Source organism: Panthera pardus, unplaced genomic scaffold (assembly GCF_024362965.1).
Source record: "Panthera pardus isolate Hobbes unplaced genomic scaffold, ASM2436296v1 HiC_scaffold_6, whole genome shotgun sequence".
In the NCBI taxonomy this organism is placed as follows: Eukaryota; Metazoa; Chordata; class Mammalia; order Carnivora; family Felidae; genus Panthera; species Panthera pardus.
Genome location: NW_026526991.1, coordinates 25,641,098 through 25,713,186, shown reverse-complemented (window position 1 = coordinate 25,713,186; position 72,089 = coordinate 25,641,098). Strand labels below are relative to the sequence as shown.

General features: G+C 41.3%; 1 protein-coding gene and 1 long non-coding RNA gene across 3 annotated transcripts; one reads left to right on the top strand and one right to left on the bottom strand.

Moving 5' to 3' along the window:
• Nucleotides 1-41,151: 41,151 nt before the first annotated feature.
• On the bottom strand, nucleotides 41,152-70,704 carry NDUFA12 (NADH:ubiquinone oxidoreductase subunit A12). 2 transcript variants are annotated; one of them, XM_019446465.2, is made up of 4 exons: nucleotides 70,533-70,696; nucleotides 69,547-69,629; nucleotides 66,160-66,247; nucleotides 41,152-41,419 (listed from the first exon to the last, which is right to left on the bottom strand). In XM_019446465.2, the coding sequence occupies exons 1-4, from the start codon at nucleotides 70,616-70,618 to the stop codon at nucleotides 41,239-41,241; spliced, it is 438 nt and encodes a 145-aa protein (XP_019302010.1). In that variant the 5' UTR covers nucleotides 70,619-70,696; the 3' UTR covers nucleotides 41,152-41,238. The 2 variants fall into 2 exon arrangements, with proteins under 2 accessions (XP_019302010.1, XP_053751036.1); XM_053895061.1 differs by lacking the exon at nucleotides 41,152-41,419 and adding an exon at nucleotides 61,979-64,073 and having other exon boundaries at nucleotides 70,533-70,704.
• LOC128774949 (uncharacterized) lies at nucleotides 70,639-71,500 on the top strand. Its single transcript, XR_008419508.1, has 2 exons — nucleotides 70,639-70,892; nucleotides 71,042-71,500. It is a non-coding gene; the product is annotated as an uncharacterized LOC128774949 (long non-coding RNA).
• Nucleotides 71,501-72,089: the final 589 nt, after the last annotated feature.

Here is a 72,089-nt window from a genome sequence, read left to right as displayed (position 1 = left end):
TGGGGAACAATCCACACGATTTCTGGCAGAACTCAGCTCCTTGTGGATGGTTGGGCTGAGGGCCCCAGTTTCTTACTGGCTGTCGGTTGAAGATTCCCCTCAATTCCTGCTATGTGGCTCTCTTGGTAGGAGAGCTCACACTGTGGCAACTTGCTTCATCAAAGCCAGCAAGGAAAAGGGGCTGTCAGTAAGGTGGACATTGCAATCTTATGTAACATACCAATGTACATATTCTCACATACACTCCATTACCCGTTGGTTAGAGGCAAGTCACGGGACCCACCCACACTCAAGGGCAGAGAATTATACAGGAGCATGGACACCAGGAGGCAGGGGTCATTGGGTGTCATCTTAGAGTCTGTCTGCTTCAATAACTCACCAGTAAACACCCTCATCAAATGAGCTAAGCTGTAGCCAGCCTTTCTTTAAAGAAGGGAGGATAGTTAATGTCTGTGAAATGCCAGAGGGTCCTCATTAGCTCAGCCTTCACTATCTAAGTCCCCGCTGTTTTCGGGTTGCATTGGGAAGCAAAGGCCATCTTAAGCAGAAAATATTCACTAATATCAAATTGGTCCCCACTAAACAAACATTTCTCCTTATGACGCTGGTAAACGTCCTTGCACGTCTCATTTTGCCAAAGCTGCCTCTTGCTACTTGTGTGAATCTGTGATGCAAATACTAGGGAGCCAATTGCACAGGTGCTAGAAAAGAAAATTGTCTCAGTACCAGAAGCGTAGGAGAGGCTCTTGGGAAAACTGATGAAGCCTTCAAATAATTTTGCAAAACTGATTCTTGTTTTGATCATCTTGGGCAATTTGAGTATAAAAGACTATACATAGGGGGTGCCTGGGTGGCTCAGTTGGTTGAGCATTCGTTCGACTCTTGGTTTTGGTTCAGGTCATGATCTCATGACTCATGGGTTAGAGCCCCACATCAGCACAGAGCCTGCTTCAGGTCCTCTGTCTGCCTCCCTCTCTTCCCCCCACACCCCTTAAAAATAAACAAACATTTAAAAAAGGCTATATATCCTACTATCATACCATTTTTGGATAAATATAAGGAAAAAAATCAGCAGAATGTATCTCTTTTTTTCATTCCGAGAAAATTTCCTGGATACAAAATAACCTAACCTTAAATATGAGAGAAAACAACACTGTCCCATAATTTTTTGTTATTTTTACTAATTACAAATTTGGGTCTGATGTGAGCTGTGCCTGGGTTCAGATCCTATGTCAATTACTAGCCGTATGATGTTAGACAAGTGATCTAACTTTTCTGTGCCTGTTTGCACAAATGTAACACGGAGAGGCTGGTAATAAGGTACCAATGTCACCTACCATGCCATTTGATCCTACTGACAATCCTGTGAGGCCAGTGTCGATGCAGGTGCCTTTGACAAAGTAAGTGACTTGCAGTTGGGGTGAGATGTCCAGATGTCCTTTTTTGCCTCCAAAAGGCTGGGCTTCTGCAGCACAAAGCAGAGTGGCCAAGTAATTAAGGTCAGGGGATCTGCAAAGTTTAGGATACCTTCCTTTCTAACTGGTTTTGGGAAAAGTCCATCTAACATGAATCTACCTATAACAAAGACCAAATAATACGCTGCACTTCACAAGATGCGAGAGCGTGTAAATAACTTGTCAAAGGTCGATAGATTGGAAGTGGTGGATTCAAAGCCAGGTGTAAGAAGCTCCAAAGCCCAATCTGATGCTTTTTTTCCTACACTGCTCCTGGCACAGCCCTATGGATTGGAGGATGGGCAGGGAGCACGGGCCTGACTCGGGGAAATGCAACAGCATTCGGAAAATAAAGGGTCAGATCAATAGCTAACCCAAGAAAATCACTAGCCTTGCTTTCCCCTCCCCTCCTCAACGATCCCTTTCATCTTTTAGCTTTCCCCTGCCTCCACCCCCACTGCTTATGTTGCTCCAGGATGCTGCTTGAGAAGGTTTTTGAACAGCACCCTTGAGATCTTAGGAAAAGAGAAACAATCTAAATCAAAACAGCAAATAAATCAATATCAAACCATCTTCCAGCCGTTCTGTTTGAATAGAGAGAGAAACCCAAAACGAGGCCCAGGAGTGTTGGAGTTCATCTTCAAAACACAGTGCACGCAGTGTTCATTCTTACTGAACCAATGGAGGGAGACAGAATCTAAAGGAACTGAGGGGAGGGTCATTGCTTGATGGATCAATGACACAAACATAAGCGGCCGAATCCACAAAACACGCAACACAGGAGACTGAGGTGCTGTTTGGGGCTATGAAGGATCCACGGCACCTTTGGAACTTGGGATTCTGAGCATGAAGATAGGCGTTCCTCTTGGCAAGTTACAGCATCTCTGCTTCTTCAGACGTGAAGTAGAGAATAAACAAAATCCTTGGAGGTCAAGCTTGGAACGGAAAAGGAAATGCAATGCTGGAATCCAAGTGGTATCGCCTTGGAATACAGTCATTCCATGGCTGCTGCAGGTACAATCTGAAGGCTAAAATCAACTCCTGCTGCTGCGGGGATAATCTGATTCAGCTTTGACTGAAACTAAGCGACTATAGGTAACATGCTACATGGTATTTACTTCTGTCTCATTGACAAAAGCACACGGAGAATTCAAAATCCTGGGCTTAGACTGCGGTTCTCAATAAAATGATGAAAGGGGATTGGAGAATCTTTACACCCCAGAAACCTCAGAAAAACAAAGAGCAATGGATAAATGGGCAAATGGGCAAATGGATAGTGGGCAAATATCTTAGGTTAAAAATTCTTAGGTTAAAAATATCTTAGGTTAGAAGAATTTCTAACCTAAGATCACCACAGTTTGACTATTTCGAATAACCTGATGACTAGTTTGAATATTCAAGGATAAAAAAACTCTCCAATATAGCTACAGTTAATTACACATGTGTTAAAACTTTCAAAACTATACCCTCTAGGGGCTCAGTCAGTAGAACATACAACTCTTGATCTCGGGGTTGTGAGTTTGAACCCCAATGTTGGATGTAGAGACTACCTTAAAAATAAAAATCTTAAAAAATAAAATATTTAAATGTATATATATAACCTTTAAATATAAAGCTATATTTATATATATATATAACCTTTAACCCTCAATATATAATGTCTACAAAGTTTGTAAGATATGTTTGTTATATGTATTAAATTATAAACTACATGTATTAGAATATGATAGGAAATTAGATTTTCTTACTATCATACCCCCTAGAAGCACGGGACTGGGATGCGCACGGTTTGCTGAAGGAGTACACTCGGGAAAGGGAGCGAGGGAGGACAGGGCAGGAGAAAGAGCTAAGCAAAGGCAGGGTCTCAGCTGGAGATGAGCTTCAAGAATGATCCCACAGGGAGCTCGGCAGCATAAACGGGTTCTCAGAATTGGTCCCATGTTGCGGTGAGGGAGCCAGTCTTCCATACCTCTATGTCAATCAGTCATTGGATGCTGGTTACCACTAGGGACAGGTGTAATTTCCTGGGTGGGGTGATTCCCTGCGGGCTGAGGGCCCCTTATTTGGAGAAGGGGGAAGCTGTGAATGTTTAGCAGCTCAAACTCATAGTACCTGGGGGCTAGGGGCACGAGCCAGGAAAAGGCATGTGGCCAGTGCACCAGCAGCATTAGTATAACCTCGTTATAGCTGCAAAATAAACTCACTTGCCTTGGGATGATTAACCCACTGTCTAGAACCTTCATTAGCTTTGTGTTAAGGAATCTTACCTCACTGTCAGTACATTATAGATTTCTTGGTGGTCAGTCACTGGTATTAGCTTCCTCCATTTAAGCCTGTTTGAGAGGTGCCTGGGTGACTCAGCCAGTTAAGCATCTGACTCTTGACTTCAGCTCAGGTCACCATCTCACAGTTTGTGGGTTCAAGTCCCGCATTGGGCTCTGCACTGACAGTGCTGAGTCTGCTTGGGATTCTCTCTCCTCTCTCACTCTCTCTCTCTCTCGGCCCTTCCCTTGCTCACATTCTCTCCCAAAATAAATAAATAAACTTAAATATTAAAAAAGCCTGTTAGAGATAAATACTTTGGCAGATTCCAATCCAAATACAATAGGACTCTATTTTTCCACAGCTACAGGCAAAAACAATTCAAAAGGGGTAAGAGTAATATTAAAAATCAGACTGAAAAAACTGGATGAAAATAAAATTAAGTATTAGCCATCATTCTCAAAGGGGGATGATTTTTTGAGCTTGGAAGTAAGGAGAAAAAAAATCATAAAGGAAAAGATTCAGTAGTTTTTACTGCATAAAAACATAAAACTTCTATCCCCCAGGGAAAAAGAAACCACTCTGCATAGACAAAGTCAAATAGTAAACAATAATTAGGAAAGAATGTTTCTGCAAATTTGAAAAAAAAAGAAATCTGACAAATAAAGATTACTAATTTGGCAAGGGGAGCATTTCACAACATGCTCCTTGCCAGATTCTGGAATAAAATCCTCACCCAGCAAAAGGGTTTGAAAAGGGATTAAAATATCCCTTTTCAAGTGCAACCTGGGACTAACCTCGCACGAGTTACTTCATTGTTCTCCACCTCAGTTTTTTTATCTGCAATATGGGGATAATGATAAGATGGGGATAATAACAATACCTACCTCTTTTTTGTTATTGTTCTTGGGGCTGCGAGAACCAGATGGTCTACTAAAAATCAACTGCCCATGCTTATAAAAAGAGGGAGGCAAGAGTTAGAAAGAGAAAAGGGAGCTACTGTGGGCGCCAGAGCACAAGTACCAGGGAAAATGATCGGAGGGCCGTGTATCCTGCTAGATTCCACCAGGCCCTGGCGTGAAGCTGTCCTTGGCAGAGCTAAAGCTCTAGAACTTAGGTCAGGGAGCTGCCACAGGACCCTTGACACCCAGAGAGAATTCCTCCTTACCTACCATGACACACACAAAATCTGTTTCTTCTCAGGCTCCCTTTTTGTTAGATGCAATCATGAAACCAAATCCCACTCTATAGAGTATGACAGGAAGTGATGTGTACCATTTGTGGGCAGGCACACATCATGTTCTTTCACATTCTCCTTTCCTTTTCAACAGCTGGAAACTGGATATTAGTGACTCAACTTGGGCCGCGCAGCTGAGAACAGGTCCTGTGATAGGGCAGAGCCACGAGGTGGAAAGAGTTTAAGTCCCAGATTACTCTGCGGAGCAGAGCTACCCACCGACTGGGAACACACACACCAGTTTCATGAACTTCCATATTCATGCCACTGAATTACTGGGAGTTGGGACTGGTTACAATTCGGTCTGCCTTAACACAGCAACGTTGAGCTAAACCTGTTCATAAATGATGCTCAAAGCCTTTCCTACAGAAACATCCTGGGCACTGCAGAACAGTGACCCTACCAACAAAAAGTAGGCAATGACACACGCATGTTGAAGGCCAAACGTACAATTCGAAGGCTGTTGTCAAAAGAGTTTTGGCCCCAAATATTTCCGCTCTTGGCCTATAAAAAAGATTGACAAACTTATTCTACAAAAGGACAGAGAGTAGATGTTGTAGGTGGCTTTGTGAACTATACAGTCTCTGTTGAAACTATTCATCTCTGCCATTTTGTAGCACAAAGATTGTCACAGGCAATGCCTGAAACAATGGCCATGGCTGAGTTCCAGCAAGTCCTTATTTACAAGAGTGGGATGCAGGGTGTATTCGGCAGCAGGCCACAGCTTGCTGACCTCTAGCCTACAAGGATCCCTAGAATTCCCACTGTTAGAGAACCATTTGTTTGGCTTATACCTAGCAAAGTTATTAAAATATAAATAGGTAGTAAAGCAAATGGTGAACGGTTCCACTCTTGGTGTTTTAATGACCGCCTTATGGCGTACCTCCTTTTCTCGAGGAAGCTACATTATAACAGGTGGACATTCCTGATAAGAGCCTAAAACTAAACTTTTATTAAAATGATGAGCATCAAATTTAATTAGTAACTCTTTAATTGCCTAGCTTAAAGCTTTCTAAGATAGAGAAACATCAATTTCACAGGACAACTGTTGGAAACGTACCAGTGTTATTTAAGATATTTCTGGAGAAAGTCATGATAATGGGTTGGCCACTGCGGTCCAGATGCTGATCTAGGTACTTTACATGCATTATATCTAGTCATCACATAAACTCCCAAGACACCTTCCAGAGGGGGACATTGAGACTTAGAGAGGTAAGCAATTTGTCTAAGATAGCATAACTGATAAATTGCAGAGGTAAATGTGTTTAGATTCAAAGCCTCTATGCTCATATCACAGCCTCCTGGCTTGGAAATTGAAGGACATGGGCAAAAATTCTGATGGAAAACTAGTGGCTGGCCAGAAGAGAAGGCCACTTGGTTCTGGACCTTGAAGTATAGGTTTCTGTGGTCAAGAGCATTGGGAAGCAGAAGTGTGGTCACTCTGTGTTGTGAAAAGGTCATACCATGAATAACTAGCTGAATATTCCAAGTGTGGATTGTTTTAAATATAATGGGGGGCCTACAAAGAGCAGATATGAAATTGTTACATTTCCTGAGTACCTACTATGTGTCAGGCATCATTCTAAGTACTTTACGTGGATTTACACCGATTCTATCGTGCAATCCGCACAAGACCCTTCTGATGTAAGTACTATGATTATCTCCACTGTATAGTTCAGGAATTGAGGCACAGAGAGATGAAGCAATTTATCCAAGGTTTAGAAATAGCAGAGCTAGGGGCACCTGGGTGACTCAACCCGGTTAAGCCTCTGACTTCAGCTCAGGTCATAATCACATGATCTGTGAGTTTGAGCCCCGCATCAGGCTCCATGCTGACAGCTCAGAGCCTAGAGCCTACTTCAGATTCTGTGTCTCCCTCTCTCTCTGCCCCTCCGCCGCTCACACCCTCTCTCTCTCTTTCTCTCAAAAATAAATAAACATTAAAAAAAAAGAAAGAAATGGCAGAGTTAATGTTAACTTTGTCAAGTCTCAAAGCTCACATCTTAATTCCTATGCTATATGGCTCCCCAAAACAGCAAATAGCAAACCTCCATGTGGCTGTAATCATTATCACTGTCTTGCACAGCAGGTGCCCATTCCTACATCCAATTGGCCTGGAGTCTTTACTACACTTGGGAAAACCTCTCTCTCATTTTTATGTCTCATAGGTGTAGATAGCTAGCATGATGCAACGCTAAGAGGAAGGATAGCGGGACTGTGGAGCCAGCCTTAGAGATGAATTCTGCCTCTTTAAATTACTGGCTTAGGAATTACTTAACTTCCCTGAGAGTCCATTTTCTCAGCTGAAGAATAGGTTCATATCAACTTATTAAGGTAACACTATATGCCATGTAATACCTATTAGGTCAGCAGGTAACACCTAACAGATAATACCTATTAAGGTGATTTAAATATCATGCCTAGCACGTAGCTACATGTTCCATACATGTCTGTTTTCTTCCCTCATCCACAATTCTAGTCCTGTACCTCACCTACCCCCAAGAGAGCAGAAATTGCTGAGTTGCATGTATTCTGCTGGCTGGGTTTGAGATGTCAGAGGTCAGCACTCTCCTTCCTTTTGCTAGCACTGTTACAGTTTGCATCCTTTATGTTTGTATGCCCCTCCGCTGAAAATCTCTAAGGATTCGGAAGACTCCAGAGGGAAACATAAACCATCTTTATTTTACTAATAGGAAAGCTAGGACACAATGCAAGACCAATGGCTTTTCCAGAAAAATTCGAGAGAAATTCCAAATTTCCTTCCCTTCCCACAGTCCTTCCCACCATTTGAACTGCTCCCCTGGAAGCCGGATGAAAGCGGCTGGCAATCAGGAACCCCCTGCATGGCCCACAATTTTAGCAAGAGCCCGCTGGGCCTGTTTTTTCAGTCATCACGTCTTCTGAAACCCTCTCAAACTGCCTCTCCTGCATGACAGTGGTTTCAACTCAAGGGTCCATTTCATTCTGAAACAATTGCCAAGCACTAGGCGTACCCAGCGTGTGGCGTTGGATAGGAGTGAGTGACGTGCTTCCTCTGATTTATGTCCATCCAGCCCTTTGAGAAAACGCTTATTGCTAGTGATGTTGACCTCTTGTATCATACTCTATTCTTAGCCTTCAAGTGACTGATGAATCAGGTTATAATCTGACAGTAGGCTTACAGACATATTAGAGGCAAATTAAATTATGGTGCCTCAGACATCACATACATTACTAAAGAATAGAGCCAGAAAGCATTATTCCTGTCCAGCTTCACTCTGCACCCATTACAACCTAAATTTTTTTCTAAAGGACTCATTATACACACTGTCAAATACAGCTCTAACATTTCCTCTGATTTTAATCAAACCTCACATGCCCACGTAGCTTATTCCAAAAACTGGAGCCAGAAATGATTTCTCTTGGATATTATTACGCTGTGAGCTCAGACACTGCTGGTAGAAACAATATTTTCAATCATTCAGATACATATGGAGCATCTACTCTGTGACAGGTACTGTCTTGGCACTGGGGAGACAATGGTGAACAAAAACAAGACATAATTCTTACCCCGTGGAGCTAGTTTAGTGAGAGGATAGATGGTAACCAAATAATGCAATAAATACATGGTAAAGGTTGAGTGTTTAAATTATGTTATTAGGTCTCTGATTCTGACTCTCTCCATCCATCGCTTGACTCTGCTGTCTTCTATTTGGCCTCCTCTTCCAGCATCCTCTCCCTATGTGGCCACTCCCTAAGATGGCCACTTCCAGCTCCTGACTACTCTAGTGCTAATAAATAATGATCCTAGAGGGACGACTGTCCCTAAAGTTCCAGCAAGGTCCCAGGGAAGAGGCTGATTGGCTTGGTCGGAATCACATGCTCATTCTTATACTCATATGGAGACCTGGGAAAGGAATAGTCTGATTGGCCAGCCCACGTCACGTGCCTACTCTCGGGCTGGGGAAGGGAGGGGCAGTATGGCTAAGCAGGATTCCTATGGCATGGGAGAAGGTAGTTTCCCCAATGAAAGTATGATGGGCTAATAAATTGTCCACCAAAATGTCAGAGGGATGATGTTTAAAGTCAGTCAAGTAAAAGAAGAAAAGAAGTAGCATTTTAAGTTATGCTTTCTCTGTGTTCCATCTGGCTCCTCTAAGGGCCAGAGATGGAGGCAAGCAGCATGTTAGAGAAAGGCTTTCAGAACCACACAGACATGCTCTCAAATCCTACCTCCCTGATGTCTTAGTGTCTATGTGGCCTTGGATAAGTCATCTACTGTCTCTAAGACAGTTCCTTCACTGGTAGCATGAGGATAATAACTCCACTGTAAACAAAGAAGTACAGTGCTGGGGGAATTGGAGGTGCTTGGTGGATATGGGTATTTAGGAATCTCCCGGAAGTATCATGTTGTACAGCAAACATTACAGACAGGCTCCTAACTCATGGGGTGGAGGGAGGGAGTGGCATTTGGAGACCAGAGGAAGAAAAAAATATATAGACACATTAACAAGCGTATATTCATATTCTGAAAAGTTCTCTGGTAGGAATAAACAAGAAAACCAACAACAAAAAAAATCTGATAAGTGGAAGCCTCCTTTAGATAGGATAGACGAGGAGGGACAACCTAAGAAGGTGACGTGTGAAGTGAGTCCTGAAGGATAAGAGAGATTACCACACAAAGAGTTTGGGGAGGGCGTTCTAGACAGAGAGAACAGTGAGGGCAATGGTCCTGCGGCAGGAAAGGGATGAGTGTGTCCAAGGAACAGAGGGAAGATCAGTGGTTGGAATGGTGAGATTAAAGAGTTGGGTAAGCAACATTCAGAGAGACCTTCCAAGCAATAGTACGAGTTTCAAGCTCCATTCCCAATGACATACCTGGTTAAAAGTCTAGTAGGACAATTAGAATTGTCGAGTGTAGAATAGAATGGATAATGGTATGTGTAGGGAGACCTTTCTAGAAGACCACTGCAATAGTCTAGATGATAGACAATGGGCACTGAACCTAAGGCAGTGGTAGTAGAAATGGGGAGAAATGGATGGACTGGAGATATGTTTTGGTTGTAGGACCAGGAAGCCCCTGGGATGAATTTGTATGTGGAAGAAGAGGGAAGGGGAGGAATTAAAGATTGATCTTGACTCAGGTTTGAGCAACTACTTGGGAGAATGTGAGACCATTTACTGAGATGGAGAAACCTTGGGAAGTAACAGGTTTAAGATACTGATTTTAGGTGCCTATAGGGACCAAGTGGCAGGTGATGAGGCAGTTAGATGAACAAGTCTGGGTCTCAAGTGAGAGGTCAGGGCTGGGGTACAAATTGGAAGTCGTGGGACCAGATGAGATCATCAGGATAGATGGGAGATAAGAGAAGGGGGAAAGCCCCAGCCTTGAGGCTCTCCTGCACAAGTCTGCAACTCATAGAAGAAGATTCAGCAAGGAAGAGAAGCCATGACCCAGGAGGGAAATGAGAAGAGTCGAGGTGATAGCAAGGGAGAAAAATACTTCAAAAAGAAGGACGTGGTCAGCTCTGCTGAGGGCTGTGATTTGTAAAATGAGGACGAGACATGAACTTTACATTTAGAACAACAACAACAAAAAATCCACTCTTTACAGCAGTGTTCTCAGACTGATCTCTTTCTAAAACAGATCTGGTCTGCGCCGCCTGGGGGGGCTCAGTCGGTTGAGCATCCAACTTCAGCTCAGGCCATGATCTCTCCATTCACGAGTTTCGAGCCCCATGTTGGGCTCTGTGCTGACAGCTCTGAGCCTGGAGCCTGTTTGGGATTCTGTGTCTCCATGTCTCTCTGCCCTCCCCCACTCATACTCTGTCTCTTTCTCAAAATTAAATAAACTTTTTTTAAAAATTAAGGGGCGCCTGGATGGCTCAGTCGGTTGAGCGTCCAACTTTGGCTCAACTCATGATCTCATGGTCTGTGAGTTCAAACCACGCATCAGGCTCTGTGCTGACAGCTCAGAGCCTGGAGCCTGCTTCGGATTCTGTGTCTCCCTCTCTCTCTGCCCTCCCCCACTCATGCTCGCTCTCTCTCTCTCTCTCTCTCTCTCTCTGTCAAAAACAAATTAAAAAAAATTTTTTTAATTAAAAATAAAATAAATTTAAAATACGGCACAAAAACAGACACGCAGATCAATGGAACAGAATAGAGAACCCAGAAATGGACCCACAAACGTATGGCCAACTAATAAGCAGGAAAGAATATCCAATGGAACAAAGTCTGTTCATCAAGTGGTGCTGAGAAAACTGGACAGCGACAATGTCCAGTTGAACAAATGAACCTGGACCACTTTCTTACACCAGACACAAAAATAAACTCAAAATGGATGAAAGACCTCAATGTAAGACAGGAAGCCATCAAAATCCTTGAGGTGAAAGCAGGTAAAAACTTCTTTGACCTCCACCACAGTAACTTCTTACTCAACATGTCTCCAGAGGCAAGGGAAACAAAAGCAAAAATGACCTACGGGGACCTCATCAAAATAAAAAGCTTCTGCACAGTGAAGGAAACAATCAGCAAAACTAAAAGGCAACCGATGGAATGGGAGAAGATAATTGCAAATGACATATCAAATAAAGGCTTAGTGTGCAAAATCTATAAAGAACTTATCCAACTCAACACCCAAAACACAAATAATCCAGGGAAGAAATGGGCAAAAGATATGAATAGATACTTCTCCAAAGACATCTAGATGGCCAACCAACACATGAAAAAAATGCTCCAGATCACTCATCACCAGGGAAATACAAATCAAAACCACAATGAGATACCACCTCACACCTGTCAGAAGGGCTAACATTGACAACTCAGGCAACGACAGATGTTGGCGAGGATGCAGAGAAAGAGGGTCTCTTTTGCATTGCTGGTGGGAATGCAAGCTGGTGCAGCCACTCTGGAAAACCGTATGGAGGTTCCTCAAGTAATTAAAAATAGAACTACCCTATGACCCAGCAATTGCACTACTAGGTATTTATCCAAGGGATACAGGTATGCTGTTTTGAAGGGACACATGCACCCCAATGTTTATAGCAGCACTATCAATAATAGCCAAAGGATGGAAAGAACCCAAATGTCCACTGATGGATGAATGGATAAAGAAGATGTGGCATACACACACACACACACACACACACACACACACACACACACACACAAAGGAGTATTACTCAGCGATCAAAAAGAATGAAATCTTGCCATTTGCAACTACGCGGATGGAACTGGAGGGTATTACGCTAAGTGAAATTAGTCAGAGAATAACAAAAATCTTATGACTTCACTCATATGAGGACTTTAAGACATAGAACAGATGACCATAAGAGAAGGGAAGCAAAAATAATGTAAAAACAGGGAGGGGGACAAAACATAAGAGACTCTTAAATATGGAGAACAGAGGGTTACTGGAGGGGTTGTGGGAAGGGGGATGGGCTAAATGGGTAAGGGGCATTAAGGAATCTACTCCTGAAATCATTGTTGCACTATATGCTAACTAATTTGGACGTAAATTTAAATAAATAAATAAATTAATTAATTAATTAAAATAAAATTTAAATTTAAAAAATTAAAAAGAAAAGAGATCTGGTAATGTTGCTCCCTTGACTACAAGATTCAGTGGCTCACCACCAACTCCCTAGCAGGGCATATTGGTCTGCTTCTTCGCAGCTTGGCCTCCATCTGCTCTCCCCACTCCTTTGCCCGCGCTTCACAGACGGGTCCTGCCTCTCTTAGCAACACCGCTCCCTGGGTCTGTGCAGTTTCTCAGACCTGTGCTGCCCTGCCTTCCCCCCAGTGGATGCCGCACCTCTGACCCAGCCCTGATTCCACTTCCAGACTGTGTTGTTTGAGCCATTCTCTAGGATCTCACAAATCCCCTGCTGGGATCTCTAATACAACACACTCCAGATTGCATTAGAATGATTCCTGCTTGGTTTCCCCCATTAGACTATGAATTCCGTTACAGGTAGGACCTGTGGTTTGTGTATCCTTAGTGCCCAGAATAATACCTAATCTATAGTAGATGCCTACTAGGCATTTGTGGAATAAATTTCTTAAAGGCTATTATTCCAAATAGAAGTTCTAACAATTATTGACAGAAAAGCAAAGTAAAGGTATCTTTTGTACCTGCATACACATACAAGTTCCCTTGCTCAAAAAATCATCTTAGGGGCGCCTGAGTGGCTCAGTCGATTAAGCATCTGACTTTGGCTCAGGTCATGATCTCTTGGTTCATGAGTTTGAGCCCTGTGTTAGGCTCTATGCTGACAGCTCAGGGCCTGGAGGCCTACTTCAGATTCTGTGTCTCTCTCTCTCTCTCTGCCCTCCCCCACTCATGCTCTGTCTCTCTCTCTCTCTCTCAAAAATAAACATTGAGATTTTTTTAAAAATACATCATCTTAAAACGTACAAACACTCCCAGTTAACGGCTGAATTGTGTCCTTAACCCCCAACCACCCCCAAATATGTTGAAGTCCTAACTCCAATACCTCAGAACAGACCTTATTTGGAAATAGGGTCTTTACAGAGGTAATCAAGTTAAAATAAGGCCAGTAGGGTAGGCCCTAATCCAATATAACTGGCGTCCTTAGATAAAGGAAAACTTTGGACACAGAGGCAGACACACACAGAGGGAAGCCATGTGAAGGCACAGGGAGAGTGCCTTGGGAAGATGGAATATTGACACAATGCGTCTATAAGCCACGGAGGGTCAGAGGCTGCCAGAAGCTAGAAGAGGCCTGGAATGTTCTTTCCTAACGCCTTCAGAGGGAGCGTGGTCTTGCTGACACCTTGATTTAGGACTTCTGGCCTCCAGAACTGTGAGGCAATATGTTTCTGTTGTTTTAAGCCACCCAGTTTTGGATACTTTATTATGGCACCCTGGGAAATTGAATGCATCCCCCAACATGAAGACAGCCCCAAATGTATTCTCTCTGCTTTGTCACTCTGGCACTCCATGAACTTAACTCAGTCTTTACGCTGAAGAGTGAAAAAATACAGGGAAAAAATTTTGCCCAACAGGGAATTGAGGAGAATCTCCAAAGACTTCCTCTAATCAGGTTTAAATTAATCTACATTTTGTATTTATAGTGATATTAAATTAACAGAATGTGTTTTGATAATAATGTATTCTGAAGGGTGGAATTGATTATATTAATTTGAATGCTATATTTTTATTCAGTAAAGGAAAGTTAAGCATTTCTTCTGCTCATTTTATAAACTTGGGCGAGTCTCGTTATAAAATAAAATAGTTTATTAATTAAAAAGTTACTTATGGGGGCTCCTGGCTGGTTCAGTCAATACAGCACGCAACTCTTGATCTTGGGGTTGTGACTTAGAGTCCCATGTTGGGTGCAGCGATTACTTAAAAATAAAATTTTGGGGCCCCATTGGTCAAGTGTGACTGTTGATTTAGGCTCAAGGCATGATCTCACAGTTCGTGAGTTTGAACCCCATGTTAGGCTCTGCACTGTCGGCACAGATGATGCTCTGTCTCCCTCTCTCTCTGCTTGGGATTCTCTGTCTCCTTCTCTCTCTGTGTCCCTCCCCCACTTGCTCTCTATCACTCTCTCTCAAAAATAAACATTAAAAAATTTTCGTTTTAATCTTTAAAAAATAAAAATAAAAAATAAACAGTTATTTATGAAAACTCTAAAGGTCTGGACTGAAACAGTGGGGTGGTGTGATGGTCAAGTTTATGTGTCAAGTGGACTGAGCTAAGAGATGCCCAGATAGGTGGTAAAACATTATCTCTGGGTATGTCTATGAGGGTGCTTCTGGAAGAGATTAGTACTTGAATCAGTAGACTGAGTAAAGCAGTCACCAAAGCAGGTGGCATCCAATCCATTGAGGGCCCAAGTAAAACAAAAAGGCAGAGGAAGGGCAACTTTGCTCTTTGCTCGAGCTGGGATGTCTATCTTCTCCTGCCCTCGGACACTGAGGCTCCTGGTTCTTGGGCCTTTGGACTCTGCCCACTGGCTTTCATGGTTCTGTAGCTTGCAGACAGCAGATTAGGGGATTTCTCAGCCTCCATAACTGCATAAACCAATTCCAACAATAAGTCTTCTTTTATATATAGGTATCTTTATACATATCCTATTTTTTTCTGTTTCTCTGGAGAACTCTGACTAATACATATGGGGAGATGAAAATTTCCAGAATCCATGGGAAGGTGGCAGAGAAATTATCACTGACAGATTTGAACAGAAAAGAAAAAGGAAAAGAAGTTCATACTTTGGGGAGGCATTACTCAATCTAACCAAGAAAACAGAAGCCACGTTGAGTGTTTACATAGGGGGGATTTAATACAGGGAATTGATCACACATAAAGGAAGAGCTAAGCACCAAACAGCACAATGAAGCAAACCTGAAATTAACAACCGAAGGAGCCACTACTGCCTTAGGCTGGAGCAGGTTTCTCCATATGGGCTCTATTGACAATTTGGGACAGATAATCCTGTTGTGGAGACCTGTCCTGTGCATCATAGAATGTTTAGCCTTTATCTCTGGCCTTTACCCACAAGATGCTTAGAAGCCTTGCCTACACAAGTTGTAACAACCAAAAAGGTTTCTGGACATTGCTAAAAGTCCCTTGAGTTGGGGGAGGGGGGAGGAGAGAGAAGGGGTAGACAGAAATGTTCCTGGTTGAGAACCACTGAGCTAAAGGGACAAAAGGAGGAGGTGGTGTCACCAGAACCTGGGGTCATCCAGCATCACCCAGGAAAAGCTGGAATCATGAGGCAGAGAGGTCTGTCCAGTAAGAGAGGCAGGGAAAAGAGGCCCCAAGCAGGAAGGGAAAGGGACAAATATCCTGGCTTCTCTCTTGCCCCCTCGATCTCCTGCAGGCTGGTGCTGCCTTCCTGACATGGAGAGCAAAGGAGAGGCATGGAATGGTTTTGAGAATGCAGGCCCAGGATCAGCACAGGGACTGACTTTCAAACTGTAGCTCTCAATGAGGACAAGATTTTAAATCTGAGGACGAACTCTGAGATTAGTGCTCATTCAATGTGCCAGATCACCAAATGATTGCTGCACACCGTCCAGAGGCAGCTTATTTGTGACACCAAGAAATCCCTCACTTGTGCTGGTAACTTCCAAGGCCTCGGAAGGGCCCTAGGAAAGTGTTCAACATTCTCTCACTTTTTTGTAAAATTTGTATCACGCTTCCCCTCATGTTGGGTGGAACTGGAGTGGGTGTGGATATTTTGAAGAGCTGGTTAAAGAAAAGTTGAGGTGGGTATCAGCCCTACCCTTGGGCTTGGACAACAGGGGCTCCTATCCGGGGCCCGTACTTCAGAGGGCCTCAATCTGGTTCTTCTGCTGTACCCTTCCCTGGAAATGAGAAGTCTGCAGGGTCAAGGGGATATGTCCACTCAGAATTTATGCCCTCCCATTCTTGCCCATACTTTGAGTACCTAGGACCCTAGAATTTCCTGCCCAAATGGCCCTGAGCCTGCTTCCAGAATCTACATGGGCCTCTCTCCTCAGTCCAGCCTTCTGAGAATGGGCCATGATGTAGGAATGCATGCCTCTAGGCCCAAGAGGAGGCCAAGACATGGCTGATTGCTGGAGGTTATGGATAAATCTTGGATGTGTGGACTAGAGTGTCCACAGAAGTTTGTGAGAGGTCTCTCATGGTATGGAATGAAGTTAGGAATGGGAACAGAAGGGGGGTCATAAATAAACAATGATAACATCAGTAGAAGACACTCTGACATCGAGACACACATTGTAAGCCAAAATAATAAATTGTTTCAAATTATATCCAAAGTAGGAATTCAATTAAGAGGAAAAAACACATTTTGAGTAGAAGTAAAAAATGGACGTTTATATTGTTTGATAATCTATTTCTTCTTGATCTAACATGAAATAGTGACATCATAATCCACCATCACAATGGGGTTACATTGACAAACTGGTTAATAAGAGTCATCAGTTCAAAAAGTATCTAAGATTAGTTCTTGTGCAAGAAAACATGAAACGTGCATGAAATCTTAACAGCTCGTATATGAAAGAAACTCAATATAGGGCTTCCCAAATTTGACAATTTTAAAAAATTAACAAGACTTACCAATAACCAGTTCTGAAGCTGAAAACCCTTTTCTAATATAACAACAATTTAAAAAAATTAGTCAATCATTCTAAGGGAAAAAAGTGATTTATCTTTCTATAGAAAATGCTATTACAAAATCACTGTCATGTAAAGGAGTGTATACAGGTATGTCACCAAAAAATATAGAGATAATGATATTCAAGAGATACGTCAAGCTGTCAAATAATGAAAATATTATTTTTCTAGATATTTGTAGCATTTGTGAGCTTTTCAAATTCTGTAATTTGCTATCATTTCTCTTTCCATTTTAAGTATATATTCAATTTCATACTTAATTTTATATTCACAATTTTCCATTCTCTTCCCTAAGGAAGGAACCTGTTCCCAAGCTGTATGAGCTTTAGCTTCCACAAAACCCGGATCTTGTCCTGGCGTCTGATTTATCATGTGGTGTTTGGGCGTGGACAGGTAAATCGAGAGTTGTTGAAAAATGACCTCTGCTTTTCGGAGCCAAAGACAGTTTGGGATAAAGAGGAACAATAGCTTTATTGCTTTGCCAGGCAAAGGAGGCTGAGCAGGCTATGGACTTCAAAAACTGCAAGCCAGGGCAGAGGGAGAGGCAGGGGTGGGGTGGGGGTGGGGGTGTTATAGGGAAATACGTGATCAAGCCGGTTTGGACAGGAATTGTGTAAGTGCTGCCAGCCTTGTTAGTCGTTTTCAGGGTGGTCCTGGGTTCCTGAAATAAAAGGTTAAGAAGGGGGGGGGGGGGGTTGTGTTTGTGGAAGAGAGCAAAAAGGTTACTTGAAAATGAAGATTTGGGGCACCTGGATGGTCCAGTTGGCTCAGGGCATGATCTCACAGTTTGTGAGTTCCAGCCCCATATTGGGCTCTGCCCTGGTGGCTTGGAGCCTGCTTGGGATTCTGTTTCTACTACTCTCTTCCCCTCCCCCTTCTTGTTCTCTCTTTCTCTCTCTCTATCTCTCTCTCTCTCTTTCTCCCTCTGTCTCTCTTTCTCCCTCCCTCTCTCTCTTTCAAAATAAATAATAAAAATAAACTTAAAAAAGTAAAATAAAATGGAGCTTTGCTGAAGCATTAGTGCAGCCTTTTGATTTTTGTTCAACTTTATGCTTGTAAGCATAAAGGTTGTAAGGTTTCCAGAGGGGCTTGGTGGTTACGCCAGGAGAAATGTATAGAAAATTATCTGAGTGGGCAGCTCATCCTAACCCCCAAAATGTCAAGATGTATTATTTTAAGGTAAACGAGTCAGCAACTGGCACTTCCTGAATGCCATTTTCAGATGACTGAATTATGTCCTCGTTTCTCCTTGTTTCTGTTCTGTAGTCTCGGAGGCAGCTGATACAGGAGGGAGAACTGGGCAAGGGGCAGATGACTGTTGGGCTGTGACTGCACAGCTTCTCTCAAGGTACAGAGCAAAGAAAGACAGTGGTTAAAAAACAAAGCCAAAAAAAGTAACCCACAGTCTATCAGAACACGCCATCGATCCTGACAAAGAGCTGGTATGTTTGGGAGTCCCGAGAACAATCCCCAAAGCAGACAAAGGAGTGGGTAGGAGGCACCAGGAGCCACAGCAAACTGGTTTCATTTGCAAGACTATAGGCTGCGGGGCCAGACCCTTCTTCTCCTTGAACAAAGCACAGGGATTAATTCTTACTACGGAGTTTATTATTTCCTTTAAAGTAAAGACATTCCACTCTGAAGTGTGTTAGGTTTCTGAGTGTTCACATTTCCTCAAAAATAGTTATCAGGATTTGAGGATGTAACTTCTACCCACGTTGGTGTACTTTAGGGACCGGTAAAAGACGGGCTGCCTGGGGCAATGCTGCTTGTCCATTTTCCAGCAAAGTTCTTTTAATTCCTCAAAAACCTTATGATTAAATAAAGTGGGTTGAACACACTTTTCATCTCTTCCCCCTTCTGAAATCCCAATAACAAGACTGTAAAAGAATAAACTAGGTGTAAGTCCACAAGGACAAAAAGAATGAGAGAGGAGCTGACAGCCAGCTAACGATTCAACAACATCTGGAAGCTGTCGTCCTGAGAAGTGGGACTCGGCAGGATAGAGGGAGCTGGATCAGAAATCCTGGCTCGGCTCCTATCACTTCAGAACAGAGCAGACAGCTTTCACAAATTAATCTTGACTTTATTTATTATGGGAGTATTTTCTTTTATAAAGTGGATCACTTAAATTATAAAATGAGCTTTGAGGGGCCCCTGGGTGGCTCAGTCCGTTAAGCATCTGACTTTGGCTCAAGTCATGACCTCAGGGTTTGTGAGTTCGAGCCCAGCATCTCTGCTATCAGCACAGAGCCTGCATCTGATCCTCTCTGCCCCTGCCTCTCCCCGGCTCGTGCTCTCTCTCTCTCTCAAAAATAAATAAACATTAAAAAATAAAATAAAATAAAATGAGCTTTGATTTACTAAACAGTGGCAGTTAACCAAAGGCAAGTCAACTGTTACCCTGGATCCACTCCCTGGCCAAGTTTTCTTCCCGGGGAGATTGGGCCAGCAAATCCCCCGCTCAGGCAGGGCTTGGGTGCCAGACGGCAAGCCAAGCCGAGGTAAAAGTGAAGCAGCTCTCTCTGAATCACATAGGCTGAGGGAAGAAGGGAAGAGCGGTTTCTCCAGGGGAAAATGGGGGTAACAGTAAGAACAGCTCATACATAAATTGTGTGTCAAGCAGTGTTCAGAACACTTTATACACATTAACTCAGTTAATTCTCATAACAATCATGTGCTGGAGGTACACATATCCCTTCACTTTACGTGTAAAGACCTGAGACACAGCGTTTAGGTACATTCCCCAAGGTCAGTTAGTGAGTGGCAGAGCTGGGGATGAGCCCAGTCTGGCTACAGTGAGAAGGAGACACGGACCCCGGGTGGCAAAACCATAACAGGTCTACCACAGACGGAGCCTGAATTATGTTCCAAAATTTTCATTAAATTGTGTGCACTGTATACAGCGTTATCGTATTGCCGACAGTTACAGCGTGGGACAAGAAAATGACATAATGCTAAGCCTGTTCTTCCTGAGCAGCAGCAGGACCCCAACAGACACAAGTCTGTGACAGTCTGAATAATGGCCCCCAAAGATGTGTCCCAATCCCTGGAACCTATTCTCTTATATCATATAAGGGACTCTGCAGTGTGATTAATTAAGCGTCTTGAGATGGGGATTCTCTCATCCTCACAGAAGACTCTGGACCCCTTGCACCTTCTACAGCCCAGACCACGAGGAGCTCACAGACTAAGACACACCCTTCTGCAAATGCTGCATCACTATTCCAATCACTAGTGAGAACTTGTTCACAAAGGTGAGGGGAACCTCAAACAAATCTGTCCCTGAGCTGTGATACTAAGTGAAAGTTGGCACTCATCATACACTACGTTGGATACCCATATGAGAAATAGTTGATAATCACAAGACAGAAAGTTCTCCCATTAAAAACAGGACAAATATAGTAAGGCATTTGTAGGGTTCAAATGCCAATAAAAATTGATTTTGTTCAGGGATCAGAATTTCTACACTGCCAAAGACTTTGCTGTGGTTTTGAAGAAAGAATCATGAATAACGTCTGGGTCGCTTATGCCTAGAAAAAGGATGAATCTTGATTAGTCATGGATGGGGGTTGGTGTGTGATAAACAGTCCACATGTTCTCTTGGTGGAAATCATGTCTATTTGTGCTTAAGCTATTCTTATATTGTAAGTTTATAATTCTAAGATGAACTTCGTAGCTGGGAGAAAAGGGGAGGAACCCCACTGGAACACTTGAATGAGCCACCAGGCACTTGAGCAGATGGAAGGAGCAAATAATACACACCAGGAAGGGTTTGCCTTAGGAAAGGTCAATCATTTCAGTCTGCAAGAGGACTGTGAACTCAAAGTGTTCCTTAGACAAGGAGCAAAAGCTTATTGGGTGCACCCATAAGAGTCATGAACCCGGAAAGGAGACATTTAATCACTGGGAGGCCATGTGACTACTAGAAGAGCAAGGCTCAAACCTTGACTAAGAACAGTGATACCCAGGGGGACCTGGGTGGCCCAGTCAGTTGAGCATCCGACTCCTGGTATCGGCTCAGGTCGTGATCTCAAGGTTGTGAGATTGAGCCCCTCAACAGGCTCTGCGCTGACAGTGAGGAGCCTGCTTGGGATTCTCTCTCTCTCTCTCTCTCTCTCTCTCTCTCTCTCCATCTCTCTCTACCCCTCCCCGGATCATGTATGCTCTCTCTCTCAAAAATAAATAAACATTTTTTAAAAAAAGAACAGTGATACCCAAAATATGAGGTATACATGGTCACTCTCCATTCCACTCACGTGGCAGACATTACTAAGTAATCATCACACCTTTTCTTGCTGAAGCCAGAGGCATCCTCACAATCTTTCTCAGCACAGATCCCAGAGAACGAATACTTACGGATCAGGACCCACGTGATAAAACCTATTTGCTATCCCTGGTTTAGAATAAGAGGTAAAGGAACCAAACGTTAGTTAGAATAGAATCTGCATTAATATCTGTCTTTAGAAAGCACTAGAGGCACACTGAGTAGGACAGAGAGAGATCTGGACATGAAAATAAGGGAGGACTTCCAGGGGCTGAAGCCAAGGCATCTGTAAAGTTGCAAGAGATGATAAAGAACTTCAGCAAATATTTCCTCATGTCTCTTTGGCCTTAATAGGGTCATGTGCCCATCCTGAACCAATCACTGTAGTCCAACGTGTGAATCAGAGCCCACCTGTGGAGCTAAGAGCCTTCCTGACCAAAGCACATGAGTACACGTTGGGGAGAGGTGTCTCCAGCCGGGTACTCTCACCTTGAAGGAAGAAACTTAAGGCCAAGGAATAAACAATAGGTGTTATTTACACTAGGGTAGGATTTCCGAGGGCCAGAGCTGGAGAGGTCTCCAGAGGGCCGATGAGGTATCTATAAGGTAGGTGCAGAGCATGGGGAGGAGGTCGGAAGTGCTTCCGTCCTCTAAGGAGACCTAGAAATCCACACCTGCTGCAAAAATGAGGAAGCAAGTTTAGGTTGCAACTTAATATGTCCCCAGAACTAATAAAGGCACAAGCTTCCATTATCCTGAACTAATCCATTTAGGACAATTATCTGTTGTCATATAAGGGGAAAACCTTGGAACCAGCCAGGAACTAGGTCCTACAGCCCAAAGACAAAAATAGCCAAGTGCTTTCTGCAACCCATGCAAACACCCCATGTTTACAATTTTGTTTCCCCAAATGTTTTCCCCCAGCGGTTAGCAACAAACTCGACTCAGAAAGATCCTGAGTGCTTGCCTTCTAAGGAAAGAAGAAGGAAACTGGGGGATTGTGTCCCATTTCTTTGTTACTTCTGGAAACAGAAGATCTCCCAGGGAGAAGGAGCTGGGGGCTTTGAAAAGAAAAGGAGGCTGGCTGGTTGCTTGGGATGTATGGAAAAAAAGGAGAGGTGCATAAAGGCAGTGATGAGAAGCAGCTCTGTAGGCTTAAGGGGCGGAAACCCATGGGTTACTGAGGAGGAAGAATTTGTAAATAAGAAGAGTGTCAACGGAAAGAAGGCTGGAAACTATACCACCTATAGTTTCTTCACAAATGGCATCAGCTAGTTTAGGGATCTTTCAGCTGTAAGCATTTCTAGAAAAATCTTTCCCAAACTGGCTTAGACAGAAAAAGAATTTATTGGCTCACAGATTTGAAAGGGACAAATGTAATGTGGACTTGGGGAAGATTTGATCCAGCAGCCCAAAGGAGGAGATGCTTTCTCATTACAGTCTTCTCTTATCAGGAGGGGATATGTTCAGAGACCCCCAGAGGAATGCCTGAAACTGCAGGGAGTGCTGAACCCCTACATATGCTATGTTTTTCCATACGTACACCCCGTGATAAAGTTTGACTTATAAATTAGGCACCATAAGAGATTAGCAATAATAACCAATGATAAAATAGAACAATTACAACAACATACTGTAATAAAAGCTGTGTGAATGTGGTCCCTCTTTCTCTCAAAATAGCTTACTTTTCTGTGCTCACCTTTCCCCTTGTGATGACGGGAGGTGATAAAATGCCTATGTGGTAAGATCAGGGGAGGTGAATGACGTAGGTGCCATGTTATGTATGTTATGTTTGGCTACCACTGACCTTATGAAAATCCATCAGAAGGAGGATCCTCTACTCTGGGACTGCAGTCTGGAGTAACTGAAACCTCTGAAAGGGAAACCATGGATAAGAGGGGGGACTACTGAACTATCAAATAGGAGAGAATGGGCTCTGTACCCCAGAACCCCAGAATCCCAGTCAAAGGACCTCTGATTGGACTAGCTTAGGTGTTGTGACCAACTCTGAGCCAATCACTGTGTCCGGTGGGAAGGAAATCAGGTTCTAATCAGAGGTGGCTGTGGAGTCCCTCACATAAATTCTCCGTGGCTGAGGATGGTGGGGGTGATGGTTTCCTAAGGTAAATAGGATATTATTACTATGAAGGAGGGGGAATAACGGCTGGATAGCCAATAATAGGTCACTGAACATCAGATGTACAGGAAAAGGAGAAATGTGCGTAATATACATTCTCAATCAAAGAGAAAGGCAAATAGGGAAAGTCTCTCTCCTGAACGTGGCTTTTGCTTAAAAAAAGGGTGGGGTGGGGGGGAGGTGTACTGGAACGGATGACTGGAAGAGAAGGCATGCTCAGCTGGCTAGCAGCTGCTCCATCACATGAAATGAGACATAGGAAAACAACCCCCATGAATAATCTCTGAAGATGGATCTTGATGCATATACTTTACCCGGTGTTCTTGGAAGGACTCATGGGGCACACCCCAAAGAGCAAGTTAATGTTCTGTTAAGTTCTTGCTTTATTTATTATCAAGGATGGCTGCTTCCTGAAACCCAGCACTACATTAGCATTCTGCGTGTCACTGTGGTTCAAGTATGCCATGGGAGAATGGATCGCCATTCATTCACTGAAGAATTTCCCAAGTTAGAGATACAATTAATAATGTTAGCATAGCTCAGTTCAAAACTCTAATGTTGCCTAATATGGAAGATAGAAAATAATGAGAACAATCATTCCTTTGTGCTTGGAAGAGAAAAGTAAAATAGTTTTGGTAGTATGATTGTTCAATAGATTTCTTCTTACTTCCTGAGCTATGTTCTTGATTCATGCCAGGGGTCTGCCGGGCTGACAGAGCCAATATATTTATCTGAAATAAAAGTCTCCAACTAGTATGTCAGAACATAGCAGATTTCAAAATCTTGTCTGGTAATCAGGTTAACGGTTTAAATAAATTATGATACATCTCTATAATAGAACTATTATTTATTTATTTATTTATTTTTTATTTTTTATTTTTTTAAAGTAGGCTCTACACTCGGCTTGAACTCATGACTCTGAGATCAAGACCTGAGCTAAGATCAAGAGCCAGACGCTTGGGGCACCTGGGTGGCTCAGTTGGTTAAGCTTCTGACTCTTGATTTCCGGTCAGTCTGTGAGATTGAACCCTGCAACACACTGAGCGGGGGGAGCCTGCTTAAGATTTTCTCTCTGACACTCCCCTCCTTACTCTCTCTCAAAAAATAAAAAAATTAAATAAAAAGAGTCAGATGCTTAACCAACTGAGCAACCCAGGTGCCCCTCTATGATAATGGAATATATAATGGCATTCTATTCAGTCATTTAAAATGATGCTGTAGGGGTACCTGGGTGGCTCAGTCGATTAAGTGCCCAACTCTCGATTTTGGCTCAGGTCATGATCTCACAGTTCGTGAGATCGAGCCCACGTCAGGCTCTGCACTGAGCATGGAGCCTGCTTGGGATTCTCTCTCTCCCTCTCTCTCTGCCCCTCCCTCCTTTGTGCTCTCTCTAAATAAAATAAAACAAAACGATGCTGTAGATGAAAATGTATTTGCATAATGTTCATAATAAATTGTTGAATGAAAAAAGTTATAAAACAACATGGAGGTTATAATTACACTTATAAAATACTAAAATATTTACATTTTTTGCACCAAAAGCATCCCATAAAGTGCTTCTAGTGGTTTTCTCGGGTGGTGGGATAATGCATATTCTTTTTTTAAATTTTTTTATTTTTTATGAATATTCTTTTCGAATATTTCTCTTGTTATATTATCTAAGTTTTATACAACACTCATTTATTGCCTTTGTAATAAGAAAAATACAGCAGAGATATTTTTAATTAAAAAATTATACCCACTGCATCTGTAAACCTCTAAGTGTACTTATATTTTACTCCTTAAAAATTTTGGTATTCTTCTTGTAAGCAGCCACAAATCCTCTGTGAAACGAGGTAAGGGAAGAAATGCATACATGCATGTAAAAATGAGTGAATGAATAAACACAGCACCAATTAGATCAGTAAAGGGAACTCTGGGGACTCCCAAGGCTGACTGGTTTTTCCCTTACTTCACATCTAAATGAGATCCCATTGTAGGAGAACAGTCCCAGGCCCAGCCATGTGGGGCATTTTCGTGTTTCTGGGTCTGGAGATGGAGTTTCCTTGCTCTCAGGAGTGGCATCTCAAGAGTCTAGGGTCTCCTACTCTAGTAAGGGGGCAGTCACCTTCCCCCTTCACCCCATGTGGAATTTTTCTTCTCACAATCCCTAGATCCTTCCAGTCCTCAACCCCCACCAGGAGGGAATGCTACGCTGACCTCAGGGGCTCCTTGACCACTCATGCCAGGGTTTCAGGTGCTGTCCATTGCTTCAACCACCTTCTCCAGAACTGCCACCCCTACACAGCCCACATTAGTGCCCACCATCACTGCAGCCACCATGCCCCAGGTGTGTTAGAGATCACTCCCTTCTTGAGTTCAGAGCAAAACAGACAAAGAAACTCCCTCTCAACAGACTCCAGAGTGTAGAAATGCAAAGGTCCCCATCACAGGGCTTTTCCCAAGTAGGGAAGGAGGTAAACACATCAAGCTTCTAGCTCAGTCCCTCAATGCCTCTCCTTTCTGCTCACCAGCCTGCTGGACTGGGGGACAAAAAGTAACAAAACAGAGGTGAAAGAGGCTCAAAAGCCTGTAAGTAACACAAATTAGTTATCCACCAGTGGTCGGGCTGTAGCAGATTGTCACCAAGGGTAATACAGGCCCGGGGTTGATAGGTTTGTTTCTCAAGAGAAAGCAGAAATCTAGATTATTATGTATAACCACCCAATTTTTAAATACTGGCAAATAGTTTATTTTTTTTAATCCCAGTAGAGGTTAGGAATTCTGTTAGGGATTCCTGGTTAGGAATAGGTTAGGAATTCTGTTCAGCTGCTGTAAAAGAGATGAGAAATAATACAGCTTAAGATAGAGCCTTGGTACTCTATCTTGGTGAGAACCTGAAAGTAGTTCAAAGGTGGAGAGTCCAGGGCTATGTGCAGCTCCATGAGGCCATCAAGTTCAAATCATGTTTCTTTCTAGTGGTTGCTAGAATGCCCTGGAACTTGAATTCAAATTCAACTAGCTGAGTGTCCCTGGGCACAGCCATTTACCTTGCTATGCCTCTGTTGCCTCATTTTGTGAGATAAGCACCTTGCCTCACAGGGTGGTTTTGAGAATTGAATGAGATACACAGGGAAAAAGCACTCAGCACAGAGCCTTACAGAGCACTTAGCACAGCAAGCTCCCAAAATGTTGACGTGAGACGAAATGAACACAAACCTGGGCCTTTATACACTCTAATGACGAAGCAAAATTCTTAGATATGCAAAGAGAGTTGGATATAGGATAGATGAAAACTGAATTGCTCTGTATTATGTAAATGAGAACTCATTTTCCTTTTTTTTTTTTTTTTTTTAGCTCCTTACAGAACAGGAAATAACAGGAGAAGAGGAAAAGCGAGCAACACAACAGATTTGAGGAGGACATTTACAAATACCTGATGTTAATGTTGAGATTGATAATCTTTTTGAAGAATAAGACCATCGGTCACCCCAAATTGTCTTTTTGAAGTCTGCTGGGCAGAAAAATATCTATTGTGAGTAATTTTTTATGGAAATTAGGAGAAGGGGCTGAGGTCTATATCCATGCTGATGTAGAATTGCAATGGATAGCATATATAGGACTCTATATTCTATTGAATGGACTAATTCTGAATGGATTAGTTCAACAGAAATGGGAATCTGGAGTCAGAGCTTAATCTGTATGAACATAAACTGTACGCTTCCCCGAATCTTTGGATAGATTACTGGATTTTGTTCAAATGTGAAAGGAACAGGGAGGGTCCATTTTTTTTCAAATCTGAAGGACCAGGAAGATCCTACCCAACGTTTGAGTCTCTGGGCTAGAGCACCTGCCCTCCCCAAGGCCCCAACAACATTCCTAATGACCCTTCACAAAATCAAATGGGAATCTTCTGACATTGCCTCTGCTTTTGCAATACTGAGAAGTCAGGAAAAGCTTGAGTTGGCTGTAATTCTAAAGGATGAATGGATGCTGATGGCGTATCCTAGCAACGGCTGAAAAGAAATCAACGTCAAGTGATACAAGCTCCATGAGTGGAAGCAAAAGATCCACTGCAACACAGTCAGAAGTAACATGGCCTAGGTAGTGACTGTCAGTCCCATACTGGCATTTGGAAGCTGACCTGTCGTTAGGAGGCTGCAAAGATCAAGCAAGAGCAAAAGGCTGAGTTGGGCTAATGGAGGCCTCATACAAATGACCCAAAATAACAATGCTCAATCAAAGTCCAGGTTTGGAGTGACAACTTAGCCAGAGAAAGCCATCTGTAGAAAACTGAAGGTCAGTGAAGGCTGTCAAACACATCCCTTTAATCTAATTACAAATGACATTTATTCCTTTAAAGACACATAGCATTAAATAAGACACTAATAATCCTATCTCACAAGAATGAAAATAAAAATTGCTCTCTTCCATAACCCGCTTTATAAGCTTGGAAAGCACTGATTGTTAGCCAAGTACCACTGAAGACTACTAATGCCCTCTTTTATTTGTCAGGGCTGTTTTTCCTGCCAGTAAAAGAAATTCAGCTGGAACTTCATTTGAGCAAAAAGGGACTTGTGGGAAGGAGAAAGTCATAGAATCAAAGGAAGACATCCAGGAATTGGGCAGCCCTAAGGCTCTCCAGAGCTAGGAATCAGGGACTTAACACACCTAGGACTCTTTTCGTTCTTTCTTTCTTTAATTTTTTAAACTATTTTTTAAAAAATTGAAGTATAATTGACATACAATACCTTCTTCACTTTAGGTATATATCATAGTGATTCAATATTTTTATACATTATGAAATGACCCCCACCACCTGTCGCCATACAAAATAATTACAAATTATTGATTATATTCCTTATGCTGTACATCACATCCCCATGACTTATTTATTTTATAAGTGGAAGTTTATACCTTTTAATCCCCTTCACCTATTTTGCCTGCTCCCTGACCCCTCCCTGCTCTAGTAACCAACAGTTTATTTCCTGTATCTATGAGTCTGTTTCTGTTTTGTTTTGTTTGTTTGTTGGTTTCGTTTGGTTTTTAGATTCCACATATAAGTGAAATCATAGGATATTTGTCTTTCTCTGTCTGACTTATTTCACTTAGCAAAATGCCCTCTAGTTTCATCCATGTTGTTGCAAATGGCAAGATTTCACTCTTTTCTATAGCTGAGTAATATTCCATCATATATATATAGTAAATATATGTATGTAAATATATACATATATATGTATATATATACATATGTGTTTGTGACCGTGGTCGGACAGAGTAATTTCTCTACCAGTTTCACTTAGAAAAATTCCTAGAGAAGGATTTGATTAGCCTGGTATGGGTCACATGCTTATTTCTGGGCCACTAATTGAGGATGGTCCTAGGATTGGCCCGGCCTCAGTCATATACTCACTCCTGGTGTAAGGATAGGAGGTGGGGTACTCTGGGACTGGGATGGGAAGAACTTTCTCAAAGGAAGGGGATACTATTTTCAAAGAGAAAAAACTGGTGCTGAGCAGATAAAGAACAAATGTACACCACTTTCATTGAATTAGTTATTAAAGTCATTTTCATAACCTGCTACTATCCTAAGCTGGTCTAAGTTGTCTTGGCAAAAGCAAAACATTACAGAATTACAGCTGTCTGGAATGTACTATGGATTTGGTTTGATCTTCCTAAAGCATTTAATTAGCCCCCATAGGAGGTGGGAAATTAACTGTACATTACTGAAAATATCAAATATAAATTTCCCATAAATTAAAGGAGATACTAAAAAGATAAAAGCTAATATCATAGCTATATTTTGATCTTTATTTCCAAATATAAGTTACATTTATTATGGATTTTTTAATCAGTAAAATAATAATTCAAAATTAAGTTTTTATTAAAACTTAAAGGAGGGGTGCCTGGGTGGTTCTGTTGGTTGGCTGAGTGACAAACTCTTGATTTCAGCTCAGATCGTGATCTCATGGTTGGTGGGTTTGAGCCTGTGTGGGGCTCTGTGCTGCTGGTGCGGAGCCTGCTTGGGATTCTCTCTCTCTCTCTCTCTCTCTCTCTCTCTCTCTCTTTCTCTCTCCCCCACCCTGTCTGCCCCTCCCCGACTCATGTACAAGCGTGCATGCACACGCTGTCTACCTCTCAAAAGAAGTAAAATAAACTTAAAAAAATACTTAAAGGAATATTGCATGAAAAAACTTTTAAAAGTATCTCTAAGTCATTCTTGTATAGGTGACCCATATTTTTTTATTAAGTTTAAAATTTTAATTCCAGGAGAGTTAACCTACAGTGTTATATTAATTTCAGGTGTACAATATCGTGATTCTATACATTACTCAGTGCCATCATGGTAAGTGTACTGCCTAGTGACCTATATTGACATCTAATATAAGGTTTAGTTGAACTAGTTAGTATTTATATGATTCTATTTATTAAAAATAAGTAATAGTAAAAAGGCCTAAAATTGGTCATACTTTTGAGAACTACTCATCAGTAAACCAAATTATCATTATGCTAGAATTTTTGTTAGGTGTTTGGATCTTTTGCCTGTGAGCCTATTTTTTTTTAACATTGTTTTAGACGTTCATTTATTTTTGAGAAAAAGAGAGTGTGAGAAGGGGAGGGGCAAGAGAGAGGGGGACAGAGGATCTGAGGTGGGCTCTGTGCTGACAGCAGGGTTTAAACTCATGAACCACGAGATCATGACCTGAGCCGGAGCCAGGAGTCGGAGACTTAACCAACTGAGCCACCCAGGCGTCCCTGCCTGTGAGCCGTTTACAATAATTAAGGTATGCCCTCTGGAGATTCACTATACAGCATAATGCCTATAGCTAACAACGCTAGATTCCATACTTAAAATTTGTTATGAAAGTACATCTTGGGGTACCTGGGTGGCTTGGATGAGCATCTGACTTTGGCTCAGGTCATGATTTCACGGTTCAGTTCGTGAGTTTGAGCCCCACCACGGGCTCTGTGCTGACAGCTCAGAGCCTGTTGCCTGCTTCAGACTCTGTGTCTCCCTCTCTCTCTGCCTCTACCCCTCTCTCACTCTATCTCTCTCTCTCTCAAAAACTAAATAAACATTAAAAAAAAAAAACTTAAAAAAAAAAGAAAGTACATCCTATGATAAGCATTGTTACCACAGAAAATTATAATAATAACAATAAAGAGTTGGGAGGTGATGGATATGTTTATAGTCTTGATGATGATGATGGTTTCATGGGTGTATACTTATTGCTAAGTTCATCGAGTAGTATACAATAAATATGTACAGCTTTTTATCTGTCAATCCAACCTCAATAAAGTGGTTTAAAAACAAATAAAATTAAATTACCAAAAAAAAAAAAAAAAGGTATGATAATAACAGTAATGGCTACCATATATCAGGTACTTTACCTGACAACTCCGTGAGGAGGGTTTTATTATTCATGTGTTGTAAATGAGGAAACTGAGTTCCAAGAAGTTAATTGTTCAAAGCTACATGGCTAGTAACCTCTAGGGTGGTCTTAGGTCCACTCTAGAACCGATTGTCCCTCTAATCTGTCACCTTGCTTCCCGGACTAAGCAATGCTGGAGAGAAGAACAAAACCGTGCAGGGTGTTTGTTAATAAAATAGGAATCTAACAACCAAGTGCTCTAAAATAATCATTGAATCATTAATTGTATAAATATGCTATAAAGTTGGGCAAAGAAGTTTATTTCTTAGATTCCAAGATGTTCTCCAAAATACGGTGTGCAAAATGAAAGAGTGGCTAATTCTAGGACCCTAAAAGAAATTTCAACATCAAACTCAATCAGCAAACACAGATGAACAAGAAACAAGAAGGCAAGACAGCCATTACTCAGTCAAAAGTCAGGGAGAAACTGCTCTAAGGGACCATGAGGGAAAATATGAGATCTTTGCTCTTCTTCAACAATGGAAAATTAGTTAAGGGTTTTAATTTACTGTGTGAGGACAATAAGGAATTGGAGCAAGCACAGTCATGTGACAGTATTAATGGTCATCTCAATTCTCAAACTGAAACATATCCAGGTCAGCCTGCAGGGCAAGCTGTCTCCAAATGCAACCGCCTTGAGATTCTCTGGTAAAGCCGACCTAAGTAAGGGAGGTCGTCTGAGGTCACCTGTAAGTACATAGTTCAAAATAAAAAGGTTTTTGTCAAAAGAGCTTTACATTTTTGGACAAAGCCCCAGAAAAATAGTATTTTTTCCAGCAGACGAGGCCGCTTTTCTCCATTATGACACCACGAGAGCCAGTAGGGCACCACCAAGCTCAGATTAGGATTCTCCATGACAGATATCATTAGTGCAAACCAAGAGTTATTCCTTCAGCCTTTGCTAACAGAACCTTAATTTTGTTTGCCTTTCATGTCTTTCAACAAAGCTGAGTCCTTGTCTGGCCTCTGGGGATGACTGTTGATTAATAAATCAGACTTGGTCATCTCATGATCCTTGTCCAGTGACTGACTGACATGGGCAAGAGGTGCAATTCCGACCAAGAGAATGCTGGAAGTTTCTGGGAAGATTTTTTGTCCTTTCAAAAAAGGGTAGAAGACAGGGGCATCCCCCTTCTTCTGCCTCTGGATGTTGTCATCTGCATGTGATGTCCAGAACTGCAGTGGTCAGGACTATGAAAGGAGCCAAACTAAGAGAAGACATCACCATAGTGAGGGTGGGTAGAGATGGGAAAAACCAGAGTCCTTGATAATGGTATTAAGCCACTGAACTTAGAAACTACCTATTTGCTAAAGTCTAACTATAGATTCTTTAATATGTGTATTATTAAATCTTCTTCTTCTTATTATTATTATTAATGGGGTTTTTTTTTTGAGGGACAGAGTGCTAGTGGGGGGAGGGGCAGAGAGAGAGAGGGGGACACAGAATCTGAAGCAGGCTCCAGGCTCCGAGCTGTCAGCACAGAGCCTGATGCGGGGCTCTAACTCAAGAACCACAAGATCATGACCTGAGCCAAAGTCTGACACTTAACCGACTGAGCCACCCAGGTGCCCCCAAATGCCTTATTACTGAAGGCACTTTTAAATTGGTTTTCTTTTTAGCCAAAGTTTCCTGAGATTCTCTCCTAGCCAGAGGTATCAAAATCTAATATCAGGACATCCTGGTCAGATCAGCATCCAGCCCTCCCCAGTGGCTATCCAACTTCTATATGGTCTTATAATGCTTAGGCATTTGGCATCCTCACTTACCTTTTTCTCGTTCCCTTCCTTTCCGTTCCCCTCCCACACCTTTACTCCATACCTTATCCGGCCTCAAGTCACATTGCACTTGCCTTCAGGTAAGGGAATCTGCAGAAGACTAAACTCAACCTATTGCCAGAAGATGGAATAATCATATGTCTCCTGTCTGCCCTGGAGACAAGTTGATTTTAAGAAGATCTACAGTAGGAGGTGCCTGGGTGGCTCAGTCAGTTCAGCGTCTGTTGATTTCGGCTTGGGCCATGACCTCACCATTCGTGGGATTTGAGCCCCATGCATCCAGCTCCATGCTGTCAGCGTGGACCCTTCTCGAGATTCTCTCTCTCCTTCTCTCTCTGTCCCTCCCCTGCTCTCTCTCTCTCTCAAAATAAATAAACTTTAAAAACATTTCTAAAAAAGAAGATCTATAGTCAGGTAAACATCACTTTTTTTGTGTGCTGAAGATCCTGGATCACTGTCAATAGTCTCTTAGAACTAAGTTTCTTATGGGGCGTCTGGGTGGCTCAGTTGGTTAAGCGTCTGACTTCAGCTCAGGTCATGATCTCACAGTCTGTGAGTTCGAGCCCCACATCGGGCTCTGTGCTGACAGCTCAGAGCCTGGAGCCTCCTTAGGATTCTGTGTCTCCCTCTCTCTCTGCCCCTCCCCCACTCACACTCTGTCTCTCTCTCCTTCAAAAATAAATAAACATTAAAAAAAAAATTTAAGAACTAAGTTTCTTAGACCTTTTTTAAAAATCACATGGCATAAATTTTAAAGTGTATAACTCAGTAGTTCTTAGTATATTCACAATGCTGTGCAACCATTATCACTAACTGATTTTAGGATATTTCCATCACCTTGGAAAGAAACCCTATACCTATTAGCAGTTGATCCTAGTTCTCAATTTTCTTTTTAACTCATATGTCTGAACAGCCACGAATTTGACTGAGTTTTGTTCCTTGCAGTTTGTATCATGAAAATAATACGGTGGATTGTTCTATTCATTTTACCAATGCACAATTATGTTTTAATATTATATATTCATCTTTAAAATATAGATTCCTCCCAGATTCTGAAAACCAACACCCTCCCCCATAGGCATCCTCTCTTAGCCCTTATTGCTCTGTTTGATTAGATAATACTTGTGAGATATGCATATTTTGTGTGGATGCCTTCTATATAGCAAACTGCTTCTTCTATGAGTAATTTTTTGACATTAACATTGTAAATTTATTAATCCTACCTGCAAACAGACAGCTTTTCATGAATGAGAAAATAATTTTTTATGGCAATTTAATTTAAATTTCAAATTAGGATGCAGATTTTCTGGTACATAATTTTTCAACCTCCCATTGCTTTGAAAAGAGCATTATAAATCACTTAAAATTGTGGGGCTAATGCTTAGCCTCATTTAGTGACATAAAAATGATTGTCCATTTAAAAAAAATTTTTTTTACTGTTTATTTATTTTTGAGAGAGTGAGAGAGAGACAGAGCACGAATGGGGGAGGGGCAGAGAGAGAGGGAGACACAGAATCCGAAGCAGGCTCCAGGCTCCGAGCCGTCAGCACAGAGCCCGACGTGGGGCTCCGACCCACAGACTGCGAGATCATGACCTGAGCTGAAGTCGGGACACTTCACTGACTGAGCCACCCAGGTGCCCCATGATTGTCCATTTTTTAGCGATTTTATTGTGGCTCAAAGTTCCAACTCCAGACTCCATGTAGCTGAATCTGCAAATCCACAGACCTCTCCAACTGGAATCATCCAGTTGAGCCATCACATACAGGAATTTCAAAGACCTGGACATATCCTCAAACGCATATGCAGGAGCCTCACGGAATGTATGTACCCACCTCAGCACAAATTTTAGAAATCTTAAAGCTATTAGTTTACAGTAATAAATCCTAACAACCACTGGCCCACGATATACCCACATTTACGAGTCAGCACATTCATACTCAGGGCTGTATCTGACAAGAAAGATGGTGCATACCAATAACAACTTTCATGACTATAGAGAAGTAATAAAGTCATACAGATGTCATGTCAGTGAGGACAGTCAGTTGCAAGCGGGAGAACCCTACGTCATCTAGATTCAGGAGAAAACGTTAGGGAAATTTCTTGGTCCACTTTCCTGAGAAGTCTAAGTGAGTTCTAGCTTCAGGCTCATCTGGAGCCGGGTGCCGAACAGTCATCAGGAATCTGTCTCGTTCCTTCTCTTGGCTCCACTTTCCTTCACACTGACTTTACTTTCAGGCTGCCTTCCTTAGCGGAGTGCCTCCCGGCCCCACCTGGCACATATCTTCAAACCTAGCTTCAAATCTTATAGAATGAAGAATTCTAGGGGCGCCTGGGTGGCGCAGTCGGTTAAGCGTCCGACTTCAGCCAGGTCACGATCTCGCGGTCCGTGAGTTCGAGCCCCGCGTCAGGCTCTGGGCTGACGGCTCGGAGCCTGGAGCCTGTTTCCGATTCTGTGTCTCCCTCTCTCTCTGCCCCTCCCCCATTCATGCTCTGTCTCTCTCTGTCCCAAAAATAAATAAAAAACGTTGGAAAAAAAAATTAAAAAAAAAAAAAGAAGAATTCTATTCTCCAGTATTTCCAACTAATGTCATGTACTTGAGTTTCATTGGCATGTCTTGGGTCGTGTATTCTTTCCTGAATCAATCACTGAAGCCAGTGGGATACATACAATATTTTGAGAATTGGAGAGTGGGTAAAAATCCACTGATTCATATAGACTAAAAGTAGGGGAAGGATGGTCCCCACGAGAAATCAGGATTCTATGACAGAAGACAAGAAAAGCAATGCTGGGCAAGCACAAACAACAGATGCCCAGACATATGCTTTCCAGGAACTGGATTCTCTGACACATCCTGGTGAGTAACCCAGAACTAATGCATTGTGCATGCAGGGGGCACCATTCACACCCTATGCACGTAGGTGAGACATGCACGGTGTCCCTTGCTCTGGCACAGGAGGGTTGGACATCAGCCCGGGAAACAACTTTCCTTTCTTATTTTTTTTTTTTTTAATGTTTATTTATTTTTGAGAGGATGAGAGCATGAGCAGGGGAGGGGCAGAGAGAGAGGGAGACACGGAATCTGAAGCTGTCTCCAGCCTCTGAGCTGTCAGCGCAGAGCCGGATGTGGGGTTTGAACTCACAAGCTGCGAGATCCATGACCTGAGCCGAAGTCGGATGCCCAGCCAACTGAGCCACCCAGGTGCCCCGGGAAACAACTTTTCTAAGGCCTGTTCTATCCCAGCGGATTTGTTAAACAATCCACCACAGGTCCACTTCTGTCATTTCGTTATTTGCTTCAATCTTAGACATTGCCTTGCTGGAGCCAGAGCTGGCAAATGTGGCTTGATTACTGTGCACTTAGGATGCAACAGCATTTCATACTAGTGCACAGCAGGGTATGGATTCCATTGCATGTGAGGAGAATATTATAGATGGGGTTTCTCCCCATGTAGGAGTGAGATTTAAAGCTGTGAAGCAGGCCTAAAGATCTTTGCAGGCCGATCACACGAGTGACCACAAACCCTGAAAATAATTACCAGTCTTTCTGGAAATGCGGCACAACATCATGGCAATGAGTGTACTTTTTTCTTTCTCTTATAAAAATTGGTCGATGCGAGTTTTTTGGTTTCCTATTTGTAACTATTTGCATGCTCTGCTGTTATTCTCCACAAGGGTTTTTACCTCCTGAAATCACAGAATTAGCATGCTGTTCAAGGCTGCTGCTACTTAATTTCAGTTGTTATCTCTCCTGTAGCAAACTTATTAAATCTGATCAGTACTAGATTACTTTATTATGTCTATATGTATAGTGCCTTGACAGGTGTATTCAGTAAATGCTTAACACACAGAGTATTTACTGGAATTCTTTACTGGATTTACAGATTATTTACTGGGATAATTTTATTCATGCCTTTTCTCAAAAAGAAACAGTAAGTACTATGAAGAAGGTAAAGCAAGCAAATTTATATAACTGAAACTGTAAAATAATAGGATGTTTCACGGGAGCCCCTTTAGGTTAGGCAGACCCAGAACATCTTGTTGAGGCGATATTGGTAAACTGAGACATCAATGATAAAAAGGAGGAAGCAGTACAAAGATGTTACTGTTCCAGGCAGGAGGAAGAGCAAAGGCAAAGGCCCTGAGACCAGAGTGAACCTGGCTGTTTACAGAATAGAAAGGCTGATGTGGCATACAAAATGGGTGATAGAGGGAGAATGGAGAAAGAGGAGGTCTGAGAAAGAGACGAGGGCACCTCATGAACACAAGCGGGGACTCCAGCAGACACGGGTTCATTGCCTCTCGTCTTTTCTGTGAAGAGAGTTTCTTGGCCAGGGGCACTCTCCTGTGTATGATGAAACAGAAGGCTTTTTTTGTTGTTTTTTTGTCTTGAAAGTTTATTTGCTTTGAGAGAGAGAGAGAGAGTGCACACATGCGCACGTGTGGGGGAGGGGCGGAGAGAGAGGGCGAGAATCCCAAGACTCTGAGCTAAGCACAGAGCCTGACATAGGGCCTGAACTCACAAACTCTTGAGATCATGACCTGAACCGAAATCACGAGTTGGTTGCTTAACCAGCTGAGCCACCCAGGCGTCCCAAACAGAAGGCTTTCTAAGCCAAAGAATGTTGGTGCTGACCCAGATATACCAGACAAGGAAAGCAGATCCTCATTTAGAGTAAGTGCCTATTTCCTTGAAAACAAATCAAGCTCCCTCCAAAATGGACGCAGTCCAATGAAATGAACTTGCCGTGATGAGGCTGCTGGTCTTAGATGTGTGTTTTATGTTGGCTTTCCCCAGAAGCTGGCATAGAGGCAAGGGTTTGTGCTCAGGAGGTGATCCCTATAAACACTTAGCTGCTTTGCTCTAATCTTCCTGGACTGTGGGTCCAATTCTGAAGGTCCATTTGCAAAGCTTGTCCCAAAACCTTCACACCGATTTTCAGTGTTGTTTTTTTCAAGTCTTTGACCATATAATCAGTGATTGGTTATGTAACCGGACTCAGATCATGTTTCCTTCAAGTCAAAGTACATGATGCAAGGCATTGCTTGAAATCCTGCCTACTGAGTGAGATTTGCCTTCTGCTGTCCTTCAAGATAACTGCTCACAGGGGCTGTGGTATACCAGAGTACGCTTGCAGCTGGCAGTGAATATTGTTCCACAATACCTAAGCCAGGCTTGACTTTCTGGATTCTCAGTTAATTAGCCAACAACTCTCCACAAGAGCAAAGAGACAGATCGGTAGCAGCAGGTGTGGGAATAGGGTGGCACAGAGTGGGGACAGAGTGGGGAGAATTCTGCTCCTACAAACTAGAAGTGCCTTCCTGGCCTGCTCTGTTACCATATGAGGTGACACAGTGCTATGGTAACTTAATCAGTAGGTGGATTAGAGCATACATGGTGTCCCATGGTCTCTAACATACCAGAACAAATGGAAGCTGTTTCTCAAAGGGAAAAGAGTAATCTTCCAAAATGGGGTCATGGCCGAGCTCCGCAGTCCTGTGGGCTTCCACTGTGACTCCTGCAGTTTCTGACTTCAGTGAGCATCCCGATCATCCCAATACTTTGAGAGCTAAGCAGCAGAGCTGCTTGGACTGAAGCCACCGAGAGAGACTATTTTTGCACTGCCAGGTTCTCAGGTCACCCGGTAAATACATAAGTGCAAGACACCTGTGTGCTATATGCTGTCTCTAAAATCCAGGGCGCCACAAAGTACCATGACTTTCTTAGTTGTAGCAATGTGTCCTTAACACTGGAGGGGCCATCTCAACATGTGCCAGGCTACTGAATCCCTGAGGATTTTACCAAGGAGTCAAGTCCCTACATTTCTGGAAGAATCAGATTCATCTTTTGGTATATGTGTGTCTCACCGAGGCTTTAGGGTTTCCGGTATTGTCTGTTCTGCATCACCACAGTAGACTAATGTAACATCTTATGGTTCGGTGAGGCATTATGTGTCCTTGTGTAGCAGATGGCTGGACTTGACATCCGTGGGACAGATTTATAAAGCTATTTCTGTCCCTGCCATGTAAAAGCAAACAGCTGCTGATGGATTCTACAAACCAAAATGGATAAAAATGCAGTGGTTAGACCCATAGTTACCTCTCCAATGCCAGAGGCTGTATTAAGCTGCTCCAATAAAGAGACCATTTCAGGAACAGCAGCTACAGTTTAGATCGCCTTAAGATTAGTTTTATCATACAGCCCACTGTCATTCTCCAAGACGATCACTCTTACTTACCAGTCAAATGGAAGTACACTGTCCCTTTGGGGATATGACAGGAATGATCCGCATCTTTCTACCCTCTGATGGTTATACTGACGTTGCACCCCAAAGAGATTCTGCTTTTTCACTTATTCTGGCAGGGAAGGAACACACAATGGCTTCTCCTTGTCCTTCTGCCACTGGAGCACTTACTCCTCAGGGCAGAGACCTAATGCTGAGGTTCTGCAAAGCATGTCCAGCCCATCTACACTTAGGAACTGAGGAAATAAACGAAGGGATGGATGGGGTGAAGACAGAAGAGTTCATGTTCCGGTGAAATGAGGGTCCCATCTGCCTCCCATGGTCTCTATTCTGACCAGTGAGTGGGCTATAGTGTTCTCTCTTCCCCCTAAAGTTGGGGCTAACTTGGAGCAAGTATCTGCGGATCCCTGAACACTTTAGATATTTCTCCATTCCAAGTATACATCACCTTAAGAAGCAGCTGGGCAGAAGGTTCATAGCACACATATCTACTATTATGGCACGGCTCTTAAGTCTAGGGTTCTGGTCCTAAGAATTACCTCACGTCTAGGAGTTAAGGGAGAAACTGTGATCTTCTAGCTTGACTCAAGGCTCCTTACCTAGATCTGTCAAGTTGTTTACACACACACACACAAATCAGGTTAAGGTAGCTGCCAGGTGCTCTCCTACTGGGAAGTCCTAAGATTACTTAAACATAGCCAGAGATTGCTGCAGCTCAGGTCATTTCCCAATTATCACCTCTTTCTACCTTTCCCCTCCCCATAAGTACTACACCCATTTTTCTCCAACAGGTGAACCTCCAGCATATCTGATCCATAAAGAATAGCAGCCAGGACAGAATGTCTAATTGCTCACAAGTCTGATGTGTCCCTAATGGCATTAGAAAACAATGTTTTGGGCCCTAACGGAACAGTTAGTGAAGTGGCAGACGGACAGAGCGTAGAAATCCAATCTAGCACAGGCCAGCTTTTAGTGTTTGGTTCTGCTCTTCATTAATTGGCAAACTGCCCAACATAGCACAATGAATACAGTATCTCTTGAGGGCACCAAATATAATCTGATCCAGCTAAGTAAGGGATATTGAACAGTGAGGCTGTGAGCAACTTCTAGTGTCTTATGATTGAGAATGTTTGGTGTATTGATTTCTTTAGCTTAGTAATTCACAACCTTGGCTGCAAATGGATTCATCAGGTGGGGGAACACTGTGGGGAATGCTAAAAAATACTGGTGCCTGGATCCCAGCCTCAGAGATGATTTAGTAACTTGGATCTCTGTATTAAAAAAACAAAACCAGAACCAAAACCACCCCAGGTAACCCTAATGTGTAGCCAATGACATTCTAACTTCTTCCAGATGTCCCTATATCAACAGTCAGTCCATTCTATCCCTTCATTTTCATATAAGAACCTGAGGAGGTTAGCAAGGTCATGTAATTGCCCTGAGTTTTACTCAATGCCTGGAGTTGCGATTTGGGAATGGAGGTTCACTTTCTCCTGTAAGTTCTCCAGTGCTCTTGCAAGCAACCATGGTTTCAAATTCCTAGCATTTTTCTCCTCTCACTGTTAAATTGTTCCGTGGTGGCTGCTAACCAATATCCAAAGGCCTTCTCAGGGAGCTCATGGAAGCTGGTGACTAAAGGCAATAATCTGATAGGCTGTCTGATCACCGAAGCTGCTAGCTTTCCATCCAGAATACAGAAGGGTGTTGCACTGCCTTTCCTAGTACCCAGATATGACCAATTCCGAAGATTCCACATTTCCCTGAAGGTCTTTTGTCTACAGCCCATTCTCTGGAACCAACCTGGATATTAGCTAAAGTTCTTTTATGTGCAAACAACAAGAAAATCAATGATGCCAGTTAGCTTAAGGAAATCAGAATATACTGGAATGGATCCTGTGATAGTTCACAGGTCCAAATAAACAGTGAAAGAACCAAAACTCAGTAAATAGGAAATCCCTGATAACCTTCCCCTTAGAGAGCTACCATCAAAGCCATTCAGCTCTGATGACTCAGCCTGTGTCCCACCATGTTTCAGATTCCCACAATAAAGTCTTGTTGGACTCAGCTCAGCTTTAGGCCTTCCCCTGTCGGTCAACTATGTGAGGCAATGTCCTGAAGCACAGCCATGCCCGCGGCAGCAAGGGGGGAATACACCCCAACAGAGGTCTACTTCAATTACACATGTTTGTAAGCTTCTATTTTGCAGTTCATGAATGACAAAGGTAAGGGCAAAAAGGCATAAAAGACATTGCTTAATCAAACAATTTTAATCAGTAAAAGTGCAATTACACGAAGAGCCCCATATTATACATGTTTAAATTATTTTCCATCGTCTTTACTTGTAAGGTGTTGAAGGTGGGACCCACTCTTGAATCTTCTTTCTAGTGGTAGAATAAGGTACATATTGTTCTGGAGTGCCACTCACATTGAACTTATGGTTTGTCCAAATGAATTTACGAGCGGTAGGTGGTTTTGTTGTTGGAGGATCATCAGTCATAGAGTGAAGCCAACGATGCCTTAAAGAGGAAAAGAAAGACAGTTATGAAGAGGCAGGATGGTGTGGTGGCAGGTGAGCTAAGCGGGCAGCTCTGGGGCTATTCTGTGGCTTGAGCTCAAATCTCAGCTCCCTCACTTACTAGCTGCACTTCTATGCCTTAGCTTTTTCAACTGAGCATCCTGACTTCTGAAAGATGGCATAAGGATGAAATGAGATAATACACATAAAGCCCCTAGAAAAATTCTTGTGCACAGTAGGTACTCAAAAGATGTTAGCTATTGCTTTTCTTGTTACTATATTTCATCGTATCTACGACACTATCAATTTTCAAATATACACCATTTTATATGTTATCTCTAAGAAAAACATGCTGCCAATTAACTCATGATACTATTGATTATAATATGTACCCTAATTTTAGAGGTAAAAATGTATTTCAGAATTAATGAAATACAGCACTGCTATTAGATGCTAGAGGCTGATCTGGAGTTTTGGTATGCGCAGGCTGCTCTGGCTGATGAAGCTCTAGTTTAAAACTGAGAGTCTCTTGCTGAAGAAGAGATCTCTGCAAGCACCTTAAATTCAAGCTTCAGAAGAATACTACAGAACACACAATTTGCTATATTAAAAACATTAAATCACAGCCTAAAGTTCACAAGTATTTCAGTTTTTAAGTGTTTAACAATTTAAAGGAAGCTGGGTGCATGGAGTAGAAAGGAAAAAGACAGTGAAGCTGTCACTAAGGACAGAAAAAGGAGGGATCAAAGTCCAAGGGACAAATAGAAGAACTGAGCAGGAAGCAACACTGAGTTTATATGGGACAGGAAGCGGAAAGAGGATTCGTACCAGATTCCGCAAGGCTGGAAGCTCACAAGAAAGGATGATGTTATGGGAAAAGGGAATGAGGGGAGGGAACAGGCAGAGAAAGGCAGCTCCAAGAAAAAAAAAAAAAAGGGAGGGGGGATTTCCTAGCTATAGAGAAAAGGACAAGTAGAGGAGGTTTCAGTAAAATAAGACTACATTAATGAGAAAAGTTTATGACGCTACTTATGTTTAAGAATATCTGTTAGTAGTAATTGATAGATATAGCTAGGTATTGGCTAAAACCAAAAAGAGAGGAGATAAATTATTATTACTATTGCTATATTTGTGTCTGAAGACATTGTATCATGATCAGCTAACACAATAAAGAATGAAGACATCTGTACACACAGGGTTGGTGTCTCTCTCACATCCTCCAACAGAAACTGGGGATTAGGGAAAATGACGTGGACCAGTAAACTGCGACTATGAACATGAGCCCCAACTGAGATGCTGGCAGGCAATGAGACAGGCTCTACTAGCCACTCAAAGGAGGGATTAGTTGTCAAAACTAAGGCTGATACTTATCAAGGGGCTTTATGTAAGCTTAAGGCACAACAGAAATATTTAACTTTTACCTTGCTGAGGCAGCTTAAGGAACTAATTTATGTGAACAAAATAACAGAAAAATTTTATTTAAATAATTGCTGTCAAGACTCTTGAAGGTTAAAATGATACTTAAGAAAACAGAGTCCAAACCTGATATATGTCTATCCAGTTACTTAAATGAGGGACTGAAGATCTCAGGGAGACATAGAAAATGCTCAAGAAAACTAAAAAATATTTTTACCACAATACATAAAATCTGAAAATGTTTATCCAGCAAGGCTACAGGCAAGAATCAAGGAATGAGTGAGCAACAATTTATTCTCATGATGGCAGTATAAAGAGCTATAAGAAACAAGAAAATGTTTATAATCTGCTAGATTGATGTAACCTTTCTGTTGTTGTTGGTATGGTATTATTAAATAAAGGCTAAATAAATCATACCTTCTAGATTTCCACACCAAACAGTTTTTGCAAAGCAGATTTTCAGCTGGGTCATTAAATTTTTTTTTAGTATTTGTTTGTTTATGCATTCATCTTTTAGAGAAAGAGAGAGAGCACACAAGTGAGGGAGAGGGGGAGAGACAGAGAGAATCCTAAGCAGACTCTGTGCTGTCAGCACAGAGCCAGACACGAGGCTCCAACTCCTGAAACGTGAGATCATGACCTGAGCCAAAATCAAGAGTCAGACACTCAACTGACTAAGCCACCCAGGCATTAAATAATGTTTTTTTTAAATGGATATGAAAGACTAAAGAAAAACATGATTGTTTTTTGAGGTAAAAGTGTTCATCATACTAAAACTAGTATTCTTTCCCACTTTAGTTTATGAAGCATATCCACACATACCATTCAGTTACTTACTTCATACTAATCTAAGTATCTCATATTTCAAAACTGAGTAAACAGAATTGAAATGACTTTCCCAAGGTCCCAAAGCACATATGCCACCAAGCTGAGGCTTGAACACAGCTTCTCAATGGTTGAAGAGAACCTTTTGGTCAAGAAACTTAAATTACAATCAAGAGATGAAATAGGGTTAGGATTATGATAGCATCTAAGTATCTGCCAAAATCCTGAGAGCTATCTAAATAACCCCAGGATGGGAATGATAAATCTAACATTTAAAAGACAAAAATAGTTCATCACAAGATAGCCAACTCAAACCTTGTTGGCTCAGTAACTGTTATTTCTAAATGCAAGCTGAATCAAAATCCCAACGGGGTTTGACAATTATATTTCTATGGATCAGCTGAAAGCCTACCCAAGAAAATTTTGAAAACCCCTAACAATCAGGAAGATGGGCATTATCAGACATTAAAGGTTGCAAACATTAGAATGGTATAAAAACTGGTAAAAAAGAACAATACTATGGAATAAAATTCTCCAAACAGACTGAAGTATATATAAGGTAAGGCTGGCATTTCAAATTATTGGGGCAACTAAATATTTTTCAACAAATTATGCTAGAATAATGAATTTTGTTGAAAAGAAATCAAGTTAGATTTCCCTAGGCATACATCAAAATAGATTCCAGACAGATTAATAATGCTCAGATACAACATGAGTGAATATTTATATTCATAAAATATTGATATCTATAGAATGTGAAGAACCATTTCTAAGATTAACATTAAAAGCAAAAAGGCATAAAGAAAAAGTGTTAATTCTACTACATAAAAACTGAAATGTCTATGTCAAACAAGATTAAAGGATAAAACAAATGGGGAAATATTTGTCATATACAGAAAAGTAGTTCACCTATCATTACAAATCAGAAAGAAAAAGTCAAATGTCCAAAGGAAAAATGGACGAAAGCCATTAAAGGATGAATCATAAAAGAAAAAAGTAAAAATGGCAAACACAAAAAGCTCAATCAAGGCAATGCAAAATAAAATCAGATATAGTTATATTTTTATTTGCTGAACTGGCAAAGATTTTAAAAAGTAATAATACCCAACACTGGTGAAATTATAGAGACTAACACTCACATACAACTGAATGTATATACACTAAGAATATAAATCGAGGGCAATTTGGCAAGAAGTACCGAACACTTTCAAAACATGTTCATTCATGGATGCAACAATTTTACCCACAGAAATGTGCCTTAAGGAAATGGAGACGTGTGGGTAAATGTTTAAGAACAAGGTCACTGACCACAGCTTTATTTATATTAGTGAAAAAAATGGAAAGAATAAAACCAAGAATGAAACGGAATACTTAAATAATTCATGACATAGGGGCGCCTGGGTGGCTCAGTCAGTTGAGCATCCAACTTCGGCTCAGGTCACGATCTCACAGTTCCTGAGTTCGAGCCCTGCATCGGGTTCTGTGCTGACAGCTCAGAGCCTGGAGCCTGCTTCGGATTCTGTATCCCCCTCTCTCTCAGCCCCACCCCTACTTGTGATCTGTCTCTCTCTCTCTCTCTCTTTCAAAAACGAATAAACATAAAAAAATTTTTTTTTTAAATAATTCATGACATATACATGACAGAAGACTAAAACATCATTAAAAATTGTATTACAGAGAATATTTTATGACTTTGAGAAAATGTTCACCATATGTTAAGTTTAAATGGCAGATTATTCACTTAATTTATTTAACAGTATTTACATAGCATTTATAAGTCATGGATACCATTCTAAATACTTTTTTTTTTTTAACGTTTTATTTATTTTTGAGACAGGGAGAGACAGAGCATGAACAGGGGAGGGTCAGAGAGAGGGAGACACAGAATCTGAAACAGGCTCCAGGTTCTGAGCTGTCAGCACAGAGCCTGATGCGGGGCCCGAACTCACGGACCGTGAGATCATGACCTGAGCCAAAGTCGGCCGCTCAACCGACTGAGCCACCCAGGCGCCCCTCTAAATACTTAACAAATATTAACTCCTTTAATCCTTATAACAACTCTATGAGATAGATATTATTATCCCAATTTCATAAATGAGGAAACTGGGGAATTATTAAAAACTTGCCCAAGGTAGTAGAGCTAGAATTTAAACCCAGGCTACCTCTTCAAAAGGCCTACTTAACATTAAAAACAAAAACAAAAGGATTTGTATGAATAGAAAAAGAGATCAGAAGAATATATATCAAAATGTTGAGGTGCCTGAGTGGCTCAGTCGGTTAAGCTCCAACTCTTGATTTCAACTCAGGTCATGATCTCATGGTTCATGAGCTTGAACCTTGTGTCAGGCTCTGTGCTGACAATGTGGAGCCTGCTTGGGATTCTCTCTTTCCCTCTCTCTCTCTGGCCCTCCCCCACTCATGCTCACTCACTCTGTCTCTCAAAATAAATACTTTAAAAAATATGTCAAAATGTTAACAGTGATTTGTCTGTGTGAATGGTTTGTCTGCGTGATAGGATAATAGGTTATTTTTGTTTCCTTTGTTACTTTCTGAATTTCCTATAATGAAAATGTACTACTTTATAAGAAGAAATTAAGCTATTAAAAAGAAAAATCCTTCTTCTAATTCAGACCAATTAGAGGCAGTTTTAAAATCTTCCCCAAGTCATTTGTCTTTTATTTTGAGACCATAAATAGGTTCTGTCCATTTCTAATCTAACTCCATTTCATACCACTTAAGCCACCATTTCTTTTGTTAAAAAAATCACTCAATCTAGGGGCACTTGGGTGGCTCGGTCGGTTAAACATCCAACTTCAGCTCAGGTCATGATCTCACATTTCGTGGATTCAAGCTCCACATCCAGGTCTGTGATGACAGCTCAGAGCCTTGAGCCTGCTTCACATTCTGTGTCCCCTTCTCTCTCTCTGCTCCTTCCCACTCGCACTTTGTCTCTCTCTCCCCCTCAAAAATAATAAACATTAAAAAAAAATTTTTTTAATCACTCAATCTAAAGTATTCCCAGATGTTTCAGTGGCAGACAGACTTTCTCTCAGTCAACCTTAATGGAATTTTTTTCTAAACCAACTCCATCATGCAAAGTCATTCACTGAAATTACATGGAAAAAGTTCAAATAATGAACTTTTAATCTAGAAACCTCAAATTTTCTACATGAGACTATCTCTAGCATGTACTATATACACTGACAACCTTTGAACACAATAAAGATTTATTCTGGAAACTGAAATTAAGAGCAGTTCCTTCTGCCCCAAGACTAATAGGTAGTTTATTTCCTTATTTCCAGCTATGAAAATTGCCAACAACTCATCTTTGAAAAATGTTAGAATCACCAAATACCATAAAATACCTAGGAATAAATCAAACCAGGAAGGTGAAAAATCTATACACTGAAAACTACTGAAAGCTTATGAAAGAAATTGAATAAGACACAAAAAAATGGAAAAAAGATTCCATGCTCCTGGATAGGAAGAACAAATATTGTTAAAATGTTGATACTACCCAAAGCAATCTACATATTCAATGCAATCCCTATCAAAATAACACCAGCATTCTTCACAGAGCTAGAACAATCCTAAAATTTGTATGGAACCAGAAAAGACCCCAAATAGTCAAAGCAATCTTGAAAAACAAAACCAAAGCAGGAGGCATCACAATCTCGTAATTCAAGCTATACTACAAAGCTGTAATCATCAAGATGGTATAGAACTGGCACAAAAACAGACACTCAGATCACTGGAACAGAATAGAGAACTCAGAAATGGACCCACAAATGTATGGCCAACTAATCTTTGACAAAGCAGGAAAGAACATCCAATGGAAAAAGACAGTCTCTTCAGCAAGTGGTGCTGGGAAAACTGGACAGCAACATACAGAAAAATGAATCTGGACCACTTTCTTACACCATACACAAAAAGAAACTCAAAATGGATTAAAGACCTCAATGTAAGACAGGAAGCCATCAAAATCCTCGAGGAGAAAGCAGGCAAAAACCTCTTTGATCTTGGCCACAGCAACTTCTTACTCAACACGTCTCCGGAGGCAAGGGAAACAAAAGCAAAAATGAACTACTGGGACCTCATCAAAATAAAAAGCTTCTGCACAGTGAAGGAAACAATCAGCAAAACTAAAAGGCAACCGACGGAATGGGAGAAGATAGTTGCAAATGACATATCAGATAAAGGCTTAGTATCTAAAATCTATAAAGAACTTATCCAACTCAACACCCAAAAAACAAATAATCCAGTGAAGAAATGGGCAAAAGACATGAATAGACACTTCTCCAAAGACATCCAGATGGCCAACCGACACATGAAAAAATGCTCCACGTCACTCATCACCAGGGAAATACAAATCAAAAACACAATGAGATACCACCTCACACCTGTCAGAAGGGCTAACATTAACAACTCAGGCAATGACAGATGTTGGCAAGGATGCGGAGAAAGATCTCTTTTGCATTGTTGGTGGGAATGCAAACTGGTGCAGCCACTCTGGAAAACAGTACAGAGGTTCTCAAACAATTAAAAATAGAACTACCCTATGACCCAGCAATTGCACTACTAGGTATTTATCCAAGGGACACAGGTATGCTGTTTCAAAGGGACACATGCACCCCAATGTTTATAGCAGCACTGCAAACAATAGCCAAAGTATGGGAAGAGCCATCGATGGATGAATGGATAAAGAAGATGTGGTATACACACACACACACACACACACACACACACACACACACACACACACACAATGGAGTATTATTCGGCAATCAAAAAGAATGAAATCTTGCCATTTGCAACTATGTGCATGGAACTAGAGGGTATTACGCTAAGCAAAATTAGAGAAAGACAAATATCATATGACTTCACTCATATGAGGACTTTAAGATACAAAACAGATGAACATAAGGGAAGGGAGGCAAAAATAATATAAAAACAGTGAGGGGTACAAAACATAAGACAGTCTTAAATACTGAGAACAAACAGAGGGTTCTTGGAGAGGTTGTGGGAGGGGGATGGGCTAAATGGGTAAGTGGCATTAAGGAATCTATTCCTGAAATCATTGTTGCACTATATGATAACTTGGATGTAAATTAAAAAAATAAATTAAATTAAAAAAAAAGTGAGAATTGACCTTAAATGAAGCACTGAATAGTAAGTGAAATGTATTCAACAAAAGCTGAACTTTAAAAATCAAAATCTTGTCTTCTGCGTATAATTAATACACTTTAACAGAGAAATGTTATAGAGTAACATTCTGTAACACAGGAAAATCTACCTAAGCAGGCAGTCTGCAGTTCTTAGAGCACAGTGGCTTAATATTCTGATTTTCTGGAGCAGAAAATAAAACACTAGGAAGGATCTGTTTTGAAAAGAATCTCGCAGCACAGTGTACTGAATAACACTCATTTCGGTTCAGGTCAAGTAGTATTTTACACAACACCCCTGACCCGAAAGAGGCTGGATTAAGCAGATGCACCCAAAGGAAGACATCCTCTGCTGCTGATAGCTGGCAACTTATTCAGGGGAATATTTTTAAAAGACTATAACAAAACAAATGATTCAGTGGGAAAAGGTATTAGAAAGGACAGGTTGGGGCACCTGGGTGGCTCAGTTGGTTAAGTGTCTGTCTCTTGATTTTTGGCTCAGATCATGATCTCATGGTTTGTGAGTTCGAGCCCTGCATCAGGCTCCACACTTACAGTGCAACAGCCTGCTTGGGATTCTCTCTCCCTTTATCTCTGCCTCTCCCCTAATCACCTGCAGGCTCATGCAAAGACAGGTTAAAGTCAGAATAGAATTCATATGTAAATCTACCTTCAAATTCAAATACAAGTTGTAAAAGAAGTGACAGACATAGCATTTCTGGATCAACTAGAAGAAGCAAAGACAATTACTGTATTCAAATTACAAAATTAGGGGCGTCTGGGTGGCTCAGCTGGTTAAGTGTCCAACCCTTGATCGCAGCTCAGGTCTTGATAACAGGGTCATGAGTTCAAGCCCTGCATTGGGCTCTGCGCTGGGTGTGAAGTGTACTTTAAGAAAAAACAAAACAAAAAACAAAGGTTGTTTCAAGTAAGACAGTATATCTACATTCATTCGACAATTTTTTTTTTAATTTTTGAAATGTTTTTATTTATTTTTGGGAGACAGAGAGAGACAAAGACAGAGTGCCGGCAGGGGAGGAGCAGAGAAAGAGGGAGACACAGAATTTCAACCAGGCTCCAGCATCTGAGATGTCAGCACAGAGCCTGACGCGGGGCTTGAACCCACAAACTGTGAGATCATGACCTGAGCCAAAGTCGAACACTTAACCGAATGAGCCAGCCAGGCACCCCTCATCCAACAAATATTTATTGAGCATCCACTATGTGTTAAACACCATTTTAGGCATTAGCGACACAGCAGTGAACAAAGTTGCTATGATCAAGAAGCATGGTAGTTGGGGAAACAATAAATTAAATACTCTATAACAAAACACCAGGCAGAGATAAGTGCTACCAAGGAAAACACTAGAGCAGGGGAAGAGGACACAGTGTGAAAGGAAAGGGCTCTTCTGGATAGGGTAGACTGAGGAGCCACCAGAGGACGCACTTGTATAAGGTAAAGGTGTGACCCATGTTGCATCTGGGAAAACAGCTGGTACAGAGCGACTGAGGTGGGCATGCTCACCATTCAAGGGAAAGTGAGGACAGAGTGGTTACATCAAGAGTTGGCGGGGCAGTGAACAGGACAGTGTATGCAGAGCCTGGCAGGGCCAACAGCACACAAGGCCTTGTAAGGAGTTGGGGTTTTCACTGTCATCATGACGGGAAACTGATGTAGAGTTCTGAGCAGAGATTTGTAAAATAACCACTCCAATCACTGAGTATGTGGAGAATACTAGTGCGCTGCAAGAATGTAATCAGACCAGTTGGAAGGTTGTGGTAGAAGTTTCCAGCAAGAGTTAACTGTGGTTTGGACCAGGGTAATAATGACAGAAGTAGTGATCAGATGTGGGACATATTCGGAAAGTAATCACATGGAACCTGCTGACTGACTGGATATTAGAGAAAAAAGACCTGTGAGGATGACCCTTAAGTTTCTAGCGTGATTAAACATGAGTCATTTAAGGGCTTAAGAACATTTTGCTTGATAGGTCTGTTCATCTATCTACTTTGGGCATTTGAAGATATTGAAAAAATATATATCCTACATTTATAATTGTGACCTAAAATGTTGAAAGGAATGTAATTAACTAAACTGGAAAAAGGAGATAATTGTTTAGGAGATTTTAATCCTTTCCATTTGAGTTTATCAAACAAGAGAAAATAATTGTTCTTTATTTTTATGCAAAAATGTTCAACTTACTAATCTTGTTATCCTATTTATAAATTGGACCTCAAGGCTGAAGAACAAGTAGGTTTTAAAAATTGCAGCTGTAGGGGCGCCTGGGTGGCTCAGTCGGTTAAGCGTCTGACTTCGGCTCAGGTCATGATCTCTCGGTCTGTGAGTTCGAGCCCCGTGTCGGGCTCTGTGCTGACAGCTCAGAGCCTGGAGCCCATTTCAGATTCTGTGTCTCCCTCTCTCTGACCCTCCCCCATTCATGCTCTGTCTCTCTCTCTCTCTCAAAAATAAACATTAAAAAAAAATTAAAAAAAAAAAAATTGCAGCTGTAACTCTTAATTACAGAGAACAATCAGATGGTTACCAGAGGGGAGTTGGTCGGGGGATGTGTTGAACAGGTGATGAGGATTAAGGAGTGCATTTGTGATGAGCACAGGCTGGTGTAGGGAGGAGCTGAATCACTATACTGTACCCCTGAAACTAACAGTTCACCGTATGCTAACTATACTGGAACTAAAATAAAAAATGGTAATAGATTGCTGCTGTAATAAACAGTATATTCATTTTAAATCCAAATTTCCATTAATCTTTATACATCAAAAGCCCCTTAGATGCTAAAAATCTCAAACTGACAAGCAGAATATTTAGTGAAATGGGGAAAATGTTTGTGATTTATTAAGTGAGAAAAGGAGGCCAGCAAACAAAATACTGTTACACACACATATCTATATATAGTTATTTATAATCACAAACCTTCTTCTAAAGAGGGTATGATCAACAAATCGTAATCTGTTCTCCACACTGTGATCCATTTGAAATATTCCTTCTCTTTAAATGCAGATCCTCAGGGGTGCCTGGGTGGCTCAGTGAGTTAAACGTCTGACTTCAGCTCAGGTCATGATCTCATGGCTCATGGGTTCGAGCCCCGTGTTGAGCTCTGTGCTGACAGCTCAGAGCCTGGAGCCTGCTTTGGATTCTGTGTCTCCCTCTCTCTCTGCCCCTCCCCCGTTCATGCTCTGTATCTCTCTCTGTCAAAAATAAATAAACATTAAAAAAAAAAAAGAAAATGAAAAAAAAGAAATGTTAACAGTGTTTATTTCTAGGCCAAGGAGTTTATTTTTATTTCCACTTCATGTATCTCTGGGTTTTCCAAATTTGCTATAACAATTACACATTTTTATAATTAGAAAAAAATTAACAGTAATTGTACTGATTGTTTTAATAACCTGGAAATTTGCTTATAATATTAAGAGAAAAAAAACTGAGTATGATTATGGACACAACAATGACATAAAAAATTATTTAAAAGGACTAAAGGAAATATGCCAAATGTCGACAGTTGTCTCTCAGGGGTTATGTAGATTATCCCTGGCCCCTGCCAGATTCTTTAAACTTTTCTGGTCTCTCACATTCTTAAGAACAGATTCCATTTAGACTCAATGAACTTCATACTGCCAAACCAAATGGATGCTTCTTTGTCCTTACTTACCTCAAGCAATCTCTCAGCATCAATCAATTCAGCTAGCCTTCTCATCTTTGTTGAAACACTATTCTCTCTTGCCTTCCCTCTTACCTTGCTAGGTACTTCTCATTTTTCTTTGCCAGCTCAACCTCTGTCCTAAACTCCAGATTTATATACCAGCTGGTCACCTGACACATCTATTCTCTTGGATTTCTGATAGGTATCTCAAATTTACTATATCCAAAGAGAATCTGACCGTAATCCTCCACTCCCCATCCTACTCTTCTCCCAGTCTTCCCATCCCAGTGAATGGTGACACCATCCAACCTCTCAAACCTAAACCTATGAAGCAACTTTGATTCCTATCATGCTCAGTCTCCCTAACTTGCACCCTATTTTTCTACAAAGGCATCTAGAACATCATATGCTAACTGAAAAAAAGCTGACCACAAGGAAAAGGGATCCTCACAAGAGTAAAAACATGTGTTAATTACGCTATGGCTATGGAAAAATCTTCAAGGCAAAAATAATTTTCTGTTAAAAATAGGAAATTTTCAACATACACTATTATTTGGAAAATAGTGTATTTATTTTATTACTTCAGTAATTTAACCATTAATCTTAATAAGAAAAATCAATATACAAGGAGAGACTGGCTGTACTACATTGAGGGAGAAAAGATGTTACTTAGAAATGAACAGAAGGTGCCACCAAGTGGAGAAAAAAGTATATACATAGTAGAGAAAAATCTAGGTAAGCCATATTTGTTTAACTTGATTTAAAGGATTTCAGGGTTCCAACACTTCAAAAAACTCTTGATAGAAGTAGAAACAGTAATTTTATACTATTATGCATAAAAGAGCCCAAATTTTCCACCATTTTACTCTCAACATTTTCCTTTGTCAAATTTTATATAGATACTAACTACTTACTTGGTTTATCTGTCACTAATTCTTTTGTTTTTAATTTTTTTTAACGTTTATTTATTATTGAGAGACAGAGAGACACAGAGCATGAGCAGGGGAGGGGTACGGAGAGGGGGAGACACAGAATCTAAAATAGGCTCCAGGTTCTAAGCTGTCAGCACAGAGCCCGATGTGGGGCTCAAACTCACAAATTGTGAGATCATGACCTGAGCAGAAGTCAGTCACCCAACCAACTGAGCCACCCAGACACCCCAATATGTCACTAATTCTAGGCAAAAGCTAACAAGCATAAAAATGAAAATAAAGGGGGCACCTGGTGCTCAGTCAGTTGAGTGTTCCACACTTGATTTCAGCTCAGGTCACGATCCCAGGGTCATGGGATCAAGCCCCATGGCTCCGTGCTGAGTGTGGAAGCTGCTTAAGATTTTCTCTGTCTCAAAATAGGAAGGAAGGAAGGAAATGAAGGAAGGATGGAAGGGAGGAAGGAAGAAGGAAGGAAATAAAGACTTTGGTGCATTACTGTGGCTATAGAGATAAAATTAAGGATAATCAAAATGGTGTAAGAGTATAATGGCATAAAAGACTATTTGTGATCTACTGAAATACTTTGAGTATTCTGTTCAGTCAGGTTAAGCTCATATAAACTCCTGAAAAAGAAATTAAAATCTCACTGCTGATTCTATAAGAGAATAGAACTTACATAAGAAAATAAATGTATTATAAGGGGCACCTGGGTGGCTCAATCGGTTGAGCATCCAACTTCAGCTCAGGTCATGATGTCACGGTTCGTGGGTTCAAGCCCTGCATTGGGCTCTGTGCTGACAGCTCAGAGCCGGGAGCCTGCTTCAAATTCTGTGTCTCCCTCTCTCTCTGCCCCTCCCCTGCTCATGCTCTTCTGTCTCTCTCTCTCTCAAAAATGAATAAACATTAAAAAAGATTTTTTTTAAGAAAATAAAAGTACTGTAACAAAGAAAAATAACAGACACTCAGTTATAGTACAGTCTACCAGCTAGCATTCATTAAATGACTATAAACTCCAAGATAGCAAGGACCATCTATTTTGTTTACCACTGTGAATGTGTAAATCTATCAGTGCATGATACATACTGGGATGCTTAACATTTGTTGAATAAGTGATTTGTAAGCTGAGTACTGTGCTAGGTTCTAGGCATTCAGTTTTTTATTTTCAAGGTACATGGAGCTCCACTGCCCATCCCAGACATTCACATCAGCACATACACCTTTTGTTTATCTACTGGTAGACCCAACAGCCTCACTAGCTGCTGACAGTCAAAGAAATGAAAGCCTTGCGATGAGATAAAATGAACTCTTTTTCCCACAAGATTTCTAATGTTCCCACTAGATTAGGGAACAGTATGTGAACCACAGAAGTTTATTGAAGAGGGGCGCCTGGGTGGCTCAGTCGGTTGAGCGTCCGACTTCAGCTCAGGTCACGATCTCACGGTCCGTGAGTTCGAGCCCCGCGTCAGGCTCTGGGCTGATGGCTCAGAGCCTGGAGCCTGTTTCCGATTCTGTGTCTCCCTCTCTCTCTGCCCCTCCCCCGTTCATGCTCTGTCTCTCTCTGTCCCAAAAATAAATAAATGTTGAAAAAAAAAAAAAAAAAAAAAAAGAAGTTTATTGAAGAAATTCCCTGTTTCTAGGATAAACACTTGACACTTCAGAAGGGAATCCTTCTCTAGTTGAGATTATGCAGCTACCCTACAGATTCATATACTATCACAGGCCATCTCCAGCACCAGACGTCTCAGAAAGAGGACAGAACTACAGCTCACCCCATAGGCAACATCAGGTGTTCCTCTCATTGGGAGACTTTGCGATAGTTCGTGCAGGTGACAGCTGCTCACCCTGCTGTTCAGGACCCATTTTCTTGGACTCCCTAGGCTCAAGTGAGAGGAGAGCCACATCAGGTGCAGGAGCTGCCCTGACTTAAAGGCTTCATGCTCTACAAAAACTAACACCTCTAATAACAACAACTCCACAGGCGCAGCTTCAGGATTCCCATTCTCACAAGGGACATCCCAGATCTAAGAGCAGCAATACACAAGGAAGCTCAAACAGCTAACTCACCAGGCATTTATAATTGCTCTCATCCAGATGCAATGTACCAATCAAGGATCAATTTTGTCTAGCAGTATATAGTAGTCCCCCTCCTTGTTTGCAGGGGTGAAGTTCTAAGATCCCCAGTGCATGCCTGAAACTGTGGATAGTACCAACCCTTATAAATACTATCCTTTTTCCTACATTTACACACCTGGGATAAAGATTAATTTATAAATTAGTCACAGTAAGAGTCTAACAACAATAACTAATAGTAAAATAGAACTGTAATATAGTAAGTTATGTGAATATAGTTCCCTCCTCTCAAAATATTTTTGTACCATTCTCACCCTTCCTCTTGTGATGTGAGATGATAAAACACTTTTCTGATGAGAGGAAGTGCAGTAAATGACGCAGGCATTGTGACATAGTGTTAGGCTACTACTGACCTTCTGACCATACATCAGGAGATCACCTGCTTCTAAACCATGGGTGACCAGGGGTGACTGAAACCATGGAAAGCAAAACCGTGGATAAGAGGGGACTCCTGTAGTTGCTACAATCAAATCTGGTTTCCAGGGAAACAAAGCTAGGCATTTAACTGAAGATCAGATTCACTTAACCCTTTTACCTACAATTCACTAAGTTCCATTGTATACTACACTAGGTAAAATGACAATGAAGTCCTATCTCCATCACCAACCTCTATCCTGACCTAAAGACTAGTGTTTAACTGTCTACCCACCATTCCCACTTGGTTTTCTAATAGGCATCTCCTACTTAACATAGACAAAGTAGAATTCTTCATTGCCTCTTCCAGTTCTGCTTCCCCCACCCTACCCGATCTTCCTCACCTCAGTTACCACCAGTAGTTCAGGCCAAAAATCTTGAAGTCATACTTGACTTTTTTCTCTCAAAATTCACTCCATCAGCAAATCCTCCATTTTACTTCAAAATATATCCCTGTGGTAGGCAGTCTCTAGGATGGCCTCCATGACCACAGCCTCTGGGTATACATACCCTGTGTAATCCTCTATGGATAACAGAAAATATATATACTGGTCTCTGTACCCAACTCCTGGCACAAAGCTCCTGAGACTTTTGTAACTTCCTAATGATAACACTAGGAGCATCTATTGTTTTAATATGTCTTTTTTTTTTTTTTTAAGATTTTATTTTTTTGGCACTTGGGTGGCTCAGTTCGTTAAGTGTCTGACTTCGGTTCAGGTCATGACCTCTCTGTTTGTGAGTTCGAGCCCTGCATCAGGCTCTCTGCTGTCAGCATAGGGCCCACTTTGGATGCTTTGTCTCCCTCTCTCTGCCCCTGCCCCTCTGCCTTGCACATGCTCTCTCTCTAACATAAATATTAAAAAAATATTTTTTTAAAGATTTTATTTTTTAAGTAATCTCCACACCTAACATGGGGCTGGAACCCACGACCCTGAAGTCAAGAATCACACATTCCACCGACTGAGCCAGCCAGGCGCCCCTTAATATCTGTCTTTGATCTGACCCTGACACAGGGCTCCCAACACTCTCATAAATTCCTGAGTAATAAGAGCAGTAGGAGCATCTCTTGTTCTAATGAGGTGACTCTAGATAGGCTTCAAGATGGTCCTGGATGAGGGTAGTCACCAGGAAGACCAAGCCATGATCAAAAGCTTGGAATTTCCAGCTTCACCCCCTAACCTCCTGACCAATCTATAGCTGGCTGCTCAGAAGCGTTGGGCTTGTGTGTGGCATCAGAGGAAGAGGTAGAGGGGGCAGTCTTGTGGGACTGAAACCTTACCTGTTGTGGGATCTGACACTATCTCCAGACAGTGTCAAAAATGAGTTAAACTGTAGGACACCCAGCTGCTGTCAGAGACTTTCTTGTTGTTGTGGGTGGGGGGGGAATCCCTACACATTTGGTAACCGCAAGTGTCAGAAGTGAAGTGTCTAGTATGTAAAGGAGACTCACAAGAGAAACACACAGCAGGGAAGAGTTTTTCCCTACTAGGGAAGAAAGGAACTGAGGTTTTTTTCCCTCACTTTCATCCACTTTCCATGAGTATGGGCTGTATTTACTGACTCATTTCTAATAAAAAGAACGCAGCATTAAGTGTAGGATGCTACTTCTGAGATTAGGTTTTAAAAGACTGGCCTAATGTAACACCATGTTAACTATACTTCCAAAAAAAAAAAAAAAAAAAGGAAAAATACACACGCACACACGCACACAATTGTGGCTTCCATCTCAGGTGTTCTCTTCACTTGCTCTTAAGAAGCCAGCTGCCACAAGAGATGGCCTTGTGGAGAGGCCCACATGAGTGAGCGCGGAAGCAAATCTCTGAAGTCTGTCTACAGCCACGTGAATGAATTTGGCTATGGAGAGGACTGCAGCCTCAAACGATATCTCGAGGGCAGCCTCGTGAAAGACCCTAAACCAGAGGCATCTAGCTAAGTTGCATTCAATTCCTTACCCACAGAAATCATGAGAGATACTGTTTATTGTTTTAAGCTAAATTTAAGATAAAATGGGTAACTGGTACAGTCCCCAAACTCACAACTCGCAGCACTAGCACGTTAGTCCAGCAATCAGCCTGCTCCAACACTGCCCCCCCTTCCTTATTCTTCACGGCAATGACACAGATCCTTTAAAAATGTAAATCACAGGGGGCTCTTGGGTGGCTCAGTCGGTTAAGTGTCTGACTTCGGCTCAGGTCACAATCACCCGGTTCATGGGTTTGAGCCCTGTGTCGGGCTCTGTGTTGACAGCTCAGAGCCTAGAGCCTGCTTCGGATTCTGAGTCTCCCTTTCTCTGCTCCTTCCCCACTCATGCTTTGTCTCTCTCTCTCAAAAATAAAATAAAATGGTCAACAGACACACAAAAAGATGCCCAACATCATTAATCATCAGGAAAATGCAAATCAAAACCAAATGAGATATCATCTTAGAGCTGTCAGAATGGCTAGCAACAAAAAGATGAGAAATAACAAGTGTTAGCGAGGATATGGAGAAAAAGGAACTCTTGTGCACTGTTGGTAGAAATAAAATTGGTACAACTACAGTGGAAAACAGTATGGAGCTTCCTCAAAAAATTAAAAATTAAATTACCATATGATCCAGTAATTCCACTACTGGATACTCACCCGACAAAAACAAAAACACTAATTGAAAAAGATATATGCACCCCTACGTTAAGTGCAGCATCATTTACAATAGCCAAGACATGGAAGCAACTCAAGTGCCCATCCAAAGATGAATGGACAAAAAAGATGTGGTGTACAAATGCAGCAGAATATTACTCGGTCATAAAAAAAGGAATGTGATCTTACCATCTGTACAACAGATGGGACGGACCCAGAGGGTATTATGTTCAGCAAAATAAGTCAGACTGGAAAAGACAAATACCATATGATTTCACATATAAGTAACTAAAATATACAAAACATACAAAAAACAAAACAAACAAAAAGCAGAAATGGACCCAAAAATACAGAGAACAAACTGACGGTTGCCAGAGAGTATGGGGGTAGGGCAATAAGCGATATAGGTGAAGAAGAGCAGGAAAATAAGTTAAGTCAGTAAATAAATAAACAAATGGAACAAGCATAGTAATGAATTGTAACTCATTGGTTATAACAGGAGTTCATACTGATACAATAAATGAGTAGACTGAAAGTTTGATGAGTAATGGGATACTTAAATAACTTCAAAGTACCTCTACATAAAATGCTAATTAATTGCAAAGGGAAAACTTTAGAAAGGAGAAACTTCGCAGATATACCCTATTCAAGCGAGAAGATACCATCAGTAATGGGACTAATGAAAATAGGGTGCCACCTAATGGGACACTGCTTCTGTGAAATTTCTGCCAAAGACATAGTCTGAATCTAGTCATGAGAAAACACTTGACAAACCCACACTGAAGGACTTTCTACAATATAACTGGCCTGTAGGGGCGCCTGGGTGGCTCAGTTGGTTAAGCGTCCAACTTCGGCTCAGGTCACAATCTCAGGGTTCGTAAGTTCCAGCCCTGCATCGGGCTTTGTGCTGACAGCTCAGAGCCTGGAGCCTGCTTCGGATTCTGTGTCTCCCTCTCTCTCTGCTCCTCCCCCACTCATGCTCTGTCTCTCTCTCTCTCTCTCCTTCAAAAATAAATAAAAACATTAAAAAAATAATAACTGGCCTGTAACTTTCAAAAGTGTGAAGGTCATGAAAATTAAGGAAAAGTTAAAGAGACTAGAGAGAAATGTGCTCCACATGAAATGCACAATTAGACCCTCTGGCTATAAAAGACATTTGTTGGCACAACTGATGAAAACTAAATGGAATCTGAAGATGATATGACTCTTAATTTCCCGACTTTGACGGTTAAATTGTGGTTACATAGGAGAATATCCTTGTTTGTAGGAATTACACACTGGAGTATTCAGGACATCCTTTGGGAACTTACTTTGAAATGATTCATATACTTCCAACTCTTCAGGAAGTTTAGGCTTGTTCCTAATTTAAAAAAAAAATTATAAAACAGATCACATCCTACTTTACCTTCCAGTGACTTTCAAAGAAATTTAGGGAAAAAAAGCCAAAAAAGCATGGCTTACCACATGTACATGATCCAGGCCCTAGCTATTTCTCCTAGTTACCTAAAATCTTCCCTGTGGTCATTCCATTCCAGCCAAACTGGCCACACTGCTGTTCTTTCAATACATGCAAATATATCTCAACAGACAGGCTTTTGCACTGTGGTTTCTACTGCCTGGAGCTCTTTGTCCCCTTCCCTGGTTTGCTCCCTCCCCTCTTCAAATGTCATTTCCTCAAGGAAGCCTTTTCTAACTTCCAGAGAAGACAGCCCCTCCATTACTCTTTATCTTTTTATGAATGCCAGCTTCATATTATCTTCCTTGCATTTACCATTACCTAAAATATAGAATACATTTGTTCTTCTGTCTCCATTCAATGAGAGCAAGAACTCTCATTATTTACTATTGTATTCCCAGTGTCTATAACAGTTCTAGGCATCTGGTAGGCATGCAATAGTTATTTGAACGTCACCTGGGTGGCTCCGTTGGTTGAGCATCCAAATGCAGCTCAGGTCATGACCTCACGGTTCGTAAGTTCAAGCCTCGGGTCGGGCTCTGTGCTGACAGCTCAGAGCGTGGAGCCTGATTTGGAGTTTGTGTCTCCCATTCTTTCTGCCTCTCCCCTGCTCACACACTCTCTCTCTCTCCCTCTCTCAAAAATAAGTAAACATTAAAAACCAACCAAACAAAAATAGTTATTTGAATAACAATGATAAACTGTTTGCTATTCGCTACTTTGTATATAATACCTGTCTCTCTAATTAAAACTGAACCGGGGCACCCTGGGAGGCTCAGTCAGTTAGGCTCCAACTTTGGCTCAGGTCATGATCTCATGGTTGGTGAGAGCCCACATTGGGCTCTCTGCTGTCAGCATAGAGCCTGCTTCAGATCCTCTGTCCCCCTCTCTTTCTGCCCGTCCCCTGCTTGTGCTATTTCTCTTTCAAAAATAAACAAACATTAAAAATTAAAAAAAAAAAAAAAATCAACCCAACTACAAATTTACTCATGGATCAAATCAAAGGTAAGACTCCACAAATTTAGAATTCCACAATGTATTACACTTAGCAAAGAGGGGGTCTTCTTGAGAAACAAACAGCTAAACTTGTCCGACAACACTTCTCCCTACATCATAAGCCTTTAAGCTTCCCTTATAAACAAGGGTCATCAAAGGTACTCAGGCATTAGGAGGCTGCTCTCCACAAAGAAATTCAGCTTTATATCCTCAATTGTCCTCAGGCACCTGCTGGAATGATGTTATGTTCTACAGCTTTCTACCTCTTTTTCGTGTGATCTCAGATCATATAAAAGAACTTGCTTGGCAGAATAGTACTTTTATCTTTTCATAGTTTTTACCATGTTATCATTTCAAATATGTTTCATCACATAATTTAAATCAGTTCCCTCCCGCACCTCCCCTCACATTCTCCCAAAATATAGACCATGAGCGCTGAGTAAAGATGAGTGCTTTGAAGGAAATAGATCTCAATCTGAGATCTGAAAGAGATAGCCACAGGTCTTCTGCATCCTCCTAGGACCAATTCCACCCCAAAACAATCAACCAAACAAATAACTTGGACACCTTACCTCCTAAAGCCAAATTCCACTTTTGAGTCCTGGGTCTCAAATAGTGCCCCTAACATATAAAATGCCCCTCAGTGAAAGTAGACAGCTCTTGATCTAAAATCACAGTCCCTTGGATCTTAAAAGAATGATACGCTATGGTAACATGTAATATCACTGCTGCTTTCTCACAATCACAGCCAATGAGTATAAAGACAATTCATTACAAGCATACCTTGGAGATATTGCAGGCTTGGTTCCAAACTAACACAATAAAGTAAATATTGCAATAAAACAAGTCAAATGAATTTTTGTTTTCCAGTGCATATAAAAGTTATGTTTATACTACACTATAGTCTATTAAGTGTACAACAGTAGTATATCTAAAAAAAAAACACAACATATGCCTTGATTAAAAAATACTTTATTGCTTGCTGAAAATACTAACCATCATCTGAGCTTTTAGGGAGTTTTTAATTTTTTGGCTCATGGAGGGTTCTTGCCTTGAAGTTGATGGCTGCTGACTGACCAGAGTGGTGGGGTGACAGTGGTGATTTCTTAAAATAAGACAACAATGAAGTTTATCACACTGATCCACTCTTCCTTCTCATTAAGGATTTCTCTGTAGCCATGTAATGCTATTTGATAGCCTTTACAACACAGTAAAACTTCTTTCAAAATTGGAGTCAATCCTCTCAAGCCTGCCACTACCGTATCAACTAAGTTTATATTATATTCTAAATCCTTTGTCATTTCAACAATCTTCACAGTATCTCTGCCAGGAGTAGATTCTAGATCAACAAACCACTTTCTTTGCTCATCCATGAGAAGGAACTCCTCATCCATTCAAGTTTGATCATAAAACTGCAACAATTCAGTCACGTCTTCAGGCTCCACTTCTCATTCTCTTGCAATTTCTACATTTACTTCCATAATTACTTTATCCACTGAAGTGATAAACCCCTCAAAATCATCCATGATCAATGGGTTGGAATCAACTTCTTCTAAACTCCTGTTAATGATGGTATTTTGACCTCTTCCCATGAAATCACAAATGTTTTTAATGGCATCTAGAATGATTGAATCCTTTTGAGAAGATTTTCCATTTACTTTGCCCAGATCCAGCAGAGGCAGCTATAGCCTTATGCAAGGTCTCTCTTAAATAATACTTGAAAATCAAAATTACTCCTTCATCTGTGGGCTAAAGATATTGTGTTAGCAGGTATGAAACATGAATCTCACTGTACATCTCCATCAGAGCTGCTGGGTAACCAGGTGCATTGACAATGAACACTAATATTTTGAAAGGAATCTTTTTTTCTGAGCAGTAGGTCCCAACAGCAGGCTTAAAATATCCAGTAAACCATGCTGTAAACAGATGTGTGGTCACTCAGGCTTTGTTGTTCCATTGGTAGAGCATAAGATTTAGCATAATTCTTAAGGGCCATGGGATTTTCTGAAAAGTGAATGAATATAGGCCTCAACTGAAAATCACCGGCTGCATTAGCCCCTAACAAGAGAGTCAGCCTGTCCTTTGAAGCTCTGAAGCCAGGCACGGACTTTTCTCTAGCTATGAAAGTCCTAGATGGCATCTTCTTCCAATAGAGTGCTGTTTCGTCTACATTGAAAATCTGTTGTTTAGTGTAGCCACCTTCACTAATTATCTTCACTAGATCTTCTGAATAACTTGCTGCAACTTTCATATCAGCACTTGCTGCTTTACCTTGCACTCTTGTTATGGAAACAGTGTTTTTCCTTAAACTTTATGAACCAAACTCTGCTAGCTTCACTTTTCTTTTGCAGCTTCCTCACCTCTCAGCCTTCACAGAATTGAAGAGGTAGGGATTTGCTCTAGACTAAGCTTTGGCTTAGGAAATGCTGTGGTTGGTTTGATCTTCTGTCCAGAACACAAAAATTTACTCCGTATCAGCAATAAGGCTGTTTCACTTTCTCATCATTCTTGTGTTCACTGGAGTAGCACTTTTAACTTCCTTCAAGAACTTTTCTTTTGCATTCACAACGTGGCTAACTGTTTGACACAAGAGGCCTAGCATTCAGCCTATCTTGGCTTTCAACATGCCTTCCTCACTAAGCTTTATCACTTTTAGCTTTTGATTTAAAGTGACAGGGGCGCCTGGGTGGCTCAGTCGGTTAAGCGTCCGACTTCAGCTCAGGTCACGATCTCGCGGTCCGTGGGTTCGTGCCCCGCGTCGGGCTCTGGGCTGATGGCTCAGAGCCTGGAGCCTGCTTCTGATTCTGCGTCTCCCTCTCTCTCTGCCCCTCCCCTGTTCATGCTCTGTCTCTCTCTGTCTCAAAAATAAATAAACGTTAAAAAAAAATTAAAAAAAAAAAAAAAAGTGACAGATGTGTGCTCACTTCAGCAGCACATGTAATAAAGTGACAGATGTGCAACTCTTCCTTTCTCTTGAACACTCAAAGGCCTTTGAAGGGTTATTGATTGGCCTAATTTCAATATTGTGTTTCAGGGAACAGGGAGGCCTGGGGAGAGGAAGACAGGGGAATGGCCAGTTGGTGGAGCAGTCTGAACATAACATTTACTAAGGTCACCATCTTATATAGGTGTGGTTCATGGCACCCCAAAAGAATTACAACAGTAAGCTCAAAGATCACTTGATTACGGGTCACCATAACAAACATAACAACAATGAAAAGTTTGAAATATTGTGAGAATTACCAAAATGTGATACACAGACACAATGTGAGCATATGGTGTTGGAAAAATGGCACCGACAGACTTGCTCATGGCAGGGTTGCCTCAAACCTTCAATTTGTAAAAAACTTCTCTGATTTGTGCAGCACAGTAAAGCAAAGCATAATGAAACTAGGTATGTCTGCATCGTGGCCTTCAAACTACATCACTGATATAGGTCAATGCTCCTAATTTGTCCAAGTAGTAGAAGCTGAGAACTGGTTGTAGGTGAAATGTGATATATGTGCTTAATTCACAATATATATATTTTTAAAATTTACTTAAATTCAAGTTAGTTAACAACACAGTGCAGTACTGGTTTCAGTAGTTCACAATATATTCTTAAAAAACCGTTCTGTTCAATCAAGTAGCCTATTAATTTAAGTACAATAAAAACTTTAATTCGGTCACATTAGCTAAATTTCACAGTGTCCTGGGCCAGATGTGACTAGTGGCTACCTTATTGGACAGCACAAACATATAATATTTCTATGATCATGAAAAGTTCTACTGGATAGTGCCATATTTAGGGTGACAAATATTTTAAATTATCATTTAAAAAACAAGAAATCTCACCATTGAAATACACATTTCCACTTTCTCTTGAAAAATGCTATCTAGAAACCGTTGACCAAATTCTCAGCTGATGGAACCAGGGAGTGATGAATAGCACTGCTGCCCTCTTTGATGGAATGTGTGCTTTTCAGTCCTTTACAGTCCCCACTACTCCCTACTGTCTCACACTGTACTTCATTAACTTATGTTATATGCCTGGATTTCTAATCGAGTCTTTATAATACCCTTGAGATTATTCCAGTTCCTACACAACAGAGCCTCAAGCAGTTTCTGATGATCAAGTTCAATTAAATAAAATGTCACAGGTAACCTAATACACTTATTTCTAGTTTTCTGGTGAAATTTTCTAGACAAACTATAACAGATACCTAGAGTTTAATTATGTATCAAACAAGTGGTATTATTTTAGCAATCTATGAAACAGACAGAAGTACTTTGCTTTGAAATATTTTACACAAAATTTGATAATCCACGTAAGACCATTTAGAATTTCATTTCTAAACAGATATATTATAAAATTACTTTTTAGAGACCTAAGGAATTTGAGGGCTCTCATTTTACAGATGAAAAAACTAAGCCCCAGAGAGGTTAAGGAACTTGCTTAAAGTCCAATTGCCAAATATTCAGAGTCAGAATTCGTTTTGCTTTTCCCTTCACCCATAGCCACGTGATAATGTGGCATACTGTTTTTCCCCAAAGACAGCCACACCATCATATACGCCAACGTGTAATGTGATGTTGACATGCCTCCATTAAGACACAGGGTTTATGTTCTCTTTCATTAAGCTTGGGCAGAGTTTTCAAACTGCCTCAACCAACGGAATGCAGAAACAATACAGGATAATTTCCAAGACTAAGTCAGTTAAGGCCACATGGCTTTCTGCCTGGTGCTTTCTCTTACAGCCTGAATGTTCTCTTACTTGCCTGAAGCAGTGCAGGCCACCGGAGGGTGTACCAGCCCAAAGCCCCAGCTGTGCTCCCTGGTGACATCCAGCACCCGCTGCCAGATACCAAATGAACAAGTCTTCAGATGATTCTGGTATCCAGCCTTTGAGTCTCCGACCTGACATTCTAGAGCCGAGATAAGCTAGTCTGACTATGACTTGCCTAAACTCCTGACCCATAAGAACTGAGAAATAAATGCTTGTTGTTTTAAGACCCTAACTTTTAGGGTTATTTGTTACAGTCACCGTAACTAGGACAGACGCTTTCAGATCACTGACTGTTTTACAAACAGATATTCAATAAATATTTGTGTAATTGCCAAGCCAAATAAAATAACATGTTGACTTAGCTTACCATTCAGGGGGGACCATGCTTCCATCCACATCCCAAAACGTGTTCTTGCCATTCATTTCAGTTGTATATATAACCCATCGGTGACGACCTGAGTGGAAAGATCAACATTTGTAAAGATGTGAGGAAATAAACACAACCTTAAAAAAAAAAAAAAAGTATAATTCTATATCAAAGAAGACTTTTTTTTTTTTTAATAAGAGACTTTTATGTGCTTTCACATAAAAGAAACGTTAAAGGAATAGCACCCCGGGTATATCAGTGAGGACAAGCCTCAGGAAGTGTATCGCGAGCTTTCATCAATAGCCCGGCAGCTGCCAGAGCAAAATCCCTACACTGGGACTCAGCCTCACTCTATGGGTGGGACTCAGGCATTTCCCACAGTGGAGAACTCTTGCTTCTCCCCCTGTACCGCTGCCAAGGGAGAAAGTAAAGGAATGTGTTTCCAACTGTTAAGGGTATTCAGGAAATAAACTGTTCTTCCTGAGACTGGGGCAGGAGAAATGTATTCACAGCAATCATACTTGAATTATATGTTTCCATATAAATATTTTTAAATGACCACCAGAGATCCTCTTGGAAACTGGTGATCACACATAATAAGCAAACATTATAAATGATGGTTAGATAAATAGGATAGCTCCTGTCACCAAAACAGTATGGCTGCATTTTTTTATTTAACATATTTCTGTGAAATAGTTGGGGATCTAACTACAATTTACACAACTGTTTCTTGGAGCACCTTGGTGGTTCAGTCAGTTAAGAGTCTGACTCTTAATTTTGGCTCAGGTCATGATTTCATGGTTAGTAAGTTCAAGCCTCACACTGGGCTCTGCACTGACAGCATGGAGCCTGCTTGGGATTCTGTCTCCCTCTCTCTGCCTCTCTCCTGTGTGCTATCCCTCTCTCAAAATAAATTTCAAAAATAAACTTTAAATAAATAAATAAATAAATAACTATTTCTATTGGGTCCTTAAGTTGAGCATCAACCTGGATTCTAATCAATACTCTGTCACTTATTATTAATGAGTTTTAGGCAAATTTTATGAGCCTCAGTTTTTTTACCTATCAAAAGTGGATGAATACAGGGCAGTTGGCTGGCTTAGTCAGTACAGCATGAGACTCTTGAACTCAGAGTTGTGAGTTTGAGCCCCATGATGGGCACAGAGCTTACCTTAAAAAAAAAAAAAAAAAAAAAAAAAAAAAAGTGGGAGGGTGCTGCCTGGCTGGCTGAGTTGGTAGAGCATGGGACTCTTGATCTCAGGGTTTTAAGTTCAAGATCCTCACTGGATGTAGAGGTTATTGAAAAATAAAATCTTTAGGAGCAACCGGGTGGCTCAGTTGCTTAAGCGTCCAACTCTTGGTTTCAGCTCAAGTCATGATCTCATCATGGTTCACGGGTTTGAGCCCTGAGTCCAGCTCTGTGCTGACAGGGCACAGCCTGCTTGGGATTCTCTCTCTCCCTCTCTCTCTCTGCCTGCCCATCCTCTGCTTGAATAAATAAAAAACATTAAAAAAATCTTTAAGAAAATGTTTTTAAAAAAAATCTTAAAAAACAAAAGTAGATGATTATACTTACATCTTAAGGTTGCTATGAAAATTAAATATCACACAGACACCTAGTTTAGCATTGGGCAAAAAAGCGCATAATATTAATTCCTTCCACCCCTCCCTTATTGCCCCTAACCCCACAAATAGAAAATACTGAATTCATCCCTATAATGGGTTTTAAGGCAATAAACAAAAAGCAATCTGCATTTACTTTACAGAATTTTCCTGGGTAAATACATAATCAACAAACATCAAGGAATGCTATTTAAATATGACCTTCTCAGGGCGCCTGGGTGGCTCAGTCAGTTAAGTGTCCAGCTTCAGCTCAGGTCATGATCTCAGTTTGTCAGTTCAAGCCCCCAATCTGGCTCTCTGCTGTCAGCGCAGAGCCCACTTCTATCCCCCTCTCTGCCCCTTTCCAGATCATGCTTGTGCACATGCTCTCTCTCTCTCTCAAAAATAAATAAACATTTTAAAAAGATAAAAATAGGGGCACCTGGGTGGCTCAGTTGGTTAGGCGTCCGACTTTGGCTCAGGTCACGGTCTCACGGCTCATGAGTTCAGACCCCGCGTCAGGCTCTATACTGACAGCTCAGAGCCTGGAACCTGCTTCAGATTCTGGGTCTCCCTCTCTCTGCCCCTCCCCACTCATGCTCTGTCTGTCTCTCTCGCAAAAATAAATAAACATGAAAACAAAAGTCTTGTTAAAAAAGATCAAAATAAATGTGACCTTATCTATTAAAGGAAATACAGATTTCAAGTGCAACTAAGAGCCTCTGGAGCCCATGCCTTTGAGGGCGCTCCTCTGGCATGCCTGAGCCTCTCCCGGCAGCCACTAGGTTGCTTCTACACCATCCTGGAGCCTTCTCCCAAGCCCTGGATCAAATGGAAACAATAGAGCTTTCTGCAGAAAAAAATAAAATTTCAAGATTTGCTTCTTCCATTAGAGAAATCAATTTTGAGAATAAGTAACTAATAGTAAAGTGTAATCCAACGAGGCAGGGGAATGGGAATGTGAAGGCACATGGAGAAACCTTGGAAAAGATTTCACAGTTAGGCCATGATGACAGAGAAGAGCCTTAACAATCTCACAATATATACATCAAAATTTTAAATGTGCATACTCAGACTCAGCAATTCCACTCCTAGGAATTTATTCTTGGAATATTTAAACAAATGAATGTGGATGTAGTTACCAGCAAGTCACTGCAGCATTGTTTCTAATAGCAAAAGGTTGAAGGCAATCAATCTAAATGTCTATCAATAGTGAAGTGTTTGAAAAAATAATGGTTCTTCCATACAGTTGAGAATTGTGTTGCTGTTAAAATGAATGTTGCTGGGCGTCTGTCTGGGTGGCTCAGTCGGTTGAGCACTGGACTTTGGCTCAGGTCATGATCTCACAATCTGTGAGTTCAAGCCCAGCGTCGGGCTTTGCCCTGACAGTGAGGAGCCTGTTTGGAACTCTCTGTCCCAATCTCTCTCCACCCCTCCCCTACTCACTCTCTCTCTCAAACAAAAACCAACATAAAAAAAAAAAAAAAAAAAAAGAATGTTAAATTTTTTTTTTAAATGAAAAAACACAAACAAATATCCAAAGAATGCCGTAGATACATCCAACTTAGTAATATGGAGAAATGGGCCATTATTTTTAAGTAAAAATATTTCTGTTTACACACAACATACATAATCCCATGAAATTAAAAAGAAAGTGTATGTTGGTTTATACACTCATTAAAGAAGCTCCTAGTATATTATAGGAATTTCTATATTATAGAAAACAGAGTCAAATCCAGTCTCAATCTCACTCCCATTATTTATATCAAAAAGTATTGTACTCACCAAAAAATTGCTTGTTGTCCTCATAGTATTTGTTTCCATATTTGTCTTCCCCCACTAATGTACCAACCCTCACATCATTTGCCCTGTTAATATCAAAAGAAAACATATTTTAGAATGATTCTTTGTTCAAAACACAAAATACAGTGAGTATAACAACTTTCAGTCGGTCAAGGCTGCTGCACCAACGAGAAAAATGAAGAAATCTGGGGATGGTAGCTGTTGTTCACTTCTAGCCTTCATCTCCAGGATTAAGCCACCCACTGTTGAAGAATCAAGCTTTCAGGTAAGAGCTCTAGAATCCCTACTCATGTGGCCCCCAGCACCACGTAGACAGGTAAGACAGATCAAAAAAGACAGATAGACTCAACCGATATGCTTAAATTACACTAAATATACAGACGCAATATCTTCAAGTTACAAGACTACTTTTATCTATTATCCCTACTAGACCTTCAGGACTGGAGTTAGCAAAAACCCTCAGGAAATCAGGAGGCCAAAGTATTTCATCTGAAAATGATTCGAATGTCTCCAGTCTTTCATTCGATTGTGGGTCTCCAATTCGGTTTCCGCGAACAATGTTGCTCCCCCAATTCAAACAGTGTGAGGACTAGCAGGGACCATTATGATCTTAACTGCATAGAGGAAACTGAAGGCCAGCGAAGGGAAAAACTTTCCCAAGGTCACACTGAATACTGGACAAAGCTCACTCCTCTCCAGGAAGCCGGCCGGGCAGCCCACACGCCCTCGACTCTTACAGCTCGGTCTCTAAACCTGGTTTTGATCTTGTCTCAAGGAGACAGCTCCCTCCCCCCCCCCCCGCCCCCCAACACACACTTCGTCTTGGGGAAGCCGGGTAGAGACTGGGTGGATTGTCCTTGACAAAAATTGCGAATTCTCCAAGAGGACCCAAGCCCAGGACTCTTTCCAAGAAACCAGCTAACTCAAGTCCAGTCCCGGAGGCCAAGAGCATGGCTCTGGCCACCCACCTGAAGAAAACTCGTAGATAGCCGCGGAGGCCACCGTGGCCGCTGAGCTGCTGCAGCCCGCGTTTCAGGACCTGCAGGAACTCCATCTTGTCCCGTAGGACCAGCCCCCCGGGTGCTACGCTCAAAGTGCACCGGGAGGAAGCGAACACTGCAGCACTGTACGGACCACAAAAAATTCCGACTCGCGCACGCGCGCGAGATACGCAGAGATGGTTCTACGCATGTGCGGGGTTGGCGCCCCTCTGCGCGATCACTTTACGGTTTTCGGAAAAACGCTCGGCCAGTTTCCCCGGGAAGCAAAGGCGCGATGAATTTTGAACAGCCGTGTGGGTCTTTATTTAGAGCGCGGGGCAGCTGGTGGTGAGCTCATGTAGACTAGGCTTCCGCAGATGGAGGTTCTTTCTATGGGACCTCAGTTTCCTCATCTAAAAGGATTGGCTCAGGCTACTTCAGAAATTCTAGCGCAAAGATTCTTAATTTTTTTAAATGTTTATTTATTTTTGACACAGAGAGAGACAGAGCATGAACGGGGGAGGGGCAGAGAGAGAGGGAGACACAGAATCCTAAGCAGGCTCCAGGCTCTGAGCTGTCAGCACAAAGCCCGACGCGGGGCTCGAACCTACAGACTGAGATCAAGACCTAAGCCGAAGTCGGGCGCTCAACCGACTGAGCCACCCAGGCGCCCCATCTAGCGCCAAGATTCTTTAGAAACAAAATACCAATAAAGAATTCAATATTGAGCACAAATGATATTGAGTACATTCAATACTAAGTACATATACTAGCGTTGTGTCGTTGTGTAAGCAGGGGAGCGAGGAGAAGGTATAGAAAAGTATAAGGTTAAATCTGCTCTTAAGAATTTAGTTGAAAAGTTAAAATTCAAAACTTAAACACTTAAAATATATTAGAAAACTAAATCGTGCATGAGACTTAAAATTGTTAAATAATAAAGAAGGATATTTAATGAATATTATTTATAATTTTCCAGTGGCGATTTTATGATTTTACATAATATGCTTTTAAACCTGTATTCCCATCAATTAACATTCTCCTTGATTCTCAGCTATTTGAGATGAGAAGTTTAGTACATGGGCACTTCCTTCACCTCTTCTCATTCTTTCCTCTTCCAGAATCTAGTCTGCCATATCATTTCTTTAAAAAGGTCAAGGTTTGTAAGATTTACATTCAAATCTGTAACTACAAGCTTTCATAATTGTCTATAAGAATTAAAAAATTGAAACAATACTATTTCTTGAAAGGACCAAGTAACATGAGTAGACCCAGAGAAGGGATTTAATTATATGCTATTAAATCTTTAACCTCAAAGCAGAAACTTCCAAATATCAGGATCAGATTTTTTTAGATTCCATCAATTCCTCAAAATCATGTCACATTTGAATTTGTTCAACTGTGACTTTTCATGCACTTTTTTGTTTTCAGAAAAATTCCATGTGATACATTTCTATATACCTATGAGCTTTTTAAAAAACAATCATGGCCAGTTGGGGGGGTTGGAACCATAACCATCTGGGTGCACCTGGGTGGCTGTTGAGGGTG

Coding starts and splice junctions, on each gene's coding strand:
- NDUFA12 (XM_019446465.2), bottom strand. CDS start 70,618: ATGGAGTTCCTGCAGGTCCTGAAACGCGGGCTGCAGCAGCTCAGCGGC. Junction 66,248..69,546: donor GGACAACAAGCAATTTTTTG/GTGAGTACAATA, acceptor CTTTCCACTCAG/GTCGTCACCGATGGGTTATA. Junction 41,420..66,159: donor AGCATGGTCCCCCCTGAATG/GTAAGCTAAGTC, acceptor TTCCTCTTTAAG/GCATCGTTGGCTTCACTCTA.